Source organism: Syngnathus floridae, chromosome 4, assembly GCF_059516105.1.
Source record: "Syngnathus floridae isolate MCC-2025c chromosome 4, RoL_Sflo_1.0, whole genome shotgun sequence".
NCBI lineage: Eukaryota > Metazoa > Chordata > Actinopteri > Syngnathiformes > Syngnathidae > Syngnathus > Syngnathus floridae.
The window spans coordinates 7,315,022-7,387,110 of NC_142416.1; the positions used below are offsets into that span (position 1 = coordinate 7,315,022).

At 40.3% G+C, this 72,089-nt stretch overlaps 1 protein-coding gene across 1 annotated transcript; it reads left to right on the forward strand.

The window, feature by feature from the left end:
• Nucleotides 1-18,223: 18,223 nt before the first annotated feature.
• neurl1aa (neuralized E3 ubiquitin protein ligase 1Aa) lies at nucleotides 18,224-52,105 on the forward strand. The gene is made up of 6 exons (XM_088374719.1): nucleotides 18,224-18,554; nucleotides 29,615-29,865; nucleotides 30,281-30,602; nucleotides 43,094-43,810; nucleotides 49,181-49,330; nucleotides 49,497-52,105. Exons 1-6 carry the CDS (start codon nucleotides 18,521-18,523, stop codon nucleotides 49,736-49,738), a joined length of 1,716 nt encoding a protein of 571 aa, XP_088230845.1. The 5' UTR covers nucleotides 18,224-18,520; the 3' UTR covers nucleotides 49,739-52,105.
• The last annotated feature ends 19,984 nt before the right edge of the window (nucleotides 52,106-72,089 follow it).

Sequence of the window (72,089 nt, forward strand, 5' to 3'; positions counted from 1 at the left end):
CCAGTCATTTCAGCCAGCTCTTCTAAGAGACTCCCCAAGCATTCCCTGGCCAGCTGGAAGACTGTGCATTGCACATCTAGAAGACATCATAATTAGATGCCGGAATCACCTTATCTGGCTCTTCTCAATTCAGAGGAAAATCTGAGCCCCTACTGAATATACCAGCTTCTCACCCATTCTCAAAGGGAACGAACACAGACACTCACAAGGAAACTCATTTCACCCTCCTGTATCCGGGAGCTCATTCTTTTGATCATAAGCCACAGCTCATAACCACAGGTGAGGAGTGTAGGAAAGTAGATAAATTGAGAGAGCTTTGCCTTTCAGTTCAGTTCCTTCTTTACCACAATATACTGATGCAGTCTGCAAACACTGCACCAATACGCCTGTCAATCTCCCATGTCATTCGTCCCTCACGTAAACAATACCCTGATGTACAATGGAGCGAAAAAGTATGTCACCAATTTTGCAAGTTCTCCCAATTAAAATACCGTATTTTCCGGACTATAAGTCGCTCCGGAGTATAAGTCGCACCAGCCATAAAATGCCCCGAAAAGTGAAAAAAAAAACCATATATAAGTCGCTCTGGAGTATAAGTCGCATTTTGGGGGCAATTTATTCGACAAAATCCCACACCAAAAACAGTCATGAACGAGCAACAACAGGCTAAACGATAGCAACAACAGGCTAAACGATAGGTATGCTAACGTGACAAACACAAACAAAGAGCTGAGAACGGGCCTGATGTAACATATAGAGTGATTAAGGACAACTATTACATGAATAAAATGTTTATAAAACCATTGGTGTCACTCCAATTCATTAAATCCATCGATCATTCGATACGATAGCAACAGGCTAAACGATAGGTATGCTAACGTGACAAACACAAATGAGGAGCTGAGAACGGGCCTGACGAAACATATAGAGTGATTTAGGACAACCATTACATAAACAACATGTTTATAAAACCATCGGTGTCACTCCAATTCATTAAATCCATCGATCGTTCTTTGTCAACAATGGCTGCGCCCAGCTGAGGGCGCTTGCACTTCAAAATATTCCACAGGCTCATATAACGATAGATAAACTATATTTCAAATAACTATAATATAGGCAATAATATTATCAAACCATCCGTGCACTTTAAATCCATTAAATCCATCGATCAAATTCCTCGTCCTTTGTCAACATCGCCGCGCGTGCGCCCTGACGTCAGCCTCGTCTTTATTCCACAGATCTAGTATATAACTATATTGTAGCGTTAACAAAGTACAAGGATCGACGTGGGTTTGGTAAACGGCTCTTTATTCCACAAAACAAACTTATAAGCGTGTGGCGGCGTGGACTTCCAGACACGAGAGCTCCATGGCAGAGAACCGGGCGTGCGTAATGGCCATGTCCGAGCCCCATGCACCGTTCGTGGACAGCCACTCGGCCGAGCGCCGGCTCCCGACTCAGTAGAGTAGTTTTTCAAACCTTCTGTGTCACTCCAAATCCTTAATTCCTTTAAACTCTTTGTCCTCCGTGTCACTTAGAAATGATCACCGCTAATGATGCCGGTAGCCCTTACGTGGGTACGTTTGTCCTTTATGTAAACAACCGCCGCGCCGTGCCACTGACGTCACTTGAAATAGTAATCCATTGGTACATCACGGTTCTCCAAACTTTCTTTCTGCTGCTCGATTACTGTTTTCAGCTGCATATTTTACAACTTGAAGTTTGTAACTTGCAAAATATGACTTTCTTTTTGGTGCCATTTTTCTTAAGGCCACCCAGTTGATGAGTCACGGCCAACGGTGAAATTTAAAGCGCCCTCATCCAGTTTTGTCTGAAAATATAATTTTTTTCAGATGTAGTTTTTTGTTTTGTTTATTTGGTTGTTTTATCAAAGACAAAGTCTGCTTTATTGTCGATTTTTTTTCATATACCAAGACACACAAAGAGATTGAAATTACGTTCCCACTATCCCTCGGTGAGATAGTACACATATGCATACAAGCAACACAAAAAAAACCAAGAAGGCATAAACAATGAATAAATAAGAGTGTTGAATAAATGATAAATAAACAAATAATAATAAATAATAATAATAAATATAAGAGGAGCAAACAGACAGTGGACTTGGATATGGTGCTTTAAAGTGTTAATTGCTTTATTTGATGTTTTCTCTATTTTTTATGTTTTGAATATGTTCAAGATAAAGATATAAAAGCATGTTAAGTGATCAACTATACTAAAAATAACATGGGAAGTGGTCAACTATAATTTTATGTGATGTCTTAATGATCAAGTAAAAATTTGTGAAAAATAATATATATAAGTCGCTCCTGAGTATAAGTCGCCCCCCCCCACCCAAACTATGAAAAAAACAGCTTATAGTCTTATAAATTACAGTGATGAGAGGGTTCTGTAGTTTCCACCATCCGCACATTTTAACACTGTGAGACAGAATTTGAGGAAAAAAATCTCAAAATTGCATTTTATAATTTTTAAAGAATTTCTTTTAAATTATGGTGGAAAATAAGCATTTGGTCAATAACAGAAGTTTAAGTCAATGCCTTGTAATACCTATAATGTTCTTGGAATGCAACTCACCATTTGTCTTCCCCCAAACATCATGAGTTGAGTTGAGTTTGTGCCAAAATGTTCTATTTTGGTTTCATTTGACCAAATAATATTCTCCAATCCTCTTCGCCCATATGCTCTCTGGCAAACTTCAGATCGGCCTGAACAGGAACCTGCTTAATTTGATTTCCGGTTGGCATAGTGTGTTGGTCCCAGCTCCCCGCAGGTTATTCACCAGTGAAGATGTGGAATTTTTGCTCACCGTGCTCATGATCATTCTGGGATCCCACTGGGATGTTTATCTTGCATGGAGCCCCAAACCAGCACTTGAGTGTCTGTTCTTGCCCAAGTACTCATTTACCATATATATCGTACATACATATATACCATAATTTACAAATAAATTCTCAAAAAAAAAGCCTAAAATGTGATTTTATTTCCACATTCTGTGTCTTACAGTTGAAATATACTTATGATGAAAATTTCAGAGCTCTGTGGTCTCAGATTCAGAGGAACTGATTCTCATCCCAACACGCTCAGTTGCAAATTGCTCCACTGTGAGTTGAAGATTGTGCCTTGGTTAAAACAACAGAACGATATTATTTGCAAAAAAATACTGAAGGTACCAAACCAGACACCCTCAATGCCTCCGCGACGCCTCGGAACTCTGTTGATAAAGGTTATAACCAAATCGGCAGCTTTGGCGAAGTACTGTAGCATTAAATTCATCCATATAACCATCCATCTGTCCATCCGTCCATCCGTCCATTCAATCAATCAATCAATCAATCAATCAATCAATCAATCAATCACCATCAGGCATATCGGACCAAGCTTAGATGAGAGTGAGACAAGAGAGCTCTAAAAGAATATTATATACGTATTTTCACTGTGCTGGTAATGAAATGCAATTATTTATTATTAAATTAATGATCAGCATACTTTATATTATAAAGAATATATTATATTGGATGCAATGGTAAGTGGCTATGCAATTTTAACAACTGTCTTGGACAGAATTTGATTTCCTTGCCTTTTTGTTTGTAACTTAACTCAAGTAATAAGTTCTCTCCTTTTATTTGGTTCATATAGGAAAAAATATTACATAGTACAACAGGCCCTTGGTTTCAGCTAAATAAACCACAAGCAATTTTCATCAGTCTATGTCCATATGTCTGAAAATCTGCCTATCTCTCTGTCTATCTAATTTGACTCTGACTGTCAAAGGTAAAAGCCAGCGGGCAATTGGCTTGTAGTGCTCTGTGTGGAATAATTCTTAACAAGAATTCAAGTCACAAATCCACTCGAGGTTAGCAACAGAAAAAAGGGAAGGGCAATCAAGACCATCAGTTTCATATGCGCATTCACCGAACCCCTCTGTAGTGGGGGGGGGGGGGGGGGAGAGGTAATGACATACCAGCAAATCAGTGTGACCCTAGGGGGAATAGCATACCAGCTCTGCCAAACCCCTGAAGCCGACTCACCGAACCCCTAGGGTTTGATCGAACCCCGGTTAAGTACCACTGCCTTAGAGAACAGCCTACAACCTCAGCAAGGGAACACCAATGGCCGCCGGAGGAGGGGGGGGGGGGGGGGGGGATGCAGATAGGTAGGTAGCAGGTTGAGGCGTTAAAACTGATTACAATACTGCCAATTTACATTTCATAAGAAAGTGATCGACATTTTATTGAAGCAATGAGACAAAATTTTAAATTTATGATTTATATTTGTATTCTCGGTTGAGAGAGACCAGAAATGTATCTGCTGCTTTAACGAGTGGTGGCATAACTGTGTGTAGCGCACTTTTTTTTTCAATGTATTTTTAATGTATAGCTATAGTATAAATGGAAAGTACCAAAACATCTGCTGGGCTAAGAATTAAAAATTTTCATACACCAGTACTTAAACAAAATCTTCACTATGAATCCCAATTTACAGGATGTAATGAAAGCAATCAAATTATATTTAGATTTATATACATTTATATATTTAGCTTTATATATTTATATATAATATTAATAAATATGTATTTATATATATATTAATCAATTTACTCGTTCTATGAAAAATAGCCAAGCCCAGGCAGCTATCACCCCTCCACCCCCCTTTAAAAAGGTCTTTTCCACGTAACCTACTGCTTTAGATATCTAATATTAACCCTATAATGACCTTTGTGTGAGTTTAATGATGTTTGGCTTTTCAAAAGATTTAAAAAAGTAGGATAAACCATAATGACTGGCTTATTTGGTGTTGTTTTAGTTTGAGCACATACAGACAAAAATATATCGAAGTCTTTCCGTTCAGTGTTGCAGTTTGTCAAATAATTGACGAGGTATCAGATAAAGCGTAGATTCCATTTTATTGGCAATGTGAGATCTTGGTCATGATGACAATTTAACGCTTGTCACTGATATTGTATGTGTAAACACCACCCACCACTCTCCTGAAAAGAAAAATGTTTCAGGAAGTAGTAGCATGAGGTCAGTTTTCATTCAAGTAAAATCAAAATGTCAGTATTTATTGCAGCAAATCAAATCTGCACATGAGGCACTAACTGTTCTTTGCTCATTAACCTTCTAATCAAGAATGCATCTTTTTGATATGTTAAATTTAGCACAATTTTCATGCAAACACAGGGAATCAAGACGTCAATCTCTTGGTGGTAGATTAAGAACTATCAGACAGAGAGGCTGTTACAGAAGTCCAGTATGTCAAATACGTGAAGAACTGTGTCCTGAGAGTGCCCTCCTGTGGCTGTACATGGAAGGAACCTTCCCTGAATGTGGCCAATGATTTATTTTAGCCTTGCAACAATAGGGGGAAAATAGTGTTATTTCAATTGGAGGTACTTCTTCTTGTGTTGAAATGGGACTCGGGAGACTATTAATCCAAAGTGAATGAGATAAAATGGAGACAGAAGCAACAAATGACAGATGTAGCAGGATAGTATGATGCTAAAAGAAAGACTTGTATTATATAAAGAATTGTAGAGGACAGTCAAAATCCAATAAAAAAAATGAATAATTTGATAAATACAGGTCTATTTTATGGCTATACATGATTTACAGCTGCAATGACGTATTGCATTACTGAAAAAGCATCAAACCAAAAGCATCAAAATCATCTCATATTCTTCTTACTTTGCAAGCAGTGTTGCCGTCACCCAAAGGAAGCCTTTTGATCGAGGTGTGTTGGGATTTTCTCCCATGAGGAATAACAGTAGAGGCCTCTTCACTTTTCTGGAAAGGTCAAATATCAGTCAGTTCCTGTCTAGCTGAGGGCTGAAGAAGCAGCAGCACGTAAATCTGTAATGAGCACACTGGAGTTTTTTTCTGCTGCCAACTCTCCGTTCTTTGTGAGATCAGAGAATAATATGATTCCTTCATCTGCGATATGAACTGAGTGTCTCATCTGAATCTCCCCAGTGCAAGTATCCAGTACACACATTGCATGCATGCAGTACTGTGCATAGGCCAATTACATGGAAGCACAGGCACACGATAAATATCAGATGCCAGGGTGGGCCTAAGGTGGGTTTCTTTCCACCTATGTGGGCGACTAAGCGCTTACCTTCAGATTATTCCTTGACAACTGGATCCAACTTAATTACACAGACCCTATCACTTATCCAGTAATTAGTGGCATTTAAACGAAATAAAAGATGTTCACTGACTTATACAACGACTTATGGACTTCAATGAAGGATAAATGATGAAAGGTGCATATAATAATAATTGTGCGTGTGCGCGTGTGTGTGTGTCTATGTGTGTGTGTGTGTACGTGTGTGTGCGTGCGTGCGTATATGTAATAGACACGTATTAAATGAACCTCATGGCAACGTCACCAAACGACTTCCGAGTGAATTCATCATTTCCAAAGGGGGGGATGAGAAGAAGAATGTCTTGATTGTCATTGTACAACTGGTATACATATTTCTTAGAAAATAAACAAAAATTGCCCTTAATAGTACTGTAATTTCGAAACTATAAACTGCTATTTTTTGCCCAAGCTTTGACCCCTGCAGTTTATATTCCAGTGTGGTTTATCTATGGAGTTTTCACAATTTCTTTGATATTGCAAGAGCATTTCTTGGTAATGCAGGTAATAGAAAAGAGGACAGTTCATCCAACATCTGCGGTTTATGGTCCAGTTTAGCTTATGTATGAGCAAAATAGTAGTATAATGTAGTTGCTCAAAATATTTTAAAAAGCCAGATATTCATTGATTTGAAAAAGTCTTTAGCAGATGGGGTTTATTTTGTTTGTTTTTTGGTTTTCCTTAAGTATCAAATCACACATTTTATTGTGGCCAACGGTAGAATCTAGGACTGTTATTGCACAGTGTAGCAAAATAGTGATAAATAGTCCTCGGAGTAAACACTGGATGGGTTAGCTTGCGTGCTCTTAATTGGGAGGATTTTCCGAGACCATAGATACAATATAACAGCTACTGTTTGTGTTTGGCTTCATTCATTTTAACTCATTGAATTATTTAGCTATTTTGACGCAGATTGGGTTGTTACAAACATCAGACATGCACCTACAAATCAAGCCACGTGTCATTTTATAATGAGGGCATTAACAAAGAGACCATCACAGGACTTCCTGTTAAACACAGCAGTAAAGGCTTTCTTTATTGGTATCTATGCCGGCAACACAAATGGACTCCCAACCATCGATCCATTTTCTGAACTGGTGATTGATTTGGTCCAATTTTACATCCATCCGCTCGTGTTGTGTCATCCTATTTGCTAGTCAGCGCAAAGCTGACCTGAGCATTTGTGTACCCGCTTCCTCCTGCCTTATCCCACAAGTGATCCAAATTCTCTTTGGTGGCTGTCGCAACTGCGTGACAGACTAGCAGTGAAGTAAATAAAGAAAAGGCATTGATGGGCTTCATAGACAATACAGTCATTACAACAACGTCTGAAGCAGCATCTGGAAAGAATATAATAAACCTGAAACTATATGTTGTCACTTGCCACTTTTAGTTGATCCTAGCTCACTCTACATTATTAAAAAGCAGGATTTTTTGGAAGGAAGCAGGTTTTTTCCTCAACTGCCATTTCCCTCACAAGCTGGTCTGTAATTGTCAGAGAACTAGTACTATTGCAGTGATCCCTCGCTACTTCGCGTTTCGTTTCTTGCGGCTTCACTACATCGAGGATTTTTTTTCCAAATTAAAAAAACAATTAAAAGTCAAAATACAACTTCTAAATTGAGGAATCCTGTATCAAACTTTTAGAATAATGTAGTATTGCTCCAAATGTTGGTTTACATTCCTTTAGAAGTCCATATTCGCGTGTTAGCATGATCGTGAATTAGCATCTTTCCGCTAACTTGTTAGCCTGCCTAGTACTTCTTGTTGGTGACCGTACTTCGCGGATTTCACTTATCGCAGGTGGTTTTTGGAACCAATTATCCATGACAAACAAGGGATTACTGTACTTCACTATCCTCACATCAAATCATGCACGCACATGCCTAGTTAGATACAACGCTTATGACAGCAGGTGAAGTACCTGTGAAATATCACATTTACTCCCCGTGCCAAATTTAGCAATTTTTATTGTTAATATGGTTTAGAAAAGTAAATCTGTTAATGATTTGTGACGCAGGTGAAACGTACATTTGGTGGACTCGGACAGGTCACATTTTTCTTTGTAAATAGCTCAATTAGTCATTGTCCCAGTCCCATTTCCTCCTTTCCCTCCATATTTCTTTCAGACTAGCAGTGACACGACATAGCCAGTTCCCCTAATTCTCGCATATCACAGTAAATGGCCCAAACGTTTGGCTTAGTTTTTAAGCCGTCAAGTCCCTTGACATTGGGCATGGCCATAAGATGTGTGTTTATGGTATTTTGACAAATACGGCATATGTTAATGATGAATAGTTTTTCTTATCGTGACCTCACCTGTGACCTCATTGAGGACATGGGGTACTGAAATCATTGGGCAGATCATAGTCATAATCACAATTGCAAAAATGAATGTTACGTGAAAAAAAAAATAATTTCCACTGTTATGGCCAGCTTATTATGTCAGTGTACAATTACCTTTTTCCTCCTTCTATAGCTCCCCTGGACACACTGCGCACATGGTTACTTAAAAATTGCACATGAAAAGCGCAGAACAAACGAGTCAGACAAAAAGGCCAGAATTTAGCCAGGTTTCCCTATCGACCACCGCATAGCAACAGTTCCCATGGCAATACATTCCAAATTGTAACATGTCAGGACAACCAAATGTATCACAGTACTCTCATTTATTGTAGAGAAGGGGAATGGGAAGTGGATCACAGGTGTTGAAGCGGAGCGGATGCTTCAGCGATGCTGGCAAAGAGGAAACAGGCTCATGGCCAGGGACGGGCAGAAGGTTGGACCTGGGCAGAGACCGAAGCAGAGACAAACGCAGACACAGGTAGGGCATACAGAACTCGTGGTTGAATTATGGACAAAGGGTCAGGCTAGGTAGAAGTCATACATGGGTCAAGCAACAGGTAAACCGGCTTGGTCGGCAACGGGAGTCAGTTTGGGGAAGGCAGACAACAGGACAGGGTAGCAACGTGGCCAAACTGACAGAGTGGGCTGAGTCATCATTAATGCAGCCTGACGGGACAGTAGGGTGAGGAGAGCTGCGCTTTCCAGGGCACTGGTCGCGTGGACGCATGACACCAAATAACTGCTGTGACTCCTTTACAGATCAGGTCTGATCACATCCATGGCACCCATATCATCAGAGTGCACTTATTCTCAACAATGGTTTCACTGACTTCATTAGGCACTACTGAAGCCACCATCTCCGAAAATAATCCATGTATTGCTCCTGTAATTCTTTTCACGTCCTAATTAAATGGGCCACATAGTATACTTGTTTTTTGTTCAAGATGGCGTTGTAGTGGCAGTCGTCTTCAAGAGCTCCTGGACCGCTTGGAATTGAAGTGGATCTCAATGGGACAGGAGAATTGAAACAACCCCTCATTCTGAGTGTAAAGTATTGTTTTTCGATATGTTCACTGCGATTGGCTGGCTACTGGTTCAGGGTGTGCCCCGCCTACCGCCCAAACTCTGCTTGGACTCATGAGGATAAGCAGTTCGGAAGATGAATGAATGACTATTATTATTATGAATGTTGACATAATTTTTTACAGTCAAAATTGTAATCTGGTAATTACACTTGTATAGAGCAACCTTCAAGTTCTTTCTTTTCTCACCTATATTTTTTTATCCAAAGTAAAATGGCTTGTATCCAGGCCTAAATTCTAAAACATTAAATCACTCTGCTCATCTGTGTTAGGATCCCACATAAGAAGAGAAGCAGATTAGCCATGACAATATCTTTGATGCCCTCTCCTGTGTCTAATCAAAGTGAATATTACTTTAAAAGAAGGAGAACGTTTTTCATTCTGCCGACTCCATGGGATAACACTTATAATAACTCTTCATTTGATCTAAATTCAGTGAAACCTAGAAGAAGACCTCATCTTGTAATGTGCTACATTAGATTAAAAAAAATAATGAGCACCATCTGAATCAATTAAGATCCAGTAATGTGTCAAACTGCCTTGACGTATTCTTTAGTCAGATATGACAGAGGTTGTTAAGAAAGATACAACAGTGTTTCACAAGTCTTAAGTCGTTGGCTCTCTCCCCATGCAGGATCTGCCTCGAATAATTCAAGCCAATTGAAAAATTAACATCCTATCATGATCATAATTGAGGCATAACAAGTTGCAGTGGTGTGCTCCGGGAGAAATTAAAACCACTTGTAAAGAGGTAAATAGGAGAAAAAAAACCACTAAGCTAAATGTCTGTTAAAGCTTCTCCGCCTCATTGCCTTATAACAACCCCAATGGAAAGAACAACCAAGGGTAGCATGATTGGCTTCTGTTCAACATTTTTTTTATTCTGGACCTTTCTCAAAGTGTAGGCCCCCTTTTATCACAGCAAGATGCTTTTCAACATGCAAACTAATGTAATATTTATCAGCCAATAAACATCTAACCAATACATTTACGTCGATCAACTAAAACTGCATTTGAACGCCTACATTGGGAATTAGGTCTGCTTTTCCCCAGTCAAAAATTTAAAATTCCTTGGACTCATTTGCTATTTTGCTAACAATTACCTTAGTGATTCCAGTCAGCACGATTTACGCCGCTACCAACGTTATGCACTCTACGCAACATGCATAGCGATGTGAACAATAATGGTACCTGTGAAGCAGAAGCGCTCCAAGGTTTGGTTCCATTCCGTTAAGAAGGTCGAGAATAGAGTGACGTGCAAAAAATCAATTCCCAACCCTAATCCCAATAATTTAACCAGACCGACATCCATCCATCCATTTTCTATACCGTTTGTCCCCACGGGGGTCGCGGGCGTGCTGGAGCCTATCCCAGCAGTCACCGGGCAGTAGGCAGGTGAACTGAACTGGTTGCCAGCCAATCACAGGGCATACATAGACAAGCATCTATTCGCACTTGCACTCACACCTAGGGAGAATTTGGAGTGCTCAATCGGCCTACCAAGCATGTTTTTGGGATGTAGGAGGAAACCGGAGTGCCTGGAGAAAATCCACGCGGGCACGGGGAGAACATGCAAACTCCGCACAGGGAGGGCCGGAGATGGAAACATAGTACATATAATGATGCTAAATTCTAATCAAAACCAAATCAACAAAGAGAGATCATGACAATCTTAACTATTAAACAAGTATACATATTGCAAATAATAATTTTGAGTGTTAATGATAAAATTATACTGTACTTCGACATCATTACCAATCCACTTAGATGACTTTAATTCAGTGGTTCCAAAAGTGGGCGGTACCGCCCCCCTGGGGGCGGTGGGAAGATCTGGGGGGGCGGTGAGGACGAAGGGGGCGGTAGGGGGGTGGTGAGGACGAAGGGGACGGTAGGGGGCGGCAGTCCGAAGTCAGAAGTTGAAGGGGGCGGTAGGGGGGCGGCAGGACGAGTCAGTCGACGAGGGGGGGACGGACGACGATTTGTACACAACATGTGCGGTAGGACGAGTCAGTCGACGGGGGGGGGTAGGCATTCACTGGGGAGCCAAGGGGGCGCTAGTCTGAAAAAGTTTGGGAACCACTGCTTTAATTTGACCCCCAAGTTATCACCCAAACCTAAATCCCTGGAATCATTCCTCCTGTAGCTCATATTGCAGCCGTAAGCCAAATATGAAAATTTGATTTTCAGTTCCCGCAGACAATAAGGCATATCTTTCCAACATCCAGCCCAAGGCTGAATGGGTCAAAGATATTGAAGCATGGTGAAAGATATACTATAAGGCAGTGTTTCCCAACCACTGTGCCGCGGCACACTGGTGTGCCGTGAAAGACGTTCAGCTGTGCCGTGGTATTGTCGAATATTAATTACGGAGCGCATTGTAATCGCCAAACCACTGGTCAGTTCGCGCAAGGCCTGGTCAGCCACTTGCTAATCGTGCATGTGTGGAGAATCTTGAGATTTCATATTGTGTCGATCTGATTGTATTGCATCGGCACATATTCAGTTTATGTGTGTGTTGCTGTGTGCTTTTGCTAACAGTGACAGACACTATGACGGTTGTGTTGCGTTTGGGGTCCAATGGAAATCAGAGCATGCAGTTCAACCGGAGAACCTGGATTGGTTATTTTTCACATACGTAAAATAAGCAGTCAAGTCGAGATTCCTCGACTGTGATAGCCACTCAGCTGCTGTCAGAACAGCAGAGCGTCTTTAAAAGTGACTTTGTTCTTATTGTTGCAATATTTATAGACCTAGTCTAAAACAGTAAACAAAATCACGTTGATTCTTTTATTTTAATCACAATCACTTTAAATAGTTTATTTCTTACACCGTCTAAAACCTTTTAAAAAAACTGTCACTTTTATTTAAAAAAAGGAATACAATTTAAAGAATATTTAGTATTTATTTCTATTAAATTATTCGACTCTCCATACATATATAGGAATAGGACTGTACGTGTTTCGTTGTAATATAACTGATTTTAATATAGGAGCTTAACAGATTTTTGTTGGCGGTGTGCCGCGGGATTTTTTCCAATGAAAAGGTGTGCCGTAATTGAAAAAAGGTTGGGAAACACTGCTATAAGGAGCTCTCCACATTTCCTTCTCTAGATTCTAAAAAGTTTCAAATTACACTAAGGGCCTTATGCCCTCAAAGTAACTTTCACCTTTGCTAATAACTGAATATGTAGTTATCTGGGAAGCCTGCTGTGTGCATGTCTGAGAATAGGCAGAAGGGGATTTTCAATAAGGCTCAACTCATGAAAGGTGGACACCATCATTATTCCAATACTTGCTGTGCAAATACCCCCTACTTGTGATGATCTTTCTTATTTCTCCTTGCCCCCTTTTTTAACCCAAGCAGAGTCCAACGTGTGAGGCAGGTGTTTTAACCTGGGTTAGGGTTAGTCTTGTGTTTTTACTTTGGCAGAATAGATTAAAGCTTCTCAATGGAGTTCTGTGAAGATTAATAGCATTGATCTGGGAGCAAACCAATACTAATTTTGAGGAGATTATTATTGTCATTATAAATATTCAGAAGTGGGGAAAAAGAAATTAGTTTTATTCTCATATATTACTGGATCACAAATACTAGAAATGTTCAATGTTCGCTTTACAAGATCAGGATTTTGGTGCCGATCACTGATCAGCAAATTAAAAAAACAAAAAAAGATAACCAATCACTGACATAATCAGAAGATGCACTAATGTATCCATTGGATTTAGAAAACATACACACACGGTCTGTTTAATCTATGTATCGATGTATCACTCGATGAGAGCTGGACTTGTTTACATCGATGCTGGCCACAGATCGACACAAATCACTTCTATAAATTATAAGGATCGATTTAATCAATGTAATATGTAATGAATAAATTTGAGTCGAGATGCCGAGTTCAAATTCCAAGGAATATGTAATGAATAAATAAATTAAAGAAAATACTCCATTTTGAAAGTAGCATGCCCGGTGGAAAATCTCAGATTTGATAGATTTTGTTTCCTGGCCGAGTGGATGCCTAGGACAATTCATGTTGAATAGGGCAGCCAAGCTTTCTTTTCCTTTTCTTTCTTTTCTCGTACGGCGACTTATTTAGGTTACTACGAAGATTGAAAAAAAAAAAAAAAGATATCCTTCCATAGGCAAGCGATCTTTAAGCGGTGGTTCAAAAGTCAATGACATGACATCATCCATTCAACATGGCACGGTGCATTAAACAGTAGTAGGAAGGGGGTTTATTTTGGCAAATAAAAGACTAGACACAAAAAATGGGAACACCAGATATGTCTCAAACTTTACAATATTGTTCCCTGTCCTCATCAAGTCCTCAACGTGGGAGCTCTGGAGGCGTCCTCTGAAAAGACTCACCAGGCGTTCTTTGGAATTATTTTAACTTTTTCTATTTTATTTCCATATTATTTGTATTTTAACCTCCAAGTGCTATCACGCATGAATGTGTGCGATTAAAGCCTTCACTCATGGCTGGCCTGCCCACCCACTCTCTCGGCCTTCTCCGCGGGAGGTATGCTCCTCAAAAGATATTTTAAAGCCACCTCCTTCCGTTTAAGAACAAAAATCATGTTTTTAAGACTACTTAAAGTATAAAAGTAATGCAAAAGAGCAAAAAAAATGCATTTTTGCAAATGCAAATCAAACATTTTCTTTTCAATAAGTTTGATCAATCTTTGACATATTAAACATTTAAAACCAATAACAAATTTGAAATCCGATCAGATCTGCGTGAGGTCTAACATTTACCATCTAAGATCTTCATTTGTGTGGGGAAAGCCATCAACTCTTGAGTCACCTCCATGCTCTTTCTGTTCATCTTTGTTTTTGTGAGCACGTGTGATCATGTAAGAATTCTGCCTACACACAGTACAACCAAATCTGTTATATGGCAGATTTTTTATTTATCTTCAAGGAGGTATATTTTACATTTGAAAAATTATTGTCAGCCTAAATTGTTTGATAAACGCAACAAATTTGAGTTGAAAATGTAACTCAAGTGCTTTAAAGAGGCTAGTATTCGACATTTTTAAATGTAGTTTTGTTAGAGTGGTGCTCACTCTAACTTATTTTGCAAGAACCACACGGGAGACAAGTCCTTTTAGACAGCTGTAGGTGGAGAGTCCATTCGTCGCTGTGCGTACAGCGAGGATCGAATGGAGGTCTGACTCTCGGCTCCTGCAAGAGCATTTTATTAAGAGAAACAGGGTGGGGGTAAGAGTGGACTGAATAGAGAAAGCCCTTGACCTCTAGTCAAAACATAGCAAGGGGTGTTTTACGACTTTGTGTAGGATGGGACAAGCTAGGTTATTTATCACAGGTTGCATTCCAACATAATCATATGATAAAGATAATCTGGAAAACCCTGACATACTTACTCACCGCCTAATACACCTCACTACAGTTCAGTGGTTCTTAACCTTGTTGGAGGTACCGAACCCCACTAGTTTCATATACGCCTTCACTGAACCCCTCGTTAGTGAAAAATTATTTTTTTTAAATTCAAGACATAGATGTTTTCTACTAATCCACAAAATGAGCTGTGCATGAACATCACCTTGTTCAAAGAACAAAACCAACACAATGCATGAACTCGCAACAAATTACATACTGGCAAATCAGAAGCTACACGATAAAACAGGTTTGTTCGGACCTCCTCAGTGGGGGCTCTGTCGAACCCCTGAGACCGACTCACCGAACCCCTAGGGTTCGATCGAACCCAGGTTAAGAACCACTGCTACAGTTGAATGTGGGGAGTAATGGCATGTAAAGCACTAATGAATTAAAGATAGGATGGATTAAATAAGTGTGGAAAAAAGACAGCAACTGCGTCTTTATCAAAATTTCGCATCAAAACATAATGTCGTCTTTCTTGACCCTTGCCTTGTGATAAAAATCAAACTAGGCTTGAAAGTCCTGGAACACTCATTATAGTGCAATGAACCATGAGCTGCAAAGCACTTTGTGCTAAGTTATGTAACACAATTGTATGTATAGTATCTGAGGAAGAGTCTTAATCTATTGCAGTAAGGGCTGCAGGCCAACAAACAGGACTCTTAACGGCTGAGGCCAAGAAGTAGTTTCTAAAACAGGAACCAAAAGGGACTGTAAAAAGGAAGGATGTTCAAATGACTGGTTGTGTATAGCAACATTAAGCCAGGCAACAGCAGGAAGCACACTTTACTTCAGGGCCTATTTTTCCTGAGTGCTACTGCAACGCTAAACAACACGCAGTAAACAGACACTGATGTTTTTCCCGGAAATTGTCCGGTTGGTGTCTAATGTGTGCTTCTCTCGTGGTCAATATACTTTCATAGAAACAAAAACAAACAAACAAAAACGTGGATAAGTGGATAAAATATTTCAGGAACTTAACTGACCAGCTAGTGGAGCTTTGTTAGTGATTGTCTTTAGCAGAGTTTATTGCATGCACTCTAACTGAAAAATGTCCATGTATGTTCATGTGTCAATAATAAAATTGCAAATTGTTTTCACTTTTAAAAACTACATGCATTGCTACTTACTTCTATTACCATTCATCTTTTTTAAATATTTGCAGTTTTTACTAATCTCTGATTTCAATGCTAGTTCTTCATCAGTTTGTTGTGTTGCATTTCTTTGCAAACCAAACGTTTTGGTTGTTGCCAAGCCTCAAATGTAACAAAATATAACATCAATGGGAAATACATGTGAGGAAATTTTTTATACTGTATATACTGTATATAATTTAAGGCGTTGACAGTCATAATGGCCCGCCAAAGGAAACTATGAGTACACTGTGGCCCGTGACAAAAAATGAGTTTGACATCCCTGCTCTAAGTAATCAAGGATTGTCAAGTGTCTCAACTACCTTCTGAGACCCTGAGAAAAACAAGAAACAGAATAACATACTTAAACTAATTACTGCAGAGATGACCATTTTTTATTTAACTGATTAAAATCCCTTCAAAGAACTTAATTCTTATTTTTCTTCAGCATGGAGGTTGATGTACCAGCTGTGTCTGAAAAGTAACAGGACTGGGTACGCTGGGCTAAAGAGAGCTCAGCAAATTGTGTGATCATCTAACACAATATCTTGGGAATTTGTGACTCTATATATGTCTATGTCTTGAGTGTTCATCAAACTGGAACTGTCCTATCTAAATAAAAAAAATAAAAAAAAGTAATCTCATCTTTCTGTGACCCTTACCCTTTTTTACATGTACTTCTAACACTCATTTCTTTTAGGTTTCGTTTTCAAAGCTGAGCACTGAGAAACGAACAATGACCCTCGAGTAACGAAAAGATATCTGAAAACAGGTCGAATGCTAATCATTTTTCATTGTTCAAGGCATAGTCTTGTCGAGGTGTTTCGCTGTCTTGACACTTTGTTGTATTTAGTTCCCTCGTTTCTGTTCTGTTTTTGTTGGGTTATCTGTCCTACGTGATGTATGCCTTGCCTTGCCTTGCCTTGCCTTGCCTTGCCTTGCCTTGCCTTGCCTTGCCTTGCCTTGCCTTGCCTTGCCTTGCCTTGCCTTGCCTTGCCTTGCCTTGCCTTGCCTTGCCATGCCTTGCCTTGCCTTGCCTTGCCTTGCCTTGCCTTGCCTTGCCTTGCCATGCCATGCCATGCCTTGCCTTGCCATGCCTTGCCTTGCCATGCCTTGCTTACCTCAAGAAACCTTTTTGTTTGAACTTGGTTAAGAACGCTCCCTTTTGGAGCACCTTTTGTTCAAACTTTTTCAGTCCTTGTTTTTCCCTATGACCAGTAGTGCCTAGTAACTAGGCCATCTACTGGGGAAACGCAGTCACAGCAGGGAAAATGACAAATAACAGGTTTATTGGGCCTGATTAAATGGCCCCACGGACCGGATATGGCCCGTGGGCCATAGTTTGCTTAGCTTATTATCTTAGCTCCATTTTTGCTCCTCTTAATTATTATGTTATTTGATTATTTATTATTTATTCGTCACTCTTATTTATTCATTGTTTGTGGCCTCTGGTTTTTATTTTTTTGTGTTGTTTACTTGTATGTATATTGTGTACTATGTCCTGTCACCACGGGATAGTGGGAACGTAATTTCGATTTCTTTGTGTCTTGGCATGTGAAGACATTAACAATAAAGCAGACTTTGACTTTGACTTATTTGTTGGTTTCATTTAAATTAAATATTTTTTTTATCAAACCATAGCACCGCTTCTTTGCTTCTCTGCATTTGGGTCACCAATCCCACCCGTCATGACAATAATGAAGTTATATTCATGTTTGAGAAGCTGACATCATAGGATTAAAAATAATTAAACTGAATATGTAATTGATGATTAAATAAATGGTCCAAAATATTTTCGCGTCCTTTCTATTTCATGCGCTTTTAATTTTCAGATTTTTTTTTCTCTTCTAACAGCGATGCCTTGCATAGGCCGCTGAATTATTTGGCTAGGGGAGCAACAGCTGAAAGTGAGAGGATGACCATTGTTGTTTACAAATTTGTCACTCCTCACACTTCTATGATGACGCCCCTGATGATAGTGGACCTGTACATAAGGAAGATATACTTCATGAGGTGAAATAAAGGCAATAATAACGCTTGGGACGAAGCATTTGTCACATCATAATTACTTAACGTCCCAGTGCGCGTGCCGTGCGAAGCGTCACGGTTGCGGCAGTGACAGTGTTAAAAGCGGGAGTCTCCACCTTTTATGTAAATACGTGTGACAGATGCGACTCGTGGCGGGGAGAGGTCTCGTTGAATGAGGGGGAGTTGTCGTCATGGACGTGTAGCGACGCTCAAAAGAAGAAGGAGGAGGTGCGGGTCTCTGCTCGAGTGAGGGAGGAGGCGATAGGCTACCTTTGGATGGAAGCATGTCACGAGCGCCCGGCCTTGCAACGAAAGCATCAGCGTAATTCACGGCGGCGATAAGCGGTTCTGAGGCATACAGAAATGGGTGGTCAGATAACGCGAAATGCTTTGTACGGTAAGGAATCACCCTTCAATTCCGGTTTCATGATAGCGCGTTAGTACTGTATTTGAAGCGGTATTACAGGGGTGTTGTCAGGTAGCGCGCTGACACTAATGCTATAAATGGGATCCCTCAGTATAGATTTACGTCTACTATTAATGGCTACATTTAAGATGATTTCAACTGTATGAAGTGTTTGTCATGTGAGGCCCACGGGGAAGTTGTGGTGTTTCCCCTTTCCTTATAATGACTTGTGGTTTCCCTCTCATTAATAAACAAAGGACGGTAGTGCTTTGAGACGTCAATATTAGGAATTGTTGTGCAGTATATGACGTTATCCGGGAACATCCAACATCCATCCTTACCACATTGTGACTATAAACTGAACTGGCCCTGCTTCAAAACAGTCGGTGGGCGTAGAGGCAGAACTAGTTTTTTTTTTTTTTTTTTTACATCATGTTATGTAGCTCAGCGTCTTCTTTTTTTTATTTCAAAGGCGATCACTTCCCGTAGCCACTTGGCCATTGTCGGCAAGTTTGTCGTCGAAAACAAGATTTATAATTTGTAATAATCATTAGAGACATTAAAATGGTATTAACTGATATATTGTTCTTCCTTCTTTTTGAACATGTGTATGTGTTTACAGGTGACAAACTAAAGGTGCGGGGGTCAGATCTAGCCCCACCACATGCTTATTTTGTTGCCAGTGAAAACTCATGTGTCAACCGCCATGTTTAAATCTGTACCAAAATTTCAAATTGTCTAGTCAACTATAATGTTGATATTTTGCAGTAATTATTTGTTAATTGTTTTACAGTAATTTGAACAATAGTAGAATCTTTTTTTTTTTTTTTGCCCCTCAGTAGGATAGGCGCTTTACTAAATACTGGGTCAATTACTGTATTGACAAACAAAATATCAAATAAAGTAATACAAGAGATACAGTAATCTCTTGTATTACTTTATTTGGTATTTTGTTTCACCTCCCCCTTATTAGTTCACCCTAAACCTATCAATAAAGGCAACACACTGTATAGTAAATATGCTAACTAATTGCAACAATAAACAGCTCCATTTTATTGAACCTAGATGAAACCTCTTACAGCTTGTATACATTTCCACCACCTGATCATTCTAATTAAAGCCCCAACATTAAGCCAATTAGTTAAAGGACAGACTAAGACCAAGGAGGCTCTCGCTGGCTCCTTACGGGATCAAGGTCAAGCACCTGAGTGAAATCCTCTGTCTTGGGATCTGAGTACTGAGTTACTTCATTATAGTGTAAACTGTTTCCCAGTTTGTTTCAGAGCAGAATATGAAGTTCCTTCCAAGTTGTTTACATGGTATTTGTAGTCATCTATACAGTAAAGGTGTGAAAATTGTCTGGGGGGCACATGAAAGGCATTTTTTTGTTACCAGTAATTAAACAAATTTCCTTTACATTTCAAAACTCATTATACATATTTATTTTTCTGTATGTTATAACAATTGAGAAACAATTATTTATTAGATTTATGTTTCATAGCAATGATTTGCGGTGAGCTTCATTACTGGTGATGTACTCACTGCTTTAGAGTAAAATATAAATATATGAACCCAAAATAGATAGTTCAGTCTTGACCCGTATCTTATTTGGTGCTACAAAGGGCATCCTCAACAAGTTTGACTATCGCTCGTCAAGCTGCTGACATTATTTCTTTGGGTGCTAAATGCTATCTCGGTTGATAGTTCAACAGCTGTAAACATGTCAACACACTCACCAAGTATACCGACTTTGTTGTTCCCCATTCTACACCACGCCTGCTTCTTTTTGACTCTGTACTCACAGACAGTAATGACATTGTCCTACATCTGGGGTGCCCAAGTCCAGTGTAGGTACCACATCTACTCGGGTGTTCAGATCCGATCGGGGTCCTACCACTTTTGATGACGTCACGATTCTTGCGAGAAAAAATAAATAAAAACATCCATCCATCCATCCATCCATCCATCCATCCATCCATCCATCCATCCATCCATCCATCCATCCATCCATCCATCCATCCATCCATCCATCCATCCATCCATCCATCCATCCATCCATCCATCCATCCATCCATCCATCCATCCATCCATCCTCTGTACCGCTTGTCCTCCCGGGGGTCGCAGGCGTGCTGGAGCCTATCCCAACAGTCATCGGGACACCCTGAACTGGTTGCCAGCCAATCGCAGAGAAAATAGATTAGTAAAAAGTAAAATAATAGTATTTTAAAATTGTTGCAAAAAATATACCTCTTGTTCCTGCTGCATTCACCTTGGCCTCTCAGGTCGTGTGGCACATTAAAGTGAATAAAAAAAAGCACAGAATAAATAGTTATTCAACTTCAATAACTCGTTTTTCACAGATTAAGAAGAATAAATACATGTGACTATTGGTAAAATATCCTTATGTTACGACAGCGTTTGTGTGTGAATATTTGTCATTTGAAGGAACATCCTTCCTGGAACGTGATAATTTATCTTCTAGCACGTCAATAGGATATCCCATTCACTGCTAGCATTGGCAGAGGTCTTTTTAAAATGTTTTGTAATCAAATTACAACTTGTGTAATTGTTTTTGTTATGGGACTAGTTTAACAGTAAACTCCTATAGTGTTATTAAACAGCTTAGAGCACACTGAATAACAGTTATGCACTTGTTGCAAATAAAACAGGTGCATTCAGGCTGGGGGCTTTCACAACACTGCATACGAACTTGGTCAAACTAATCGTTTGTTTTTTCTATTATACTTTGTTTTAAAGATCATATTACATTTTGATTAACAGCCCTAGTAAAAGACATTGGCTATGTGCCTCAGGTTATTGTTACTGCTGAATGCTTTTACTCCAATTCCTTGCATCTGTATAAGAGCTAGAGCGAAGAATACAGAACTTTATTCAGCATGCAACAGTTGCCGGAGTGTGACAGAAACATATGTTTCAAGGTCGGATGGCACTGTGGAGAGCTCGTGTCACTGTCATCCAAATGGGACTTCTGGCTTTTGGCAGCATGTCAACTTTATCGATGTGTAAATGAGGATGACCTCACAAAACACAGATATAGATGGGTGCACACTCAAAATTAGCACAGACACTTGCATGTTACTCTTTTGTTTGTTAGACATTTGTGCAAAGTTGTCTTTCATTCTGAAACTCAGGACACATTTATCGCAGCGCACATTCTGAAACTTGGGACATTTATCGCAGCGCACACAGCCACTAATTGCTTGCATTCAGTCAATGCACACCACAAACTATCATTAAACCTCCATCAGTCTGATGAACCCGACTGCAAATGAGTCATCATTGTGTTGCATGTTTTGGTACAGAGCATTTACTATTAGGTGATTACTTTTGTATGATCCAAGTAGTGATGAGAATCCTGAAACAGCAAGAAAATTATAGCATGACTTGGTGACAACTAAGACTCCACTGACTCACCTTTGCCTGGGACATCATCATGGTGTCAAATTATTTAAATCTTTCTATAGTAGGATGATTACAAAGTAGGGCAACTAAGCACATACAGTACTTGTACGAGCACAAATTTGTCTAGTCAGTAGTTTTCATCCATCCATGCGCTATACTGATGGTTGCATGGTTATGAGCAAAATGCTAGCAGGATTATTTTTGAAAATTATTTTAATCAAGATTACAATTATTTTATGTCATGTATTTTTGTTGCACAACTTTACATGTCAATACAAATGAAGATTAAACATTGTTTTTTTGTCATTTGGTGGCTCTGTGGTAACATCTTGGGCCCTATTTTAGTGCTGAGAATAAGTCTAGTGCAAAGTGCAGTCTAACTGTGTGCTTGGGTGGATTTTCTTTCTTTTGGTTTATTTTGCTAGACTAGAATTGAGCATAACACAGCATTTGCGCCTTTGTGCGCCATTGTGGGATGGAAAGAGCCGACTCCCGACCATCCCCTCATTCCCGTTAAAATCAGAACAGTGGAAGCACACAATTGTTTGACATTGCGGAAGCAGCAATTGACTCACTCAGGTCCGAGAGATTAAAGTGTGATTTGCCGGGTTCTGAAAGATTAAAGTGGTGTGTAGAGTGTTAATAAAGTATAAACTTCAAGATCTCCCTTGCGGATGATGTAGTCATCTACATATACTATAAGATGGGCACACCTGACTGTGCCCCTATGTGTGACTCACGGTCAGATGCTTTTAACATTTTGAGTTTATAATAATTTGTTGGATTCTACAATGCTTCAGCGGGATTGTCCCACACTGTTGTCATATTTATAAAGGAAATCAGATGACATCAACCACACACGTCTGCCAGCGCCTTGAGCAAAACACCAAAATCGGGTTACACCACCTTTGCACAGAGTTGGATGTGCATTTACTGAGTCTAAAATCTCATTTGGAAACAAATTTGCAAATGCTCTGGGATCTATCTATCTATCTATCTATCTATCTATCTATCTATCTATCTATCTATCTATCTATCTATCTATCTATCTATCTATCTATCTATCTATCTATCTATCTATGATGACGTTTGATGACGCCACGATTCTTGCGAGAAAAAAAAATAAAAACATCCATCCATCCATCCATCCATCCATCCATCCATCCATCCATCCATCCATCCATCCATCCATCCATCCATCCATCCATCCATCCATCCATCCATCCATCCATCCATCCATCCATCCATCCATCCACCCACCCACCCATCCATCCATCCATCCATCCATCCATCCATCCTACCCATCCATCCATCCATCCATCCATCCATCCATCCATCCATCCATCCATCCATCCATCCATCCATCCATCCATCCATCCATCCATCCATCCATCCATCCATCCATCGATTTATTTTAACAGGGACAGTGCACCTCAATGAACATTTCTGTAAATAGGCCAGTATTAGCTATAATATAGCTGACACTGTAGCTATAGTTTTCAACTGTAGTGCATGGGCACAATGTTGAGGTGCCAACAACATTGAAATATAACATTACTGTAAAAGAGTTTACAAATGATTGGTAAAAATAAGCAGTTAGTAAAAGCTAGCCAATAGTTCATCCACAGATGAAACAATAACAGTAATACAAAACATGGGCAGGTAGAGGTAATGAGACACAGAGGACAATATAAACATTCAGACCATATCTCGGGAGTGCAATGCTGGTTAGATACCCATCCACTTTGTGCCTTGTGGCACATAAGGCTTTCACAGAGCACTTCCACTTCTCCCAGGGAGCTGCTGCAGTCCTCACAACAGCCCCTGATGTCCATCCTGCCTCTTTTCTTTTTTTCTCCACAGTACGTCTCCAGGTGGTCTTTGGTCTTCTTTTTCTTCTTTTCCCTTTTGGTACCCAGGTCATTGCTATATTGCAGTCGTCGTGATCTGCCGTAGTACGTGTCCAATCATTTTCCATCTAGTAGCTTCACTTCTTCACTCAGTGGCTTCATCTCAACTCTTTCTAGCAGGTTTTCAGTTGTGACGTAATCTTGCCAATGTATACAGAGTATTCTGCGTAGGCATCTTTTATGGAACACGACTTAGTTTTGTTCTCTTTGTGATGCTGCTGGAGCAACAGATCTTGAGTCTGATGAAAGCACCGCTTGGTTTTGATAGTTGGTTCTTTAGGTCCTTCATTCCGCCTCCCTCTTTACAATCTGTAACTCCCAAGTATGTGAACTGCTCTACCTCTTCAATGTCTTTTCCATTGATCTGGATTATTCCTTGGTTACTTGCGTCAATCCTCATTGTTTTTGTTTTTTGTGTGTTGATCTTAAGACCTACTCGCCTGGCCTCTTCATCCAACCGTGTTGTTTTATTCTGAATTCAAGCCGGATCTTTAGCTGCTTTTTCAAGGAGTAAGTTGGACATTCTTTTATGGAGAGTGGTATGCTTTTCCAATATGACTGCCTCTGAAAAGACTGACTGAAAACAGTGCGCCTGTAGGGTACCACACGATCTCCTTTGACCACTGAATGAGTAGCTGTGCCAACTGTAGACTTGAGTTTAAAGGTGGAAGTGGTAATCCCTGAAGTATTTTGTATACACTGCACGGCAAATTTAAAATACTTGGAATGTGTTTAAAAGATTGTATATTTGCAGAATATGACATTGATTTAAAAGATTGTATATTTGCAGAATATGACATTGATGCTATAAAACTGGTTTTCTAGCAAATATTTTAAGACCCTTTTATATGATAAGTCTATACTTTATTTCTAGTGAGTGACCAGTTGGCAAAGCAGTATTCTATATGTGACAACACCATTACATTCAAAAACATCTCAAGACTCTATGGTCATAGCAGGCCTGATTTGGTTAAAAATGTGTAGATTAAAGTTAATTGTTTTTTAAATGTTAATATGATTTTTAAATGAAAGTGTAGAATCAAGAGTAACACCGAGCTCCTTGAATTCTTGTACATGTTTTCAAGAAAGACGTGAGCTTGAGTATTTGATTAGTTGTTTGGAAAATATCATGCACACTGTCTTTTTGGCATTCAGAAGGAGGCAGGAATCTGAAAGCCATCTTTGAACTTGGGCCAATGCATCTGTGAGGAGGTGACCAGCCTTTGGAATGTTTTTTAGCTGGCGTAATTAACACGGCATCATCAGCATACATTTGCCTACGGTTGTTTTTGCATGCATTTGGAAGATCATTGATGTACAAAGTAAAAAGAACCGGTCCAAGTATAGAGCCCTGTGGAACTCCCGCAATGCACTCTTGTTAAGGTGATTTGACACAGTTGACCATAACACATTGCCTTCCGTTAGTAAGAAATGATTTACCGTAATTTCCGGTGTATAAGCCGCACTGGACTATAAACCGCACCAGCTAAAATTCGGGGATATTTTAGTTTTTTTTCTTACATAAACCCCATCGGACTATAAGCCGCACGTGCACACGAGTTTTTTTTTACAAAGAAAGACAATACACAGAAAGCCTTTTTGAAGTTTGAATAACATGCTTTAACATGTCTTTCTAAACATTGCCTGTGACGCAGCAGTAGTACCGCAGCAACACGAAAGTGTGCACGCGAGTTATTAACAAAGAAATACTGGACACAGAAAGCTTTTTTAAGGTTTTAATAACATACCGTAACATTTCTTTCCAAACACTGCCTGCGACGCGGCAGTAATACCGCAGCAACACGAAGGTAACACAGCACTAATAGGGTTTGATTAAATAAAACATACCGGTAAAAGTCACTGAGACGCGGCGGTAACACAGCAGCAACACGGTAGCACAGCACTAACAGGGCTGGTTAAAGTAAAAGTAAAAAAAAGAGCTTCATTGTCTTTATCTTCTTCCTGTGCACTGAAACCATCGAAGTCTTCCTCCTCAATTTCCGATTGGAATAGCGTTAGATATCCTTCGCCACACACTTTCTCAGTATCTTTCGTCGTCGTTTTTATCCATTTCTTCTAGCATTTTCCATGATGAGGGTCTGTTCATGCTAATCTTATTCATGCACAAAGCGCTAAATTACATTAAACTAGCGAGCGACACGTATAGCTCCAGAATAGACGGGACCACGAAATAAAGAAAAGGGTGCCGCAACACAATGTCATCAACTTCGACTGCCTTTACCTTAAAAGCGGCATCTTATGCATTTATTTTGTCCCCCATAATGACGGTTTGTGTATAAAAGCTTCCTATCAGTAACGTCCGTCTTGATCGCGTTCTGTGTGATGCACGAAATGTTGTAAACACAAACTAGCACGTCTTCTTCGGCGCATTATCTCTTCTTCGCCTGTCTCGCTTTTGCTTCCTGCTAGAGCGCCCCCTGGAGGCCAGAAGCCGTAAAAATCCATAAGTACGCCGCGCCGCCATTTAAGCCTCAGGGTTCAAAGTAACCATCTGAATGAAATGCATTAAAAGTTCACATTCATTACAACTTGTTTTTGGTGAGCAAAATGTCAGAAGAATTGAATTTAAATGCTGATTGATTGGGTTTTAATACAATGCAGATGGTCCAAACAGCGCCACTGCTTTGTGTAATCTCTGAGTCACATGGCAGAGTAAGAGAAAGGGTTTAGAGCACAGGTGTCAAACTCAAGGCCCGGGGGCCAGATACGGCCCGCCACATCATTCTATGTGGCCCGCGAAGATAAATTGTGCATCAAATTCGTGTGTCATTACTAGAATTGCAAATTGTCTTCACTTTTAATACTATCTTTTTTTTTAAATATTTGACCAGTTTTTACTCGTCTGATTTGAAAACGAGTTATTTGTCAGTTTGTTTTGTAGCTTTTACTGAATATAATAGTGTCAAGAGTAAAAGTGATCAAGTCATCACAAAAATTAACGAAAAAAATCTTATATAAGCCGCATCTGACTATAAGCCGCCGGTTTCAAAATTTTGGAAAAAAGTCACGGCTTATACACCAAAAATTACGGTAATTCAGTTGATTGATGGTGAGAAGTTAAAGTAGGTCAACTTAGCTAAAAATATTTTATTGTCAACAGTGTCAAACGCCTTCTTTAGATCCAGGAAAGCTGCACCAACACAGCCAGCCACCCCTGTCAAGGGTTATGGCAGGAACGTCCAGTCTGGCATCTAGCAAATTCACAAATAAGATGAGCTAGACCATTGCCTGGAACAGAAATGACGATGCGCCCGTTATTTCGCTGAGCGGAGACGACTTTCTTTTACCGCATGAGTTGGGGGCGAGGCAACTCCATGCACCAGAATGCTTAGAAAGGCGTAACACTGCCCCCAAATACTGGGCATATGCTGAGCACACAGGTACCAGTCCACCAAAATGGGGCCCCTTTTGTTAGAAAAGACATTGTAGACATTCTAAATTTCCCTTTGCCACTTACCTGGGCGAGGAAGTACTTTAACAATTTTTGTCGAATGCATAAATTAGTTGCACATTAGGCGGTGTGTATATGATCATCCAGAAGGATAATTGTGTCGTTAGAATTGCTGAACTATTGAGCTGAGCTGACCTATTTAAGATATGATTGATGATCTACCGTATTTTCCGGACTATAAGGCGCACCGGACTATAAGGCGCACCTTCAATAAATGGCCCATTGTAAAATTTTGTCCATATAAGGCGCACCGGACTATAAGGCGCACCTTTAATGCATTAATTTTCTGAGACAGTTCTGTATAGGGGCCAACCATTCGCACCGACATTCCACGAACCATTACCATTGTGAATGAACTAGTAAATATGTAACTATATCCTTTACGATATCCTTTGCAGATAGGTTGATATTGCAAATGAGAATCTGTTGTCAATTGCACGACCAGAAAAGTTAAAGATTAAAATAATAACGAATTAACAATTTTATGAAAGTTGAATGAATTTTTTATTAGCCGTATTAAGTTTGTTTTATTATTGTTATTGTTGTATGAATAAGAAGGGTGATCTTGGTGTTTGTGACTGCAGTAGACAGGCCAGGTTGCATCATGTCAGATTTTTAATCCAAATCAAATCATTCTCCATTTTATCTTTTTTATTTCAACTTCAGACGCAACAAATTACTTTATAATCACAAAATAATGATCCATAGTCTTTTTGATTCATGATTCATAGTCTTCAGCGGGCCACTTATGATTGATTTTATGAGACAATGCTTTGGGCCAGTTTAAGTTTAGGAATTTGGGCCATATATAAGGCGCACCCGACTATATTTTGAGAAAACGTTACGGTAGTTATTTTTAGATAAACAGACAATTGCCGCATTTGGCCCGTGGGCCGGAATTTGGTCCATATATAAGGTGCACCGGACTATAAGGCACACTGTCAGTCGGCTTTTGAGAAAATTTGAGGTTTTTAGGTGTGCCTTACAGTCCGGAAAATACGATATTCAAGAATGCCATACCTACAATTCATAATACAAGTGTGACTGGAATGTAATGTATAGATAAAGCTTGCCTGTAAAATAGCACAATAACATCACAAAGCTGTTTCTTTTTATTTGAAGATGTCAAAAGGGGTCTTGTTTGTGTCATGTAAAACAAAAGGCATGTTTTGACTGGATCTGATTGCTGTAGAACGCGGCACAAGACAGCGGCGCAGATACAAGGGGTTGCTAAGGAACATGAATTCACACACAGCAGCTGCGCCTCTTTAGAACTCAGTAATGCATTCAGCTCAATTTGCTTTGGACCATGTGCCCCAAATTCAATTGCTTTCCTGTGGCTGTGCCAAAACAAAAGGCCACATCAATGTTTTTAGTGGATACCCGTGCAGGATGAAATAATTCAAGCGTCCTTTCTAAATATTTCCTCCCATTTTGTATTTCTTTAGTATCAAAGAAAGTCATAAGAGTGCCAAACCGTTTGATGGTCATAGGGCTACATTTGACATCTGTCACTACCACTTTCAGCGGTTTGATACTTAACACCTACATCAATGTAGGCTCTGTTGAAGTCCAATATTGATCTTTGCATGATAAACACCAACTGTACCTTTGGTTATTTTGTTTTACCCTTATATTTTAACATTTGTAATTTTCTAACCAGTGTCCCAGTTTCCTCATTTTTATAATCTATTCCCAGTGAAAGGACGGAGCAATAAATATTGTCCCTTTTCTTCCTCAGTCTTTTTCCCTTTGCCATAAGGACTTACAAAAACAATTTTTGTTTAGCACAGAAGCACAAGTGTGTATTAAAAATGCCCAAAATGACATTAAGCGTAATTAATGTCCCTAGAAATCATACAAGTCAAAAATACTGCACTAATTTCTCCGACGCAAGAACTTTATGGACGACAGAGCGCCAATAGCAATGGGTGGCGTAGATCTTAAAACGTGAATGCTCGGGAGACTTGCAAAGCCTTTTGGTAAACAAAACCGCTCAATGTGCAAATTTGGTTGTCTGTGAAATTACAGTGTAGTTAGCAAATAGTTATGTACCAACACAATATAAAATTAAAGGATTAAGTTCACAGCATACTAATTTACTTATTTCTATCTTGATTTACTATACTGCTCACATGCTATGATGTGTCCATACGAGAAGTGCCTTAACAATACTTTTTTGGTTGTGATTACACATGTGATGTAAATAATATGCATTGATTTGAGTGTTGTGTCTTTTCCTCCAGACTCCCTCGGTGGGCCCTTCCCATCCACATCCCACCGCTGTCACCACAAACCCAAGAGATGTTTGCCTATCCAGTGTGGTAGTGTTGGGGGTCCCCTTCCAGCCAGCCCACTTCTCTTTCACCCTAATGCTAAAGGTTCCCAAATTGTCATGGACCTTGCCCAAAAGATAGTCAAGAGGCAAGGAAGTTTCTGCAATGCCATCACCTTCAGCAACAGGCCCATAGCCTTGTATGAGCAGGTCCGCCTCAAGGTAGTCCAATTCATTCAATACTCATATTTCATATACTTATGTACTCATATTAAGATGTTTTGATTTTCAAAAGAAAATGTATTTACCATGCTTGATAAAGTGTATAAAGAAAAAATAAGGCAAACTATTTAAAATTTTATGCAAAAGATGCGTGAACTTGGATCATAAATGTGATGCAGTATGCACCAGAGGACAAAATAATAGTTAAAATTCCAAATGAACTCCGACCTCTCAGCTCTCTGAGACAAATCGAACCAAGATTACTTAGACATTGTCTCAGATCTGTTTTTTTCATCTTTTTTTCATCATCTGAATTTGTTCAATTTTCTTGTTTTATTTTTGTACTGATGAATCTGTTGGTTAACATTTTGGTCCACTTGCCAGTGATTTAAAAATAGTTTTTTTCTGTCTTCAGATCACTAAGAAACAATGTTGTTGGAGTGGAGCTCTGCGTCTGGGGTTTACGTCCAAAGATCCGTGCAGGATCAACCCGGACAACTTGCCAAAATACGCCTGCCCAGACTTGGTGTCTCAGAGTGGCTTCTGGGCAAAGGCTCTACCTGAAGAGTTTTCCAACGAAGGCAATGTCATCGCCTTTTGGGTTGACAAGAAGGGCCGTGTTTTCTACCGCATAAACGAGTCCACCCCCATGCTGTTTTTCAGCGGAGTCAGAACCACAGAGCCCCTCTGGGCTCTAATTGATGTTTATGGTCTGACCCGCGGAGTGCAGCTACTAGGTAAGATGCTTGATCTGGGTCACCAATTAATACAAACCTAACTACAGTTTTTCCTTTTAGTCTGTTTTTTTATTTTAACATTCCAAATTTTCACTGTTGTCATCCTAGGTCTCGAAATTCATCTAAAACTTTAAGTTCTGAATCATGCTTTTTGTCTTTATGTAGTCAAGCTGTGGAAGAGTTAAACAGATCCCTGAAATGCCTTCTTTATTATGCTTTTTTCTTCTGAAACAGTTGCTCAGGGTTCAGGGCAACAACAAATCACAGCACAGCTTGTGAATGTCACATGACCAAAGTAATAACAGCAGAGCCATGATTGCCTTAGCCCCCTCCCGAGATAGAAAAAAATGATTGTTTTTTTGCTGCTTAATTCATATTCCACAGATGCAATATTAATCAGAATGCCGTGTTGGGAATAGTCAGGCTACATAAAACATATCATTTTAAAGAAAAGTTGACAACCACTTATTAATAGAAAAATGCCATGGTTGTCAAATGAATAATTTGGAAGAAAATGAACTAAATCAACAAACAAAACCCATTAAATATTTTCCAATTCCACAGATTCACAGCAGAAGGATCAAAAAGCCCCAAAACAGTGTTGATCATTTCATAGAGTGCCACCACATCCAGTCAAAACACTAAACACGCACTTGATGATGATAAAGTGAGCTGCTTTCAAACTCAGCTTAACATTTGCCGTGGAAATTTGAAACAATTAATTGTCGACTTTGAGAAATCTATTTTCAAACCCCAGGTGCACAATGCTCCAGAAAATAGTTAGCTAATTTCTGCTGGAAGAAATTTAACATGAATTTTTTTTGCTGGAAGAAATGTAACATGGAAATTTTCTGCTGGAAGAAATGTAACATAAAAATGCACAAACGAGTTTAAGTAATAAATAATACACCTACCGTATTTTCCGCACTATAGAGCACACCTAAAAACCTCCAATTTTCTCAAAAGTCGACAGTGCACCTTATAATCAGGTGCGCCTTATATATGGACCAGTATTGAGCCACTACAGCAGGCGTGTCCAAAGTCCGGCCCGCGGGCCAAATGTATATAGCTTATATATGGGCAACGTTTTAAAATGGGCCATTCATTGAAGGTGCGCCTTATAATCCGGTGCGTCTTATACAGTTAAGGACAAAATCATTAGCCCCCCTTTGAAAATTTCCTGACTGCTACTTACTAGAGCAATGAACTTTTAGCACAGCATTTATGAGCATATCAGATTTATTAGGAAACCTTTATTACACATAATTTTGCTCAGAAGCAGAATACCATGGTCAAAATTATCAGCCCTCCCTAACATCAATAGTCAATTGTGTATCCTTTTTGCTGGACAACAGCTTGCAGTCGTTTTGTATAGTTCTCAACAAGCTTAAGACACGTCTCCTGAGGAATTGCAGCCCATTCTTCCTTGGCAACTCACTCAAGTTCCTCCAGGTTTGATGGTCGTCTGGCGTGAACTCTGGTCTTCACTTGTTTCCATAAGTTTTCGATGGGGTTTAAATCTGGGCTTTGTGCAGGCCACTTCAGAACATTGACTTTGCTCTTCTGAAGGTATTCCTTCACCATTATCGATGTATGTTTCGGGTCATTGTCATGCTGAAACACAAAACGACGACCAAAACCCAGCTTCGAAGCAGACTGTGATCTTCTTTCCTCATGATTCCTTCTATCCTGACAAGACTCCCAGTGCCAGCTGCACTGAAGCACCCCCAAAGCATAATGCTCCCACCTCCGTGTTTCACAGTCGGGACAATGTTCTTAGGGTTGTATGCTTCTCCCTTCTTCCTTCAAACAAAGGCTACATCTCGGTGACCAAACAGCTCCAGTTTAGTCTCATCTGACCACAGAACACGCTTTCAATATTGATCGCCTTTCTCCATGTTGTCCCGAGCATACTACAATCTTGCTTAAAGGTGTCTCTTTTGAAGGAGTGGAGTTCTTCTTGGTCTGCACCCTCGCAGACCATTTCTGTGCAGGGCTCTTGTGACTGTCTTCCTTGAGACATCTATTCCAGACTTCCCCAAGTCATTAACTAGTGTCTTGGCAGTTGTTCGTGGATCTTTTGATACATCTCTGACTGCCTTTCTTTCCAAAGATTTTGAAATCTTTCACTTCCTGCCTCTGCCTTTGTTGTTCTGTACTGTGGGAATTTCCTTGAACTTCTTTATAATGCTTCTGACAACAGTTCTTGAGACTTTGAATTGCTTTGATATGCTTGTATAACCTTCTCCTTCCTTGTGAGCATCAACAATTCTTAAGTCAAGACTAATTTCTTTTCCTTTCACCATGATTGCAGACTAATGTGAACCACAGGTAAACTTCAGCCAAGCGTAATATTGAAAGCAACCTCTAGATTTGATTTCAGGTCAATCATTGAGAGCTTGGCAAAGTTTTAACACTGGTTTGGAATATAACTCAACAGATCAACCATTACTTCCAAAGAGCTAATAATTTTGACCATGGTATTTTTTGGTTTTGTATGTAATGTTCTGCTTCTGAGCAAAATTATGTGTAATGAAGGTTTCCTAATAAATCTGATATGCTCATAAATGCTGTGCTAAAATTTCATTGTTCTAGTAAGTAGCAGTCAGGAAATATTAAAAAAATAATGACATTTTCAAAGGGGGGCTAATAATTTTGTCCTTCACTGTATATGAACAAAATTTTAAAATGGGCCATTCATTGAAGGTGCGCTTAATAATCCGGCGCGGCTTATAGTGCGGAAAATACGGTACTTGTATAACTCATAACATTTACCACAGTCATCTTTAAAAGGCATTTAAACTTTAAATAAAAGACCTTATTTTCAGACAGTCTATATCAGTTTTACTTTTCTTTAGTCATCTGAGCCTTAATGAGACAACTGAGCTGACGCAGCTGTTGTGATTGAGGTGCGCTATGCCCTGTGATTGAGGTGCGCTATGCTAAAGGGTATTGTCTCCCTGGAGAAATGTAGCGCACGAATTATCTTGCTCTCATTTTTTATGTTTGCTAAAACCTGGCATTTGAACCCTCTTTATATCCCCCTCCACTGTATGTGTGCCAAGTACTATATTCTTTTCCTTAGAAAGCAACTGTTTTCATCCCGCTACTGTTTAAAAATAGACTATTAGTGCCATCAAGATAACACATTCGGTTGCAACTGTCCACAGAGTTGATTGACACAATTCTAGCTAGAGTAGTGGTGGGATCGATGTAGGCAGTCTAAAGGGAGCCTTTAATTAAAATGTTTCATTCAGTCATGTAGTCTCCATAAAAGGTACAGTTAAATGTTTATTAGGGTGACCGCATTGAGATGAATCACCTCACTGTCAGGAGGGTAACAATCTTTATAGAGGAGCTTGTAAGGGTTGATATCACAAGTTACCCTTCTGCTTTATAATTTCTGTATATGATGCCAAGGTTTTGTCTGACAGAAATCAGTGGAGTGCATCTATGGAAGAGAAACAAACTTCTCAGCATTACTTCCTTCCAAGCACATACTGTATTATTCTCTAGCGCAACAGAAGTCCCTGTTGCTATTTTACATGTGGGTCATATGCAGGCCTGCCATAAAAGAATGGTCTCATGTTTCATTGTGGACTGACTGACATCACTCTACAAATGGGGGTCAGTTCCGTGTGGTTGTGAAACACCACTGATGGCTTGCATAGAAAGATTTGATGGTGCATTTCATTGTCTTTGTGAGCATACTAATTCATTTTCTTGGGTTCTGTGCGCCCCTTTTCTGTACACAACCTTCTACAAACCCTCCCCATCTCCCGATAAGCCCTTAGGCATGAACATCTGAAGTACGTTCACATCTGAGACCTTTTCTCTTTGCCTTCATCTCTTGTTTTGTCTGGCATTAAAAAAATGCGGCTGTTTCTTTGTTTAATTCTGAGATGGCAAAAGATAAATTAATGGCTTTCTTACCACACTTGATATGGGTAATAGGCTGTTGTTTTTTCGCCATGCATTTATTGATACTGCCGGGCAAATCCTTACCTGAATTCTTTAAATAATGATATAACTCAAATCATTTATTGTGTTTATTTAACTTTTATTTATCCAGTCATTTAGACACCTGAGAAAGGGCATTTGCAATGCCTGCTTGCTGTCAAGTAATTTTAATTATTGTGCTTTCCTTTGACAAACTATACGTAATCCCATATATATAAAGGCTAAATTAAAATCCTTTGGGATATCGTTTTGCGCTCAGATTTCGTATAACTCGTACATGAGCCCAAGTAACAAATAAATAACAGGGCTCCAGACTGCCCCCAAGTGGTCACAGTTTGCCCCTAAAATTGCAGACAGTATGAGTTAATGCAGGGGTGTCAAACCATTATGACTGTCAACCCAAATAAATGTATCAGCACCTCATATTATACACAATATAAGCTACAAAATAAACTGACAAATAACTCGTTTTCAAAGCAGATGAGTAAAAACTGGTCAAATAGTTTAAAAAAAGATATTTTTAAAAGTGAAGACAATTTGCAATTCGAGTCATGACACGAATTTGATGCACAATTTGTCTTCGCGGGCCACATAAAATGATGTGGCGGGCCGTATCTGGCCTCCCGGGCCTTGAGTTTGACACCTGTGAGTTAATGTCTCCTCGTCAAATGTTTTCAGATCTGTTTTTTTTTGTATATGAAAGCTTATGCTGTCGCTTTTTTGTGTGACAGTAAAATAACTATTGGTCAGTATGAATACAATTGGTAGAGTTATGAGAATAATTATTAGTCATAAAACTACATTTTAATAATGCTAGACAGAATATTATGATGTTGGACTTTAAATCGATGCACTACTGTTCCTTTTTTGCCGTTGAAAGTATGACCCCGGTTATTTTTTTCACGCATTCATACAGATCGGAAACGGTATCATTATGATTGACATTTATTGATCCGGTACTTAAACTTTATTCAGTACTTTTTTGTTGAGCAAAAACTTCAAAACAAATTATGAATTTTTTTTTTTTTTTTTTTTTTTTTTGCACTATCGTTGCTTCAAAGGCCGAGTCGGTGGGGCTTGGACGGTGTTGGAGTGGCCACAAGCTTCTAAAATTAGTAGACTAAGCATGTACGTATGGCACAATGAAGTTCTCATTCAATCTCCTTTAGAAAATTCCTCAAGACAGTGGCGACTTGTCATGTTGTTACTCAAAAAATTAATTGAGCATATCAATCACATAAACATCAACATCAATCACATAAAACGCTATGCAATATTTGTCTAAACAGTATGAGAGTCCATTTAATGAAACAAAACGTCACCTTCGGCAAGGTGGTTCACCTCAAGAATTTAACAATGAATGATTTGATGAATGAAGGCGCAGTGCAGCAGTCCCTGACGATTTATTTACACTTGTCAAAAATGTACCTTATCTCTGATAGCTTGCGAGCCAGTGCCACTGAACATACCAGATGAACAAAGACACCTTTAAAGTAAATACCATTTGTATTTTATAGTTCGTTCCTTTATTAATTTAAGACAGACGGAAGAAGTGCATCAATGACATGTGAGATTTTGACTAAACTGTGGTCCCCAACATTTTTTTTGCACCACAGATTTAAAAAAAGTACCATCATTGTCACGACTGCTTTAAAGAATCTGTCAACATTTTACTAACAGGAGGAGGGCTAAACAATGAAGCATAATTTAAATCATGATTAGCTTCTCTTGATTTTTAAAATGTGATAATAAAGTATAAAGAATAAAGATATTAATAATAATAAAAAATAAAGATCAGGGTGCAGAACGATGGTGTACATTTAAAAATTTGAAATGTGAAAGAACCCTGTAATGCACCATCAAATATTGAAGATATATCACAGAATGAAAATGCAGGTGGCATATTTAGACGGTCAAATGTTCAAGAATAATGTCAAGAGTGTAGGCACTGGGACCATTTGGTGTGCTTCTGGCCTGTATGTTAATGTGATTCTGCAGCCTATATCAGTCTGTCAGACGAATGTGGTTAAAAAAGAGCTGAACTTTAATGAGACTGAAGGAACACCAGAACACAGTCTTGATTGCTGGGATAATTTGATTCACTTTCCCTACCCCACTTTTTGCCAAGGCCGCACACAGACTGTAACAATCATTCATCTGAATGTCTGACTAATGAAGCAGTAGAAGTCCATAAACCTAACAAATTTCAGAATCTAACGCGGTCACAGAAAGGGAAAAAAAAAATCAAGTATGATGTGATTTTAATAATGAAATAGTGCTTGAACTTGAACTAACATCTGGTCTTGTAATTTTAATCATTGATTGTGCATGTCCTTTTTCAACTATGCTGTCTGAAATTCATTGGCTCAACTCGTAATAAATGTCCTGGCATCACTAGCTCACCAGCATCATCAGCTCTGAGAGACATCTGGGAGAAACTGTCAGACAATGAATGATCATTTGGATATTGCATACACTTGAACGACATTGATGTTTAACTTGGCGAAAGTAACTGTTTGAATCGGGTTACTCAAAGGTACTAATCTATGCTCATGATGAGAAGGGATGCATTTATGCCAGTATCGATATAGGTGTTAATACTCTACACGTACTCTGATTGAAAAAAAAGCTCCTATATTACACTACTGCAAGTTATGCTTTACAAAATGGATAATGAACACTCATTAGATGACTACTAGTATTAGTAGAGGTCTGTGGCGCAAAACTATGGTAATCTTCATTGGTGGATTTTAATATCCTCGCTGTTAAGGAATATGGGTATATTGCCTTTCCTTTTGTAAAGGCTTTGTCTGGAATAACAGTCGAACAACCTCTCCTCCAAGTACCTCTGGGTCAACTTGCTTGCGTAGAAAAGGAAAGTTCTTTGGCAAAATCGGGAATCTGTAGCGGCCCTGTTTTTTTTTGCCTATTTCTTATGGCATCTCCTCGCCTAATCGTATAGACTGATCCCACCTAATTGAAATGCCTTGTTACGTTGTACATGCTACATTTAAGTGAAATGTGTGGCTGTTAATTCATGCTGTTAGATGCCAAAATGTCAGTAATGACAAGTTGTTCCTCTAAGAAGTGTTGGTTTGGAGTCAATGTTAAATAATGATTCAAAGCATGTTTTTTTTATTCTAGTTACAACATATAATGACTATCAGTTAATGGTTCTTGGTATCGATAATGATTTAAATGTCAGGACTAATAGTTGCACTCAAACTGAAGAAAAGCATTAGCTCTTGCTTGTTTGTGTCTCGTGGGTGCATACAAAATAAAAGGTTGGGCTCCTGACTGAGGTTATTATCTCTAAGGTTCTGGCATTGCATCGACAAGAAAGAATGCCCATGCTGAATTCCGATGATGACAAAAGGGACATTGCATTTTTTCCTCTTTGTTACGGCAACGTGTTAGAAGCCTGATGTTCAAAATACGGTTTAAAGCCTTGTGGCCTGATGAGAGAATGTGCACTTGTCCTTTGCCAAGAATAAAAGAACATCGCAAAGCATCTAGGACAAATTCCCCTCTGACTACATCCCTCTGTTTGACAACTCCTCCTCCTCTGTCATTTTGATTCACCTTCTCTCATGCATTAGTGGGTCATTGTACGTGACCTTAATGCCTAGCTGGTTAAAGGGACTAAATCCTTACTTTCTTTAACATGTATTTGTGCTGCCTTTCCAAATATATACTTCTGAGGGCCCAAAACATTCTGATTTATTTTGCCCATTTGGGCCATTTCCTCTTTATTTGCTCTCTATTGTTGTATAACCTGACCTCTCTTTTTTTAAAATCTCTGAATATCTCCTGTTTCATTTTATTTTCTCCATCTCTTTCTTCAGCTTTGGTGACATCAGATAATACCCTCCCATGAGACTTTGGATAAAGATAAACCCATTGAGCATGTGCGCCTGTGTGCGTGCGCGCGTGTCTGAGTAAATCCCAGCTCCAACACTGGCTCACACTCTTGGCATCTTTCATCTACCCTGGCGAACAGATCTACTAAGCCAACGTCCCTCCCCGCACTTAACCATGTACGGCATTAGCTTGCCATTCCCTAATCAAAAACATTTACTGTGTGAGCCAATGTCTGTTTGAGCCAAAATAGACATGCTGCATTTCTCCTCCAGCAACCTCGGCCTTTGTATTGTCAATGTGTTGTGCTTAGAATGGATTAGCCTGCCAGGTGGTTTATTCTTACAATCAAAAAGGTGCCGTCCGGGGAGACAGGAGAATCACAAGCCAAATGGGTTGTAATTCCTATTCTAATAAAAGTTTTTTTGAAAAAAATTGTATTGATCAATAATCCAGTTTCGTTCGGTCCATAGTGATGAATCAGGTGAGCGTACCGTTTGCACCGCAAATCCATCCTCTCTTGGATCACATGTTACAGAACATACACATACACACACTGTCATGGTATTGACAAGTTGCACGATTTTGGCTTGAATACCAAGTGGAACTCCGTGATTGGCTGTTTTTAAAGGGGCCACGGGCCAATAGGGCAAATGGATTGTGTGTGGGGATTGTGCTAAAAGCGCAGGTGCACCACCATTGATGGGCAGCAGCTGGTGAAGCCACAAAAGAACAAAGGTAACACACAGATTAATCCAAGCAAATACAGTTTAAGAGGGTCCACAAAAATACAGCATGCAGTATTATAGTTTAATAATGTATAGTTACAATTTAGACGGATTAGGGCTGGGCTATATTGACCAAAACTGATATCCCGGTATATTTAGGACGAATGGCGATTTACGATATATATCAGTATTTTAAACAAAACATGTTCTGGTTAAACACGACACCATGTTCCACTTTCTGCTCAACAGAGCACAGCTGAACAAATTAAAGAAATATGAAGAGAAGTATAATAGTATGCAACCATTTATTAAATCTATGATACAAATAGCTTACATTTTAAAAATAACAAATGTAAACTAAAACAGGCTTACTTTGGCAGGAAAGCATGGGCCGACAGCTTCATGGTAATTAATGAAAACTGATTTAAATAAAGAGCTGTACAAGTACCAAAACTGTAAATAAAACAGACTGACCCTGGCTGGAAACAGACCTACAGCTGTTTTTACAGCTGTATGAAATGAAAACAGATATAATAATGAATGCAATGAACAAAAATACATGTGAAAATACAATAAATAACCCATGACAAATTTAAAGGGGCTACATGTGTTTTAAATAAAAAAGTCATTTATAAACAAGTAAAAAACTAAAAGACAGGCAATACTGAAGTGCCCAAAGTTGGCCATAAACATCACGCAGATTCATACTGTCTTCATACAGCAGTTGTTGGTTATGCTGCAGATGGTGGAAGAGGTTTGAAGTGCTTCTGCCTTTTGAAATAATTAGCTTTTCGTATAACATTTTGTTGCTCTTCATCTACAATCCGAAATCCAAAATACCTCAAAATTACAGAGCTATTGTTTTTTTCTTTCCTTTTGAACTAGCTCCAGTTGTTGGTTATGCTGCAGATGGTGGAAGAGGTTTGAAGTGCTTCTGCCTTTTGAAATAATTTGCTTTTCGTATAACATTTTGTTGCTCTTCATCTACAATCCGAAATCCAAAATACCTCAAAATTACAGAGCTATTGTTTTTTTCTTTCCTTTTGAACTAGCTCTTCCTCTCTATCACCCAGCATCGTAGCTGCCATTTTCTTTTGAAAAGTATGTTGAGTTGTGTTGTGCGTCGGAGAAGCCTATGTAAACACGCAAGGAGGGGTTGAGCCAAAGAGGATGAAAAGGAAATAGTGTCCTGTGCAGTACCTGTCAAGCACAGAGAAGAGCTAATATAACAAAGGCAGCACCTAAATACATTACCGTATTTTCAGGATAAGTTTTTTTTTTTTCATAGTTTGACTAGGGGTGCGACTTATAATCAGTCACATTATTACTTGATCATTAACACATCACTTACTTACGAGTATAGTTGATCACTTTACTTCATGTTATTTTCACTTTAAGCCGCATGAAAGCGCAACTAGGCCTGTGGAATAATTGGAACTGCCACTGACAATGAGTCTGACCTCAGCGCCGCATGTACTTCCGTAATCAGCAGTGGCGTTGTTTATAAGTGACACGGAGGAAGAAGATTTCGATGGATTTAATGATTTGGAGTGACATGGATGGTTCGATAAAATTTTTATTTATGTTATAGTTATTTGAATAACTCTTAATATGTTACGTCGGGCACGTTCTCAGTTCCTCGTTTGTGTTTATGTAACGTTAGCAAAACGTATCGTTTAGCCAGTTGTTGCTTATTCATATCTGTTCTTGGTGTTGGATTTTGTCAAATAAAGTTCCCCCAAAAATGCGACTTGTACTCCGGTGCGACTTATATGTTTTTTTTTCTTCTTCATTATGCATTTTATGGCTGGTGCAATTTGTACTCCGGAGCGATTTATAGTCCGGAAAATACAATATATATATTGGTATAGTGGGATTGTCCCAAATACATAGTATCTCTTTCTGAAATATATTGGTAGAACTCGTAATACCGATGTACCACCCAGCCGTAAGACAGATGACTCGAGAGTCTTTAATTGTTCTAGCATGCATGTTAAAAGTGAGAGGAAGCCAGGGCACTTGGAGGAAACACACGGGGAAAAATGCCAAATCCATACAGGATGCCAACCCAAGTGTGAGGTGGATGTGCTGAGAAGAAAATCATGGGTATAACAGTTTTGAATGTACCATTTGTGGTGTGCAGCCACACGGAAAGCGCAACAAATCACACACGAAGGGATTTCATTCATGGATATTCTCACGTCGGATGAAAATTCTCGCAAAACCTTCCAAGATTAAATGTGATTTCAGAATAAACAATCATAATGGACAAAGAAGCGACAGTTTTGTCAAAAAGAAAAGGCATTGATCAAAGGAGCATGGAGTCTCTGTTGCGCCATGATTGTTTTGATATTTGATTCTCCTCTGCGCCACCTCGTCACCTTGCTTTCTGATTGGCTGCACGTCACTGTCAACTGGCTGCGTGCCCGTTTCCCCTTGGATGACACCACACACTTTCAGTCCAAAAAGTCCAACATGTTGAATATCCCCAATTTGAGGTCGGGTGTCCTTTCGAGCAGCCGAGATCAGTCTGACGACCCCACACATGGCAAGAATATCTGCTAAGATTATCTTTGGAGCCATTACTAGAATCAGAGCCGACCTACGATTGTCGGTAGGGGAGATTCGAGACTAAATTGGGGTTGATAATCCGGCCGTGTGAACCACTCTTTAATTTATTACCACATGTTTTCCAGCTAAAAGATTTCCAATCAATAAATATCACATAACTAACTGAACTCACCTTTAGCATATTAAACTCAAGTACTTTAGAACAACAATGTCCCATTCCATTGTAGGATTATTGGGCTGGTGTGTCTTCCCAGCAGCTGTTTACAGGCGAGTGGCCTGCCCCACAACCCTGGTAATTGAAGCCAAGAGCTTTATCTGTAGTTAGATAGAGGCACCCAGACTCCACCAGGACTGAGAGGCTCTCCAGAGACAGACATAGGCCTCCTGCCCTCTTTTCTTACCTCAGTTGCATTCAAAAGAGGGTCTCTCCTTATCTACCTAACCTTCTACTTAGGAGGGAAGAAGAGGTCACTCCTTCTTGCACATTAGTCTTGCCTAGTTTTCTTGTTCGGTATACTGGGCTAATTTTAACTCCACCACAGGGAAGGAAGTAAAGGAGGGCACATACGTACAGAGTTGTTATTTTGAGCAATCATGTCATGTTCTAGGATGAGCAACTTTATCTCTGCTTGAGTAGTGGCCGTGTGTGTGTGTGTGTGTGTGTGTGTGTGTGTGTGTGTGTGTGTGTGTGTGTGTGTGTGTGTGTGTGTGTGTGTGTGTGTGTGTGTGTGTGTGTGTGTGTGTGTGTGGGTGTGCGTGCGTGTGTGTGTGTGTGTGTGTGTGTGTGTGTGTGTGTGTGTGCCTATGTTTTTAGCCACACCATTCAATATATATTAAACTGTATTTTGGACTAGCACAAGCATGTTTACTTACTCACACAAATGGTATGGATATGCGTTTTATAATTTAATTCAATTGCAGAAAATTGTATGATTCAGCATTACTATTTTCTCTTCACACGTGGATTTGGATCTCAGTTTTGTTTTTTGAAATATATTAAACTGTATTTTGGACTAGCACAAGCATGTGTACTTACTCACACAAATGGTATGGATATGCGTTTTATAATTTAATTCAATTGCAGAAAATTGTATGATTCAGCATTACTATTTTCTCTTCACACGTGGATTTGGATCTCAGTTTTGTTTTTTGAAATACCCTTTTTATGTACTTTTCTTGGGGTTGCTGTTGAGTTTGTCTCTCAGCTGACCTTGGGCAAAAGAAATGGCTACCTCGGATTACAAATTTAAACTAAACTACTTCTGACAGTGGTGTTGTTGCACTCTTATTATCATCTTGCATTAACTAACCACAAACTGAATTGCCAAACATAAATATTACAGCACTGAATTACTTTTTCACATCTCTTTTCAGACAGTGAGATTGTTCCCCCTGACTGCCTGCGCCCACGCTCTTTCACAACAGTGCGCTCCTCCTCTCTCCGCCGTGAGGCTGACGACTCCCGCCTATCCGTCAGCCTGTGTGACCTCAACCTTCAGCAGGGGGACGGAGGTAGCTCCCACTCACACCATCACACGCTCCACCTGGCGTCAGCCTCCTCAACCTGTCCCATCCCCCAGAACTCCCTTAACTCACAGCAATCATCTTTGCTGCCGTCCGCCCTGGAGAGTGATCTCCACTTCCACCAGTTGCGTGGCGCCCATATTATGACTCTTGATGAACAGACTGTGGCGAGATCAGAGCATTCACGGGAGGAGCGCACTTTAGTTTTCACCAACCGCCCCCTCCATATCGGAGAGTGTGTGTACATCAAAGTCACCAAGTCCAGTCCAGCCCGCTCAGGCTCCTTGTCCTATGGTGTGACATCATGTGACCCAGCTGTGCTGCGCCCCAGTGATCTGCCATATAATCCAGAGGCTCTCGTCGACAGAAAGGAGTTTTGGGCAGTGTGTCGTGTGCCCACCCCTCTACAGAGCAGTGACATCCTAGGCTTCTTGGTCAACCAAGAGGGAGAGGTCATCTTAAGCCACAATGGCACCAATGTTGGCATGCAAGTCTGTGTGGACAACTCGCGCCCACTCTGGATGTTCTTTGGTCTACATGGTGCTGTCACTCAGCTAAGAATTCTGGGTAAGCAGAAATCTCATGCAATGACATATATTCCTTACACTATATATTATTATGTATACATAAAAACACATACATACATATGTATGATTGGCCATGTTTCAGTGTTTTTGAAAAAAGAAAAAATATAATACTGACGGATATTTTTTAATTGTTTTTGTACTAAAAACTAACCAAGGGAAAAAGACCCAATAGAAAATACCAATGTGTGCTTTGAGTTTCTTGATTTTTGTTGTAGTGATATCCCGCGAGTTGGTATTTTGTCATTTTTACTAGGGATGTCCTAATCCGATATTTTGTATTTGTATCAGCTCAGATTCGGTTATAGGATCAGTTAGATCCTGTTTTATGTGTTGTGCGGGGTACTTGGAGCAGGGACATAAGCGAGCATGGATATCAACAAGGAAATAAAACTGGGAAAGCAGATTGACTGACAAGTTAACTGATCAATGTTGCCATTATTCACACCGACAATGATTGGTTGAGGTTTTTCTGGTCCCACCAAGTGCACGGTTTATATATCTGTCAGTGGGGAGAAATTTGAAAAATATTAAAAATTTTGAAAAATATTACAAAATACATTCTAAATAAGATCCTCTCTAATACATTTAAGTACAGTAATCCCCTGCTTAGCTTAGATTCACTATTCATAAATTCACACTTTTGGGTTTTTTTTTCTTCTGTTGAAAACTCTCCCCAGTGATTTGATGAAAAATTCATGTCATAATGTTTTTTGTATATTATGAAGCCCAAACAAAAGTCTGTAGTAAAGCACCCCTCGTACTCTTTGATGGCATATTTTAATTTATGACAAGTCTAAAGTAAAGGACAGTGATGGAATTATGTCTCACCTTTCTACAAGGTACATGCAGCCTTAGGGAGGCAGCGTCATAATGGCTATAGTGCATACTTAATGAATGCCAAATAATTGTTTGTCATTTTGAACACATGCATTGGTAAAAGACACCATAATTACTAATCTTAGTGTTGTACACTACAGTATTTTTTGTAAAAACAAGCAGAAAAAGTACTGGCATTGGCATAATTCCTTTGAGCACTGAAGTGCCTGTTTTCTAAAGAAGCAATTACATTTCAAACCCAAGCTAAAAATCACCTGGCCTTTAAAAATATCACAAGTGCTGGTCTGTTTAACAAAATGGATAATAGTTTATGACAGCAGTGGGAATGTTATCACCAGTGGGGTAGAGGGTACCCAGAATGTTTACTCAAGAGTACTGTTCCTGCAGAATAATATGACTCAAGTACAATTAAAAAGTAGTTCTCCAATATTACTTTAATAGGAGTGAACAAAACTACTCAGGTACTGAAGCAGTACCTACTGAGTAACTTAACAGCATGAACGTCAAATAAAAAAATAATAATACAATCAGAATCTGCAGATTCAGATATTGCTGATCAATATCATTAATTATAAAACAATAATGACTGAAATATAAATTCAAGAGTTTTTTTTAATATATATACTGAAAGATTTAAACAATAAATACAATCTTTTGGGGTAAATTTTTAGATGAATTAAGCCCAAAGAAGTGTTCTTACACTATTAGTTTCCAATTCACACATCATTGGCTCAACAAGAGAACGGTAAAATGGATATAAGAAAGTCTACACAACCCTGCTCAAACGCCAGATAATACAAAAAATAAAACAGAGATAATTTCAAAACACTTTTCCACTATTAATGCGAGCTATAACCTCCACAACTCAATTGAATTGTAGGAAGGTAAAGATAGTACAAAAAGTGTACATCTCTTAAGTGGGATGTTGCTTTGCTCAGAAGTGACCAATCGCAGTCAAATCACTTGATGCTTAGTTGAACTGATTTATTGATGAAGTACGTTTTGCTATATTAGGGCGCACTTGAAAACTTAAAATTTACTCAAAAACCCACAGTGCGCCTTATAATGCAGAGCGCCTTATATATGAATCAATTGATGAATTTGTTGATCCATACTGGTTGTACACAGTGCTCCGCCAAAATGTTTCAGTCCGTTTCAGTACAACTAGTAAATTACAAGGTCACATTCAGCATTACGGCAACCGTGGTCAGGGGCGTCACTGAAGTAAGCTACTACTGGTTGATCGCATGACATTTAAAAAAAAAAAAAAAAAAGTTTTTTCTATTGGCTAGAATCCATCCCAGCGCGTGATTGACATACATACATGTAAGCTTATCGAGAGGCAATCACAATAAAGCGCAAACCCCCCACCGCAGCCGTCTGGCTGCGCTTACACAAGCCCGGCACCAAAGCTAACATGCTAATCAACGTACGCATTTGCTTTTTTCTTTTATACTCAAGAAAGTTTATGACCATCAAAAATGAGTGGGGTTGCTGGAACAAGTAAGAAACCAAACCCTATCATTTTCATCCCATCGCTTGATTGACATACAGGTAAGCCTATCGGGAGGCAATCACAGTGAACCGCAGCAAGTTCGGCTCCGGATACGCAAGCTCGGCACCAAAGCTAACAAGCTAATCAACGCATTACACATCAACGTCATGCACTCGCGGTTTTCTTTTAAACTAGAGAAAGTCTGTGACCATCAAAAATGGTTGCTGGACCAAGTAAGAAGCCAAACCGTATCACTTTCATATGGAAAGGGAGTTGGACTTTTTTTTTACCTCGTTGACATTCCCTTTAGCATAGCTCCATCTAGTGGATGCAGAACGCAACCCTAGTCAACATCTATTTGATGCAGTACCTTATATTCGATACGCTTTTTAATCCGGTGCGCCCTATATATGAAATAATTTCTAAAATAAAAAATTCAATGAAGGTGCGCCCTATAATCCAGTGCGCCTTATAGTGCAGAAAATATTGTACACTTTAGTACTTGCAAAACGTGTGTGTGAGATAAAGACAGAGGCTGCAGCACAGTATTAAACCCAAAAGATGTCCATTTCTTACTTACGACCATGAAATGTTGGCCTAAATGCAGCAAAATAAAAGCCACAAAAATCCTGAGTAAGCAATTGAGTCTGGTGGGTAGTCTCTTATTAAACGCATTTTCGAGGGGGGGCAAACCTGAGCTAATCAACAGCGAAATGAAACAATCATTCAGTGGATGTGACATTGAAAAGAAAATTGTCTTCTTTTGAAATATATGCTTCCAGTGCTGTCCGCTGCTGGGGTTTTCATGACTGATACAAGTTATTTAAAAGTAGTTATTCAAAACTGATTTGATGCCAAAAGATGTTAACAAATGTCCCTCCATGTCTGCTACGTGCCATTTTGAATAAGGAGAGTGACGTTGCGCACAAACACATAAATGAATTCGATTGGACGGTTCGTTTTGAACCGACGCAGCTGCGGTGAATGGCATGCTCTCCAGACCCACTTTCTTACAAGTCAATGTGGCTTGCCAGACTAATCACTCACAGCCAACATCTTCACCCAACTGTTAACATTATGGCTTAGTGTAATAGCACATTGCTGCACAGCTGATTTTTTTGCTGTGCATTTCAGAAAAAAAAAAACACCAACAAATATGAAACTGAAAAACAATACAATAGGTCTCCTTGCCAACTTTCATCCTGGAATCCTCAAGTGTAATCTTTCTACATTCTTTACATTCCATCATGGAACATTTCTCATCTGATGCTGATGTATTGCTTTGTGTTGACAGGAGAGCAATGAAAATTTCAATTAAATTGAACAAAGCCCAGATTGAGGGTTGTTAAAGATGGTTCTGTGTAGGAGGGCAAGATAAAGCCTTCATTACAAAGACTTGAAGTAAAGTCATGTTCTGTGTTCCTAATGTAGGCAGATAAACGCTGTTCTGTTTCGCTTTCCCCCCAATTTTGGGCAAAAATAGCATTAACAGAGAAAAAATAGAACCAAAGCCTTGTTAACACCTAAAGAGGAAAAAAGGCTACAATGGGCTAAATAAAAGTTGGGTGGTATGAGGAAAATATGGAGAAAGTCAAAACTTTGGATGCAGGGAAACCTTTCTTAGCTGTTTTCACCGGTTTAATCTTGGCACTTAAACAGAGGTGGGGTTGCACGCAGCAGACTTTCTAAACTCAGATGCGCTAGAATAGATGGAACTGCTTGCTTGCCTACCTGGGGATTAATAGGAGCTGGACAGAAGGTGCTACAAGGATTCCAGGAGGCTTGTGTGCTACATACAAGGCCTTAAAGTTGTTGCTGAAGATGTAAAACAGTAGCTATGAATTGGTAAACTAAACCAGTCACAGATGTTTGTTAATCTCAGTCTCTTCATATAGAGCGCCTACATTTATGAAAATATCTACATCAAGTATCATCAAGATTGTATCAAATTGTATCAATTGTATCCATTTACTTTTATATGACTTACATTTATTACACTGGTGACTAGGAGGAATTTGTGGTTCTAAGTCTTTTCGTGGTACGTGTACATGTACATGCGCCCATTTTGATAGTGAATGAGTGTGTGCTTTTAATGACTTGGAAAGAATCAGCCTCTCAGTGTCCGACTTATGACACGTCAAGTGGTGATGTATGCGTGCGTCCATTTTGATAGTGGAATGTGTGCTTTCAATGACTTGGAAAGAATCAGCCTCTCAGTGTTCGACTTATGACATGTCAGGTGGTGACGTAGATTCGAGGCTTTCAGACAGCTGTTTTTCAGATCCTCGCAGCACATGCCACCACGCCTTTTTGTGACACATGCCATGCTTCAGATTCTTTTATCATCTCCTTTGTGGCTTTCAAAACCAGTGTTGTGTCTCACATTATTAATTTACCCTTCTCAGGCAGTTCTGCAACACCATGAGAAATGTTCATAATCTTGCGCAATAATACTCTCGGGGAAGGAATGAGAGACAAGCAATCATTCCTGAACCATTCCAGCCGGGTGTGTCCTGGTCAAGCCTCGATGGATAAATTAAGAAAATATATTTCCTTTCCTGATGGCCATGTACCCCACTCCCCCCTCAAAAAGAAATCTGTCATTATAACAGATGTTCTTATATTTCTTACTGGCAACTTGCTCTTTTTCCTCAAGTGGCTACTGCAGTATTAAATGCTGGGATGCTTTTGACCTTCACTGGCCTCACACATTGCTTGTCATTCATCCATTGACAGTTGACAGGGGTGGGAGTGCACTAATGATCTGTCTGCGGTTGACTCAAGGTTTAGTGTCACGCTCAAGGACAGTTTTGACACATAGGAGGAGGAGATGAAGGTCAATTCTCCTACCTGAGTGACCAAGGCTCTCCTTTGTATTGCATCACACATTTTGCCAACAGAAACAAGTCAGTGTGAAGCAGAAGCTGGATGACACATTTTTCTTTAGTAATTTTACGGGGACCTGGACACTTAGCTGATATTGACACTCTCTTGTCCTGCTCCTTTTATCTTCTGTAGGCTCCACTCATGTCGGAGACAGACGGGCCGGGTCGAACCCCAGTTCGCCTTCTTCGTCACCACACACTCCAAGTGCCCTGTGCAGCGGCAGCTCAGATCCCGTCCTCAACCGAGGCATGTGCTTGGCTTCTTACTGCAGCTCAGCAGGGGGTAAGTCTATCCTTACGGCCACTACAGAAGCAGGGAGTCAATCAGCCCTCAGGGGACTGGATTGAATTCAGTATGAAATAGTGAGCACATGACATCATCTTGTAGTTTGAAACAAATGGACATGCTTATCATGCGTTCTAACAAAATATTTCTACTCTTTGTTCAGGAACAACTCCTAATTCTCCAGTCAGCCTGCCTAAGTCACCTACGTTCCCATCGGACCGCGGGCCTCGCTCTGATGAGTGCTCAATCTGTTACGAGAACACAGTGGACACTGTCATTTATGCGTGTGGACACATGTGTCTTTGTTATAACTGTGGCCTGAAGCTCAAGAAAATGTCCAACGCATGCTGTCCCATCTGCAGAAGACAGATTAAAGACATCATCAAAACCTACCGAAGTACATAAGAGCACATGGTGGAAGCGCAAACTGCCAGAGACGAGGGAAGGGTTTAAGGGGAAATCTTGATACTTTTGATAATCTATTACACTTTCTGTTGCTTGAGTCCGCAACATGACTCATTCAGGTACACTACTGCTGACACGTGGTCTCATGCAGAAGTCAACAGATACAGTACATGCCACAAGTGTTAAGCCCCCACCCCTTCAGGAGACTTTATAATAGAGGGCAACCACTCAAACAATTTCATCCAAGATTGCATTTGTTGAGCCGTGCTGCCACGATGTAGGGACTGTGCTGAACCGCATGTGTACATTCTGTCTGACTGAGCCAGTGGAAACAAGCACACTCACGTTTCATATAAATCATCTCGCTATCTCACAACTCGAGTTTATACTTGGCGATAGATGAGTCGGGCTCCAGCAACGCACTGATGAAATGATGACTCATTGGTGCTGCTAATCAGTGGTGACATGTTTAGGAACGGTGCTGACTGTAATAAGGACTCTTGTACTCATTTTATCTACTGTATCTTTATGGTAGTTCTACGTACTTCAAATGTTGGTGGTAAGTATGTTGTGCTAGCTAGCTGCTTGCTCTACAATGTGGTGTGTTGCACTGAAATTGGCATCTTCATGGAAATGCCCCATTCGCGTGAGACGATTAAAGAACGCTCATAGGTTTAAGACTCCACAGCTCACAATTCTTAAAAAAAACACAACAGGGAGTGGATTCTCAGGGCCAATATTTTTTTAGGGGGGGTTATTTGTAAGACGTAAAGACTCTTTTCCCAGACTCTAGTCATAACTGCCTGATGCACTGTGAGTAATCCTGACATTCACATCTCCTTAAAAATAGCTCTGTACGAACATGTGAAGTCGGGGGATTGTTGCCATGGTATCAGAAGGCAGTACTGTTACAACACGGCGGCCTTAACCAGCGTTTGCTACAAACCGATGTTTCTGCAAGAAGGAAAATTACCAAAAAAAATACTCTTGTGTGACTCAAAGCAGTCACATTTTATACTCAGTGGAGGAAAAAGAGCACACAAAATGTTAATTATTTTTATAAATACGCAGAAGTTCCCATATTATATTAACATATCTTCTTATCTTTGTGACAGGTTTTCACCAGCAGCAAAGAGCCTTTATAGAAATAAGTTATTGAATGATACCTCTCCCACACTCTCATTCCAATGTATTCTTCGCAAATCATTTAAATGGGGCTCAAAGCTTTGCTGCTATTGTATTTGCCAGCTGTCCTTTTCCGGTAAATGCTGACAATGGTTAGCTCGGTTCCACATGTCCCTCCACAGTTCGTGCTACTGCTTGAAGTGTTGAATTACTTTTGAATGTTAATTTATGTATTTAGAATAAATTATTGTATTTTTTAATGTTGTGGTCAAGTTAAACACAGTCTGTTACTTCTAGGATTGTCCAGATGGACCCCCTTCCTATCATTGTTGGAATTAATAGTTTTGGTATTAAGTCTGTTTTGTTGATCTCAACATTTAAATGTATTCTAGTTTTGTAATAGTACAAATGGTTTGTTGTACTTTGCTGAATTGTGGTTCAGAGTTGCAGGATATAAATTTGTAGGTTTATTACAATCTATTATCCTTTTTTTCTCTGCAATATATTGTGTATAAACTGACGTTAGAGTTGAGTCCATCTCACATAGAGCTCTTATTTTGTGTTAAAGACATCACTGTGTATCACTTGTTTGCTGGAGATAGCTTTCACGTCAAGCACTTGATTGTAAATCTGCAATTGTTGAGGCCCTCATTTCAGTCATGGCATGTTTGGTATTGTTCGCTTTGACCAAATCTACACTTCAGTAAGTTCATCTGCATTGCATTCAATGTATCAAGACAACGTCATACTTTTTGGCATCTTTTTAGCTGACTTATTCTGTTTCTCAACTCATTTACGTTGTATTCAAAATGTTCGAATGGCTCCTTGAATGTTACTGACCCTATAATGTGGTTATCCCATCACTCATGTGAGGGCTCTGATTTTACTTTTTTTTTTTTTTTTTAATTCTGTTTGGCGTGTTGCAGTTTTTATAATGCTACTGTATGGCTGTGTGCGTGTGTGCGCGCGCGTGTGTGCGTGCATTACACCACAATCAAATTGTCGCTATGGATTTTGTGTCATGTGTGACTGATCTGTTTACCTCATGTAAAGTTCAGGACCAACAATAGACGAGCACTTATGAATGTGCATTTTTATCCCTCTCAGTTTTGCCATAGTTGTGACAAGAGCAACATTCTGAAGTAATTGCTTAGCATCTTTTTTCTTTCAACTCAGTTCAATCATCATAAGATGTATTGGATGAAATTGTTCAATAAATTTTCCATATGTGCTTGTGGAAAATGTTGGGTTTGTTTGTCGGAGATGTATTGTAGTGGTATTGAATTGCATTGTATTAGACATTTTCATGAAATTTTGACATTACAATGGAGTGCAAATATTTTACAGTCCATGCCATCTATTCTTCTATTGGCTAATCTTTAAAGTTCACTTTCAGCGACTTCTAAAGCCTATCCTGGTTGACTTTGCGCTACAAAAAAAAAAAAGTCAAGGTGTTGCGTCACCTAATTTGACATACAATAACTTGTGGGGCCTCCGAGTTGTCTGTGTAACTTTGTTGAAAAAGGCATCTGAAGATGGCTTCGAGTTGTCTGCGTGTAACTTTGTTGAAAAAGACATCTGAAGGAGAAAGTTTAACATACAATAGTTTGAGCTGAGGTCGAGTCATTAAAGCGTCGTCAATATGCTGACGAAATTATCTGAAAGAAAGAGACTAGCTGTCGGGAGCATTTAATTTTGGAGGGAGACAGATGAAGGCCTCTGAAGGCCTTATACTTCAGTATATTTGATGTACCTCCAGCATATTTCATATGTTACAATATGTTTAGATAGTTTTTATGAAAGTTGCCTAAGTTAAAAACATGTCCTGACTAAAAACACGTGATACACAGAGGTGTGGTTTGAGAGAGGGGGTGGACCTGCTACAGCTATATACAGCAGAGTATCGAGCGGCTAGTTCACAGAAAAGAGCTAAGCTAAAGCTTTTTTGTCAATCTGCAAACCTGAAGCTCAAATCATGATAGCGGAAACACCGGTCAGTATTCATCTTTGCCGTAAAGGCCCTGATGCATTGCTAGACGCACCTAGGAAGAAACATATGTATCTCAAGCGTATGTAACAGCCTCCTACAGAAAAACATGAGCAGAACTGGTATCTAACACCGGAGACTGTGGGGATTTAAATTTTTTTATGAGGTCGGCGAGCTATCTTTCTTCATGAGAAACCAAGGGGGCTCTGAACCAAACAACGACTGTGAGCCAGCAAGCACGTATGGTTCGTTGACTGGGGTGTTTTAAATCAACTCCTACCCGAGGTTTTGACTGAATATCTCGAATACGGATTACAAGGTGAGCTGAACTTAACATGGGTTTCAAGAATTACAGCGAGCGGAAGATGTTTTTTCAGGCTTAAAGTTTCTCCTCAAACTGTTGATGGGACAGAAGATGGAGAGCTAATCGATCTACTGTATCTGACGCTAGAAGTGTTTAATAGCGAATGTGGAGTTTTTCAAACAATAGTGAATGTACCATTAACAGAATGGTATAAAAGTATGCAAGCATTTGGTGACAGTATTACGGGACTCTTTCTATCTAGCCTTGTCTGGACAAACATCATCGGAGTGAAACGTAAACTGACTTTAGATTAACCTTACTAAAAAAAATAACTTTAAACTCGACCCCACCCTTGCCCTCCTCACACCTCTTCAGTACAAACTTTCCTAGCCCCCCTCTTTTTTTTCCCTACTGTCACAGAAAGGTGGGGCTGTAGTCATTAGCACTCCTATCTAAAATGTATAAGAAAGGGCTTTCGGGCTCAGCCTCCACACCTACCAGCAAGAGACCGCTCTACACGTCAGAGAAAGAAGATGGCTCAAAAAAGACCCGCCAGACAACTTTTACCAAGTTTTGCACCTGTGGAGAACGGGCCAGGAGAAAAGCTTTCCAGAGGTGTGCAAACTGTACCACGTACGATCACACTCTGGTCCAGCCCTGACAACTCTGGCACAGCGCAAAGCCAGGGTGACACAGCTTTCATTGCATCTCCACGACCAAACGTGCCGCCTGAGGGGTCGAGGTCCGCCTTATCATTGGCTGGAACAGAATCACCACTGGCTGCTACAACGTGGTCACCACCAGAGGGGTTTGACATCCTGCCGATGACTACACCCGAACCGAGCGTCACGACGTCACAGCTGAGCGGGTGAGCGATCACTTATCACCGATGTTTCAGCTACCGTTGCTGGACTACGCTGATCAGCGGTTCGAGCGTCTCTTTGGAGCTTCGTCATCAACCTTCGAGGTGTTTGAGAGTCCTGAGACCCTTTCGGCGACCCCAGGGTATGGCGGCGAGAACCGCTTAGCAAACGGGATGGAGCAGCAGCATGAACATTGGTCCTCGTCTCGTGCCATCGACCTGTTTGACGACGCATGCGCGCGTTACCCTGAAAACGGTATGGATTTGCCACGCTTATCTGCCACTGACATTGCCCACATAGACACAGAGACAGAGGCCATGGTAACCGGTGATTTTGCGGGCTACATGGATCTGTCCGCAGATGACACAATCGTAGAAGGCTATCCGAATATCGTTGTCGACTACCCCTCACCCACCGCTGGGGGCAACATTCCGACGCAGGACTCCCCGCTGATCGACATGGACTTTGAACTAATACCGTCGCTGTCATCAACGCCTGCGAGAGTCAACACACAGCCACATGAATACGCTATGGAGGTAGAGCCCTTTTCATGGCTGGTGGTGGAAGATTGCATACGTGTGAAACTAATGGTCGCTCATCTTTTGTACGATGCCTTAATTAAACATGCAAAAAGGACATGTGACCGGTGTACCCTTGACGATCTTAGCCGGTTGCATCACACGTGCCTGTTTATTTTGGACCGCTGCTTTTATTTCTATGCAAATTACAAAACAGTGACGGCTGAGTTGTGCAATGCTAACTTCCTCCACACTTTATCGACCATGCTTTTCTATTTTAGGACATCCGGCTCGCTTAAAAACATCCGCAACACGGTTGCTGCCATTTTGCACGACCTCGCGCACGAATGCAAGGTCTTTGCCCGTCTTTGTTCAATAAAACAAGAATTTAGTGACATTGTCGATCTATTATTTAGAACTTTTGGAAAGACACAATGAAAAATATTGTGAGAAAAATGTGGGCCCAATTGGCGACTGTTCTAACATTGTTTATAGACTGTATTAAATACCATTTGCCAAATGATATAACCGGTGAGCTAAAGAGATTTAAAACCCTAATTGAGTCCAAAGTAGCACCGTCTGTGTTATTTTCATTCATGCGTTATGTTAAACCTTAGGTGCTGTAGAAAAACATTATTTTTTTTTACCATGTTGAATTTCTTTTTTACCATGTTTTTTATGTTTACTGCTGTGTGTTTTATACTTTTTTCTACTCATTAGTAATGTTTTTAAGAACTAGCTGAATTTTCTTTTTTTTGTAATAAACTATTGTAAAGTGATTGTTTGTCTGTGTTTATTCAATTTAAAATCACAAAATCTCATACCTGTATGCTTCATTAACCGCGCCACACTCCGATATCCAGCAGACCACATCTAACAATGGGTGGGAGAAATGTCTTGAAAAGCACTATTGTAATGCTAAAAATCCAGCTAGTTTCGGGGGAGAGGCACGCTTACACAGAACAGCGGCTGTTAGCTGTAAAAACACTAATATTAAAAAAGTGAAAGATTTTCTATCAGATCAAGATGCTTATACTTTACACAAACCAGCCAGAATAACTTTTCCTAGAAATAAAGTTTTTGTTCGAGGTCCTATGAGACAGTTTCAAGCAGATTTATGCGATATGCAATCATTAGCACGCTACAATGATGGATATAAATATTTACTGACCGTGGTCGATATTTTCTCGAAACGTGCATATGTACGAGTTTTGAAAGCTAAAACAGGTACGCAGGTCACCAAAGCATTTGAAGATGTCTTATCAGTTAGCGGCACGCCATTACGACTCCAAACAGATAAGGGGAAAGACTTTTTTAATGAACATTTCCAGAAATTAATGAGACAGCACGATATTATATATTTTGCAACGTCTTCAACAGACAGACAGATACAAAAGCGCAGACTGTTGAACGATTCAACAAAACAGTAAAGTCACGACAGTGGAGGTATTTCACAGCTAAGAACACAACGATACGTCGATGTAATTCAGGATTTTAATGTCAGCTATAATGACAGTTTTCATACTAGTATAAAAATGACACCAAATGCCGTAAACGAGGATAATAAAGATATTGTTTTCGCCAACCTGTATGCAAACAATCCGGGGGGACAAGTTCCGTTTCGCTCCAGGTGAAACTGTGCGACTTTCCAAACTAAGAGGCTTTTTTGAGAAGGGTTATTTACAAAGTTACATGGACGAAGTATTCAGAATAACACGTCTCCATTGCGTTCCACCCATCTACAAAATATCGGACTTGGACGGTATGCCTTTAGAAGGCAGCTTTTACGAAGCGGAATTACAAAACGTAAAAATTAAAAAAATAAAATTGTCCGCATAGAGAAAATTCTTTAATCACGCACCGTGTCAGGCAGACGCAAGTTCCTCGTCCACTGGGTCGGCTGGCCGGCCAAATTCGACAGTTGGGTACCCGCAAAGAGCGTTAAAGACATTTGAAGTTCGATAAAACAGTCATTCTGTGAAAATTACAAGATGGGTGAAGTCCAGAGAGAATTCCACGTCACATTAGCGTCAAATGCTAGTATGCACATTTTCAGTGAAAATACCCTTTCAGAATTTAAGGTGGAATTAGCGCAACATATCGACTTAAAATATTAACTAAAGCGAGTAAGAAAAAGATTGATGTGCAATTTGATCAACATAAGCAGAGGTTCTTGTTTTCGGGCGAAGAAGGTTTGAGCATTATGTTTAAGAGCCCTCTAGCGTACATTGTTGGAATCAAACCTGAACATTGGCTCTCGCTCAGACCGGAAGGCGTGAACGCACAGCATCCGGCCGATCGACGAGCCGGATCATATTTCATATTTGCTTACACAGACATAATACATCATCAGACAGTAGGCGACACCTACGCTCCGATGCTTTGAACTCTCCCCATTGAGGGGGAATACGGTGATGTTATAAACAAGACTTTTAATCCTGTTTACTATTTAACCGTGTGCAGAAGCCATATTGAGACCATTACGATTTACCTATGAACAGACCAGAACAATCCATTCGAATTTGAATACGGGAAAGTTATTCTCATTCTGCATTTTAGATCGAAATAATGAAAATAATGGTGAAGTCAACCACACATCCCGACCTGTATCGTTTTGTCAATTATTACGCAACACAAGTAGGGGGGTAATTTCCGGGGTTCCAAGGAAGCCCCGTTCAATATGGGCACGGTCTGGGCTCTATTTTGCAAAACTCTTCCGCTTCGTGATGCCGATGTTCAAAAACGGCTTTAACTTGGCGAAGCCACACCTTTAAGCCGCTGGTAAAAACATTTTAAAAAACGTTTAAAATCTGCACGAGCCAAGGGGTTGGAGATGCTTGATTCAGGTACATTAAGCTGTGCTAATGTACGCAGAAATTTGGTCCATCCTACCGGTTGGCCAGTCAGTTTTTTCCCACTCACACATAGATGTCTTAACAAATCGCTCATATGTGAGCCTTTGACAGTTTTTCCTCTAAAAATAAATTCACTTAGCGGCGTCCATCTTACATCTTCTGCCGATAATCTTTTCAACACATAGGTGGCGTTGCGGCAGAAACATGGACCTATGGCGCCCAAAATATCCCCCCATTCTTCACCCGGCACCTTATCTGTCGTCTTTCTTTCACCCGCCTCATTGGCTTTGTTGCGAATCGCAATAGGAATTTGCTCGGAGTCTTTTTATTTGACCAACCCAATGTAACGTTGCATCAGGGCTTGATAAATCTTTCTCTTTTCATATTGATTTAAATTTTTATTATCCAAAATCTGCTTCATCTCTTCATCCAGAAAATACTCGGCTGTATCGCAAATGGTCGGGGCAGGCCGGTTTAGTCTCTCGAGCTGATAAGGGGAGACCAGGTACATTTTCTGCGCCGTTTTCAAACTTATTTCATTATTTGTTCATAAAACCACTAACGACGGTTCCCAGAATAGGTGCGAATGCGGCTAGTAAAGGCAATATAAAACCACCTCTCTGAACTAACACAGCTCTTTTCTTCTTCAAAGTATTTTTCTTATCAGCCAAAAAGTGGATATTTTTCTTTTGCTTTTTAAGTTTCTTGTAGAGTTTTGATTTTAGAGGCACATGTCCTTTAAGAAGATTTAGAGCAATCTCACAAATGCTTACGTTTGGCCGGTTTGGATGTAAACAAAGACTTGAGTAACGGAGCATTTGTTTTTAAAAGCTTCGTCATTGTTTTATTGTTTGAGAATATAAACTACAGGCCACTGGTTATGCAGTAAACCTGTACGTAGTTTATATTGTTCTGGGCACGTAGGTGTCAAATCTATCAGTAAATACCCGTGCGGCTCCCTTGTAGCATCCTCAAAATATTCCAGGAAAAACGGTTGTTGGGAGAAATTTGATTTGCCAAAACATTCACTTGCAATTTATCGCGGGGGTTTTTGAGCAAAATCAAATAATTTAAACTAATAGTACGGCTGAATTTGCCCTGATGGAATACATTCTGTGTTAGCATTATAACGCTTAAATTTTTATGATGTCTATATTGGGTGAATATTCGAACCACTTCCGGATCATCGAAGCTTGGAAGATGATGTCGTCCAGAATCAATAGATGCTGCTGCTGTGGCGGGAACAACTTCTCGTCATCAAAAGATTCCGGCAGCCCCTTGATAAAAATTATGTCTTTATTCAGGTTTTTGAGCTCATCGTACATTGGTTGATATGAAGTATAAACCCAGACAATATTATCAGGTTTTTCTCAACCGTGTAGCCGAGATCAAGTGCCTTAGCAAATTCAGGGGTTGTCCAAACACCCGTTAACGATCTTTGCTCATCATTATGTGTACACGCTGTCTGCTGGTTGTTACGCTCGGCGCATGTACGACACAGTGTGAAGACGAGTTTACCTTTAGCTGTTTTGAAGGGTAAAACAGGAAAATACAAACCACGGGGTGGGTTGACTGTGACACTGATGAAACCGAAATATGACCTGGGGTCTTTAAAATCAGCGTGGATAATCGTTGGATGACCGATGGGGTAGGTGCCCGTACTATTGATGAAAGGGTATAATGACGTCACATCAACATACAACACACGCTCGTCAGTTTCTGCTGTGTATCTTAAAACGAATGCGTTTGTTCGACCCCCAAAAAGGGCCTGCCTCGGCTTGAGCGGTGTAGGAAATGCTGCTTTTTTCAGGAATTCCTTCACATCTATGTTCAACTTTTTCATTTGCAACCATTCGTGCTCCCACATAATTACAAGGTGCACATCCTGTTTAAGATGTAATTCCTGAATTTTCTTTTGGGTGTTATCAAACCTCTCCTGAAAAGGGCATTTTGTTGTTGGACATATTTTAGAGAGGTCGTAGCATTCTGCGCAGCCGTGGTGATAACAACCAAAATATTCAAACACTATTTTTATGCCCCAATTTCAGAATACCCGTCTACCGTGTATCTTAACCTCGCCCCCGTTCAATGCATGCCTAATGTGAATATTTTGGCTATGCATGATCCATTGCAGGTATTGAATAGAGTCATGCGAAAAAGCTTTGTACTGACGCATATAGTTGTCTGAAGGTGTAATGGCTAGTGTTTTAGGGGTTAGAAAATTAGTGCGAAAAACTTTCATGCACGCAAAGGCTATTGTCACAGCATTGAATGGGTCTGTTCCGGTGGTCTCAAAAAACTCACTCCTGAATTTCTCACACCCCTGCATTAACAGGTCAACGTCATTCTCGCAGTAGGCTATCACCTGTTTAGCAAAATCAAACACATTGCTAGCTTCTTTGGCATACCATTCGTCAAACTTAGCTCGTTGAGAGGGTGACATTCGCTCAATATCGTAGTGCGTACCGTCAGGGTGACATCCTACGTAGTTTAGATGTTCTAAAGAGCTGAATTTGTGTGGGAAATAACCCTTTGATTTGTCTTCAAACCCCAGGGCCTTAGGCATCGCACTTAGAGGCATCGTCAGGAATGAGAGCGAGTCTATGAATCGAGATTTTGTGTCTAAATCGACAAAAGACAGAACTTTACTCCCCTGCATCAGAATGTCAAGTTTGAGACCTAATTCAAGCATTCTCCTCATCAAGATGTATGAATCAAAACCTCTCGTATTATGTGCAACAAATGTTGTTTGTTTAAACCATGGGTTTCGAAAAAATCTGAGAAATTCGTCAACACAATCTATGCCAAACCACTGTTTTGCCAGTCTATTTGATTTACACCAGATGAGAAAAGGTTTGTGTAAACCATCTGTATCTACATAGGTTTCGAAATCGTAGTAGACTACATTTTTGCAAGGTGGTTGAGCCTTGATGGGCTGAATGTAGCACATGTGGGGGTTCAGCAAGGCATCATCTTGATTTAAGATCTCATCACACACTGCGCATTTTTTAACAGGGCAGCGATGTTTAGCACCGGTACCATCAACTTTCACATAATACTGGAGACCACACTGCAAGCATTTTTTTGTATGACGTGCAGTTGCTCACACAATTCGTTGCTCGAAACTCTTTATGTTTGGCAAAGCATTCCTCATTACGGCAAGTTTTGTTACAATCGGGGCAGATAACACGTTTAAATCGGCGTTGTTTACAACGCGGATCGAGACAAATGTTACAGTGTCCTTCACAATGGTGCTGGTGCCAGTTCTCGTGCCCCTTGTAACAATGTCCAACGAATGCCTCTATAGCTTTCACGCCGTAGTAATGACCCTCGAGGTGTAAGACAAATAAAGTGTCGTCGTCTGTTTTGGGATAATGTGTGTCGAAAAAAGTCATGGGCGAGAGTCCTCTTTTCGGTACAATACAGTTATTTTCCGTTTGAGGACTTTTTCAAATTTATGGACATCCCCCAGACTCACAGGTGTTCACAGGTGACAATTCAACCCCACACGCTCATGTAAAAGCCGTGCCTGTCTTGTGGCCTGTTTTGTTGTTAGTGTGTCATTTAGCAGATAGGTTTGTGAGAGAGCAAAGCATAGATTGTTGTCTTTATTACTTTATATATGTGCCGTTTTTTCAACCATAAAATGTCTTTGTTCGTACTGTTCAGCAACCTGCGACGCATTCCAACGCGCAATGGAGTGACTATTTGTACAATAAGCTCTAAGCTCTCATCAGCCAAAAGCTCTGCATTTGATTGGGCTTAACGCTCAAGCATGTCTGATACACTATCTCTGATAGAGTTTATGTCAGTCATTTGCTGGTAGTGTGAGCTCTATCATTACCACTCACTAACTCAGCTTGAATCACATCATCTGGTTGTGCTCGCCAAGCCACCTCTTGCAAAACATCATCTATTTTATCTTCAATCTGGAGGTAAAAGGCTGCAAAATCATTGATGTTCGCTTGCGATGGTATATTTAACTGCCGCCTTACCTCGACATTATTGAAATGCGGTCTATTGACTACAACAGAACCGCCGCGCTGATCAGTTATTACAGAACCGCTGTTAGATTGGTGGGGCATGTGTTGAAATGCTGGTGTGCTGTCATCAATAACATCTATTTCGTGATCAATTGTAACAGAGCAGTTGTTAGGCTGAAATGCCGGTGGAATGTCATCAATAACAGCCGGCGTTGAATCGACAGGCTGAATGGTCAACAGGTCAACCAGAGGCTGCGTATTTAGATTTTGGATCATGTTTAGCAACTGAACAGGAATATCAGGACTGATACACCCGCTGCTATCATTAGCTTGGTTGTTTAATTCTGCTATCATGTTTAGCAATTGTGACGGGATCTGTGTAGGACTCGGTCCACCTTCATTCAGTTTTTGATTGTTCAGTTCATCTATGACAACTTGTAAGTTCAAGATTCAAGAGTTTTTTATTTGCCATGTTTGAGCGTGCCAAACAAGGAATTTGACATTGGTAAATCACAGCCTCTGTTCAACATTTAGGTGACTAACAACAACACTCAGGACATGTGAAAAATGGAAGATATTCTCAAACGTCCCCTGATCTTAAACTCCCAAGAGGGCAAGGAAAACTCAAAACTCCAGCTAGGGGAAATGAGAAACCTTGAGAAGAGACCATAGATGGGAGGGTCCCTCTTCTAGGATGACCAGGCTGCAATGGATGCAGAGAGGACACATAGTACAAACAGTGTAGACAAAAAAGGTGTGGAGAGCAGGACGTTATTGCACAGTAATGACTCTGAGACTCTAAGAGTGGTGTGAGTTCATCAGAGCAACAGCCTGGGGGAAGAAGCTGTCTCTGTGTCTGCTGGTTTTAGTGTACAGAGCTCTATAACGCCGTCCGGAGGGGAGTAGTTCAAACAGACTGTAGCCTGGGTGAGAAGGGTCTGTAGAGATGTTATTTGCACGTTTCCTGGTCCTGGACAGGTACAAGTCTTGGATAGATGGGAGGTTGATTCCAATTATCTTTTCTGCAGTCCTTATTGTCTGTTGCAGTATGTGCTTGTCTTGTTTGGAGGCCGATCCAAACCAGACAGTGATGGAGGTGCAGAGGACAGACTGGATGATGGCAGTGTAGAAGGTCTTCAGCAGCTCCCGCGGCAGGTTGAACTTCTTGAGCTGTCTCAGGAAGGACAGCCTCTGCTGGGCCTTCTTCCGGACAGAGTCTATGTGGCCGGTCCATTTCAGGTCCCGAGAGATTGTGGTTCCCAGGAACTTGAAGGCGTCTGTTGAGAGAATAGTATTACTGCGGATAGTGAGGGGTGGAAGTGGTGAAGGGCCTCGCCTGAAGTCCACTGTCATCTCCACGGTCTTGAGCGGGTTCAGCTCCAGGTGGTTTTGGCTGCATCAGTGGACCAGCCGCTCCACCTCCTGTCTGTACGCAGTCTCATCACCGTTCTGGATCAGTCCGATGAGAGCTGTGTCATCTGCATACTTCAGGAGCTTCACAGGAGAGTCACCTGCGGAGAAATCATTGGTGTAGAGGGAGAAGAGCAGTGGGAAGATGACGCACCCCTGAGGGGCTCCAGTATTGGTGGTCCGGGTGTCAGATGTGATGCTCCCCAGCCTCACACGCTGTCTCTTGTTGGTCAGGAAGCTGGTGATCCACTGACAGGTGGAGGCAGGCACCGCGAGCTGGATGAGCTTCTGTTGGAGGATGTCAGGAGCGATGGTGTTGAATGCCAAGCTGAAGTCCATAAACAGGATCCTGGCGTACGTTCCTGGGGTGTCCAGGTGTTGCAGGATGTAGTGCAGTCCCATGTTGACCGCATCATCCACCGACCTGTTTGCCCGGTAGGCAAACTGGAGGGGGTCAAGCAGGGGGCCCGTGACATCTGTCAGGTGGTTCAGCACTAACCTCTCGAAAGATTTCATGACCATAGATGTCAGTGCAACAGGTCTATAGTCATTCAGACCTGTGATGGCGGGTTCCTTGGCCACTGGGACGATGGTGGAGCTCTTGAAGCACGAGGGCACCTCACACAGCTCCAGGGAACGATTGAAGATCCGTGCAAAGGTGGGCGCCAGCTGCTCAGCGCAGACTTTCAAGCAGGAAGGTGACACGCCGTCTGGGCCCGGTGCCTTCCTGATCTTTTGTCTCCGGAACATCTGGCGCACTTCCTCCTCGCGGATCGGGAATGCGGGCGCGGCCTCTGCAAGAGAGAGAGTCGGTGACCACGGTGATGGAGGTGTGGACAGAGCAGTGTGGGGGGAGGTGAGTATGTAGATTGTGCTGCAGGAGGTCCCGTTGTGTGGGAGGACCGATCAAACCTGCAGTAGAACCTGTTTAGCTGGTTAGCAAGCCTTGGGCTCTCCACAGGATGAGGGTTTCGTTTCTTGAAGCCCGTGATGCTCTGCAGACCTTTCCACACTGTTGAGGGATCAGGATTGGCAGAGAGGTGTCTCTCCAGGCTCTCCCCGTAACACCTCCTGGCTTTCCTGACCTCTTGGTTCAGTGTGTTTCTGGTCTGCTTTAACAGGTCCCGGTCACCGCTCCTGTAGGCCTCCTCCTTGACTTTGCGCAGCCTCCTGAGGTTCGCTGTAAACCAAGGTTTGTCGTTGTTGTACGTGCAGAAGGTCTTAGTCTGCACACACAGTACCTCACAAAAACTGATGTATGATGTGACAGTGTCAGTGAGTTCATGCAGGTCTGAAGTTGCAGCTTCAAAAACTCTCCAATCGGTGCAGTCAAAGCAGGCTTGGAGGTCCTGCCTTGACTCCACTGTCCACTTCCTCACAGTCCTCACCACAGGCTTAGAAGTTTTTTGTTTCTGTCTGTTGGCCGGGATCAGATGAACTAGACAGTGGTCCGAGAGTCCTAAAGCTGCACGAGCCACAGAGTGGTATGCATCCTTAATTACGGTGTAGCAGTGGTCCAGAGTCCTCTGGTGGGACACGTTATGTGCTGTCTGTATCTGGGGAATTCGTGTGCGAGGTTCGCCCTGTTAAGATCACCCAGAACAATGATTAGTGAATTTGGTAGAAGTTTCTCCATGTCTGTCACCTGGTCAGCCAGCATCTGCGTGGCTTCACTTGCACGTGCGTGTGGTGGAATGTAAACAGCCGCCATGACGATCGAGGAGAACTCCCGTGGTGAATAGAACGGCCGGCAGTTTATGAAAAGTGTTTCTAGGAGAGGGCTGCAAAACTCTTTCAACACCATGACATCAGTACACCAACGTTCATTAATGTAGAAACAGAGACCACCTCCCTTTGATTTTCCGGAGAGCTGGAAATGGGTAAGAATATCAGGACTGACGGGGCTTTCTCCCTCCAACAAAGCATTGTTCACATTGTTGAGCAAATCTGATATTTGGCTCATAGACGCATTGGTTGATAGCAAATCATTGTTAACGCTTGACAAATCTAGCTCAGGTGTATCACTTCTTTGGTTTGTTTCACAAAATGGTTGCAAATCTATTTCGTCGATGTTTGTTAAGAAATCTGACTCTGCTGACGTGAGGTTAGAATGACCCATTATAGTTCTTCTTTACAGAACACAACAGAAGCAACACGGAAGAGTAAAACATAAACTCAAACTATTGAACGGACCCCACTAACTATTGAATGTCAAATTAGATACACTAACATCCGTTGTATGTCAAATTAGATACACCAACATCCGGCTGATATAATACAGGCCCCATACATACCCATCCAAAATGGCGACAATCTTGACGCACGCCAGACTGGCGCCTACCTCATTAGCATATACAGGCCCCAAACATGCCCAGACATGCCCATACATGCCCCCCAATCCAAAATGGCGCCGATTTATGGCGCCATAAGATTTTATGACCCCTACCTCATTTGCATACAATAGACATTGCATACAATAGACATCAAAGTCTTGCATGGCTCACAAAAACAATCATTCCCACTTATATTCACACAGCCACTGGAATTGGAACTGAACCGAGGAATAAAGCACTATTGAAAGGAACTCTGCTTTAGCAAACCAAGAGATTTGAGATTTAAAATGGTCTTTGGTTTTTCACTTGTATGGTGCTTTTTCAACCACAGGGCCCTCAAAGCGCTTCACACTGGGGTTCAGTATCTTGCCCAAGGACATTCTCATAGTCACAAGGGCCAGGGATCAAATCCACAGCCTCTGGGTTGGGAGAGAACCCACTCTACCACTGAGCCATGCCGCCCCCAACAGATATATCATTGTCCTTAGTGAAACTGTTCCAACATGACTGTGTACGAGCACACAAAGCACGTTTGATAAAAACATGGATGAGAGACCGGTGTGGCTGAACTGGACTGGCTTGCAACGAATCCTGACCTCACACCTACTCACACCTTTGCCATCTGTCTGTTCACCTCACCACATTAATTGACAGGCCTTGCAACAAACTGTCCAACTTTGCCTGAAGGTCCTCTCCGGCAGCTGCAGGACTGCTTTGCCAAATCTCATTGGGATTTATGCCAGCCACGACTTCCAAGAGCATGCTGATAATGTTCTGGCTTTCATCAAATAGTCCATTGACAGTTAATAGTGAAAGGGTCAGGGATTTTCCAAACCAGAAACACTGGATGAACAGGATACTGTCTCTTTTAGAAAGCCACAAAAACACTTTCAAGTGAAGGGACAAGTATTGTCCTCCGTACACCTTGACACAATAAGATGTGTGTTACGTTCCATTCTAAAGCCTCTAAGCCAGGGGTGTCCAAACTTTTTGCAAGGAGGGCCAGATTTGATAAAGGGACCCGGGGGCCAATACTTTTTTCAGACAGTTTTCAACTACAGAAATTTCATGCAAATACATACTGTTATGAAACTAATTTCATTGTCCCAATTGTCTTTATTTTTTAAATGACAAAATAACCAAATATAAGCCACTCAGGTGGATGTGAACAACTCTAAAAACACATATTCTGCCTTTCATTCATATCTGAAGAGTCAGATAACGTTGAACAAACTGTATAAAATAATTTAATTTACAAGAGTTTAAAATTATTTTTGCCTCATGAACATTTTAAACAGGAGTTATAAGTAATGCAAAGTTGTCTGTTATTATTAAAACTTAAATCAAGTGAATTTTGCTCTTGTCATTTACAATATTTTTCAGAAAGTAATAGTTTGTGTCACGTCTACAGGTTCATAACTTCAACAGTATTAACATGGCCACTTCGTAATATTTAATATTAAGTAATTTTTACTTTTGATTTACTTTTGACTCACAGCCCCACGTGATGAATCGCTGTTGTGATGCCAGTTCAGCTTGGAGCTGCTTCCCTTTATCAGCGCGGTCTCTCCCTGTTAGCTTGTTGTATGTGTTAGCATGTTTAGTCTGATGGTGTCTCTTTAGGTTGAAATCATTAAACAAGGCAACAGTCTCTTTACGAATTAGACAAACACAATTGCCTTGATTTTCAGTGAAGAAGTATTGTAATTCCCATTTCTCTTGAAAGCGACGGCCCTCAATGTCAACTTTCCTCCTTTTCTTTGAAGTCGCCATGGCAGAAATGAGCGGAGAGGGCTGGTGCTCCCACCTTTTGGTAATAGGAGGAATTACAGTTTCAAGTTTCATGATTTTTTTTTTTTTTTATTCAATTTGACAGTGCAGGCAGGCCATGAATAATACATTATAAGACCGAAGCTGTGGGCCGTATGAAATATGACCGGGGGCCGGATTTGCCCCGCGGGCCGGACTTTGGACATGGCTGCTCTAAGCCATAGCAGCGAATGGTATCAAAGCTGTTGGTTAGAAGGAAGCAACAGTAATGCAGAGAAGTACAACTGACCTACTTCAAAACTTAACACTCAACATGAGGAACTGATTTTTGACAGTCTGACTTTCTATTACTGAATTTAGGAATATGAATAATCTTGTGAAAAGAATCACAAGACAGGGATAAAAGGGTGCTGGGAAATTAAAATTTTAAACCGTTCAATTTTTAATATAGAAATGTAAGTACTCGTGAAAAGCTAAGGGATGTCAGCGGGAAGGTCGTGAAACCTAGACTGGTTCAAGAGAGACATCTATAGTTCATCAATTGACATGGGCTCGGTTGTAAATGGTACTAAAAAATATCAATGCAGCACATTTGCTCCCATTTTTCATGCGCTGAAATCGAACATCTAAGACTATTAATACATACGTAAAAAAAACGATGATCACAAATTTGTCCAAATCTAGTTTGTGAGCAAGACTGTTGTGCCTGCAGGCTTGCGAAATAATGGAATACATATGCCGGTGTTACATATTCACAATTCAGAATAAAAGACAAAAAATGTAATTGTATTCCGTTACCGAAAAAAAACCATGCATATCACTGCTACATTTATTAAAAACATATTTTGCAGGATTATATTTTCCACGTGTGGGCAGAGTGGTGCTATTTATTTGAGCCTCAAGGGAAGAAATGGATAAATTGTAACAATTGTCGAAAGTGGTAAAGTGGAATACAGTATTCACTGTTGGGTTACTACTCAGTGAAGGACCGATTCATCATAAATAACATTTCCAATGAAATGTTTGAGCTGACACAGTCTTGCTATAATACAGCTAAGCTGCTGCACCAAGTCACCTTGCGTAACAAATGACCAATATTCACTATTTAAGACCATATCAACAATAAAAACAGCTGAAGTTGGCACAGAGAATAAAAGTGGTCTTTTGTGGCCACGCCAGGTCTCGTCACCAGCGTGTGTCCACCTACATTTCGGCTTTGATTGATCCCCACCCCATTATTTTCACAATATTACCAATGATTATTTATTTACAATGATTTTGAATGGACAAATAGTTACTGCGGTTACTATTGTGACTCCCACCAATACACGGAGGGGTGGGGGGGTGGGGGGGGGGGGCTGATAAGGCGGTGTATAGTATTTATATTGATTTTTTTCTGATTTAAAAACAACAACAACAACTACATAATTGATCTCCCGGCTGGATGATCTCTTCAATGCAGGGGTTCCCAAATTTTTTGCAAAGAGGGGCAGATATGGCGAGGTGAACATGTGCAGAGGGTGATCATTCTGAATCCAATTGCTTTTGATTTTCATTGTGTTCGTTATCAGGCACCTTGTTGTCGTTTGCATGCTTCGTCTGGTAGTGCCTCTTGACATTAAATTCCTTGAAAACAAGGTCTTTTTAAATTATGGGCAAACACAGTTGTTTTGTATTTCAGGTGTGTATGGAGAGGCACACCGCGCTCAGAGCATATTTCCGAAAGTACCTGAGGGCGCCGCCACAGGGCTGCTGCCATCCGGTGAAATATAAAATAGTCTCTTTTCTTTTTCTACAGTCTTCAATAGTGCTGAAGGGCCACACATTATTAATGTTATGCCAGAGGCTGCGGGCTGGTAAAAATTTGAACATGACTCGAATTTTCTTTGGGCATGCCTGATTTCACGGCAGGATCTGAAACAGTCATAATGCTGATCCCAACCCAAACATGCTCAAAGGGTTACGTGCACACCCGGACTGACCATAGTGAGAACCGGGAGAGTTCCCAAAGCGCCGGCCTCGGATTGGCCTGCTGGCTTGCGTCTCTCTGTTTTGTTTAATTTTTAATTTTTTTATTTTTTTTAAAAGTCGCGCCTTTCAGAGCGACAGGCCAGGCCACTCAGGCTAGGAGTGTGTTACGTATGTCAGGTGCCGGCTGCTGTGGTGTTTAGCTTGCGAGCGGCGCAAGTGAGGATAATGGACTTCGAACGTGGTAAAAAGAAGAGGAAAGTCGGTGCGGAGAGGGACAAAAAAAGAAAGGCGCTCGAGGAGGACGTGGCCAAACGCAGAAAAGTTATGGATTTATTCAGCCAGATATACTAGTCCAAATGACAAGGTCATGCCTCAGCTGAATTTTTTTTTTCCAACCTTGAAAGATTCTTAACATTCACACGCAAATTTTACATATTTTTCATATTTGAAGAAGAAAATAGCTTTCACTCTTGCATTCTGTGGTGCAGTGTATCCTGTGTTTCTGACCCCTTGCCTATATTTTAAAGCCTGTGGCGGCTTCCTTTAAGCACCCTTCTTCTGCAGTGTGGGTGCAAAGTTGAAACACTATATCAAAGCTAAAAAGTATGCAGAGCTGCACAGCGTTGTTGAAGATGGAGATTAGTGTAGGCTACAGCTTCTAGCTTCTAATAACGCTGGTCAACAGCACATTTGTTTAGTGATAACATCTCTCAATACGTACATTAACATGCAGGAGAATACTATTCATGCTCCTTAACTATGGACTCAAGAGATTGTTCATCTTCACTCATCACCCACTGTATCTTCATATATGTATCTCCCTATCCTGACAAATTGAATTTACTCAAGCTACAATAAAGTCAAATGTCCCCATAATGCAAATGCGCTGTCACAAAATATATGAATGCAACATGAATCCTCCTGATCTGTTAGAACACTGTTTCCCGTGAGAGATGTTCAGCTATGCCGTGGGAAATTGTTCAACATTAATTACGGAGCGCATTGTAAACAGGATTGCCAAACCACTGGTCAGTTAGCACAAGGCCTGGTCAGCCCCTTGCTAATCGTGCATGCGTGGCAAATCGGAGAATCTTAATATTTCATGTTGTGGCATCGGCACATACTCAGTTTATGCGTGTGTTGCTGTGTGCTTTTAGTAACAGTGACACTATGACGGCTATGGTGCGTTTTCGGTCCGATGGAAATCAGAGCATGTATTTCAACGGGAGAACCTGGATTGTTCATTTTTCACCTACATAAAATATACAGTCAAGTCGAGACACCTTGACTGTGATAGCCACTCAGCCGCTGTCAGAACAGCAGAGCGACTTTGACTTTGTTCTTATTGTCGCAATGTTTATAGAGCTAGTCTAAAACAGTAAACAAAGTCAGATTGATTCTTTTGGATTTTGATCACAATAATTTTCAATAGTTTTTTCCATATTCACTTATTCACTGTCTAAAACCTTTATTCTAAAACTCACTTTTATTTGCAAAAGAAATACAATTTAAAGAATATTTGGCATTTATTTCAATTCCATTATTCAACTCACCATACCTATATAGGAAGAGAACTTTACGTCTTTTGTTGTCATATAACTGATTTTACTATAGAAGCTGGTGTAACACATAACAGATTTTTGTTGGTGGTGTGCCTCGAGATTTTTTCCAATGAAAAGGTGTGCCGTGAATGAAAAAAGGTTGGGAAACACTGTGTTAGAACATGCCCAACCCAACAAACAATAAAAACAACAACAAAAAAACAACCATCCAAGATAACATATTTAATATTTTTGGGGAAATGCAAGATACAATGTAAACATATACAAGATACAAAAAAGACAAGATACAAAAAGGCAAAGGACCCGTCAAAATGAAATGGTAGATAAGAAAGGCATTTTCCAATAGGATCGCTCTAGTGCAGAATGTTTCAAACCACAAGGGGACACTGTTTGCTTCGGTTTTATTTTAGCCTTCGTTAGAAGGGTACAAGAGTCTCATAAAACAAACCGAGTTTGTTGTTTTGTCGCCTAATGACTCACTAATGGATTCTTCATTGACATTTACAAATACATTTTGGCTTCAGCCAACGTTTGAGTTTACAAGCATTTATAGTTTAAGACAATCCCTAAGTACCTAATGATTTCAACAAAAGGGTGGTTGTTATGTTAACTTGTATGCTAGATTCTGTCATCATAATTTACAATTAAAAAAATCATCAGAAAATTGTTAATCTACGATTGCCACTGTCGTCGTGGTCAATGACCGATGAGGCGTAATTGATTGTGGTAATTCGTTGTAGTCCTGCAGTTCCACCTTTCGCCGTTTCCTCGTATGTTTGAATCGCACGTTTATTCTTCTGCTGCTGTTTTTTTTTTTTTTTTTTTATGTATTAATGTTTCGGGTTGCTTTGCTTCGAGAAATGTGCTTTTGTGTATCGGTAGAAGAACGGTAAAAATTTTTACCGTTCTTAAGGCCGTCTCTAAGCACACTAGGTATTCGGGCTGAAGGGTTTGAAGGAAAAAATAAAAACATGTATTGCTATTTTTCTGACAGATATTGAAATGTTGATTCGATTTGCAATGTTGTTGAAATCAAGCTTAAGCTTTCACTACTGACAATATGCGGACATTATACCATTAAAAATATTAAAATTTGACTTCAAATACACTCAAAGCTATGGCCTGAAATTCATATAGTATTGATTCTTTTGGTACAGTAAAAGTGAGTATAAAACGCATGATTGGGAGTATTTCTGAATGTGTTATTTACATGTGAAAAGGTAAATACTATTTCCTGTAGATCTGCATAGATCTCAAAACACAATTGTCTTTGGCAGAGTCGGTTCAGACCTCCAGGGAGCCCTATGCAACAATATGTCATGCCCCCTCCCCAAGAGAGAAAATTTGACTGACTCAAATTAAGTTTAATATGAAAAACATTAACAATTACTCAGTTTTATATAAACAGTTGCTCTACCTCCTACTCAGTAACAGCATCTATACAAGTGTACAAATACAACAGGTTAGTAGATAAGTAAATAGAGGTAACAAATCGGATGAACTTAAATTTACTGTATTTCCTCAGTTAATAGACTGGCCCCTAATAGTAGCTTGTCTTTTAGTAACTAGGTCTGAAACTTTTTTTTTTTAAATTTATATCAATTAATATGCTAGGAAGCCAAAATGTAAAATTCATTAATGGCAATGGGTAGCCTAACCATAAAAATAGA

Bases quoted from the DNA above. Each gene is read 5' to 3' on its own strand.
- neurl1aa (XM_088374719.1), top strand. From the start codon at position 18,521: ATGGGTGGTCAGATAACGCGAAATGCTTTGTACG. The intron at 29,866-30,280 runs GTAGTCCAATTC...TTCTGTCTTCAG, and splicing joins ATGAGCAGGTCCGCCTCAAG to ATCACTAAGAAACAATGTTG. The intron at 30,603-43,093 runs GTAAGATGCTTG...ATCTCTTTTCAG, and splicing joins CCGCGGAGTGCAGCTACTAG to ACAGTGAGATTGTTCCCCCT.